Below are 72,089 nucleotides of genomic sequence, written 5' to 3'. Positions count from 1 at the left end.
ATAGTTTAGCCAAGGCCCCTTAGTTCCTCCTCAAGGGCTGTAGATATACTGGGAGCCATATCCTTTGACTTGTTTTGCAGATCCTGAAACCCCCACCAGGAGAAAAAAGTTAACTATATGCTGCCCACAAGCATGCAGACCCCAGTCCAGTTGAAACCAGAAGGTTGATGATGTTGACTCCTGATTACTTCACCACCAACCAATAAGAAAAATGTCCAAGAGCTGATTGTATACCATACAACCCCTCTCTCTCACCAAGTCTTTAAAAACCTTTCTCTGAAAGCCATCAGGGAACCTGGGTCTTTTAAGCACCAGCTGTGTGGACTCTGTGTTGACACCCTGCAATAAATGCTGCACTTTTCTTCGCCACAACCCTGGGTCAGTAGGTTGGCTTTATTGTGCAAGGGCCAGCAGAACCAAGTTTGGTTTGGTAACGGTACCATTAATAAAACTTCATCAATTAATTGCCTTTGAATATTTGAAACTGCATTTATAAATGTAATAGTTCACTTTTCTTTTTAAAGTACCACAAAAATATTAACAGTGAGAGTTTAAAACATTTCTGATCTTTAAGTTGATCTGATAGTTGAGATTAAAAGATGTTTATTGCTTTGAAGAAAAAAATCAGGTCAACCCAATTTGGGAGTAACGTGCTAGAGCAATTTGGGGTATTTCTTCCCTTCTCAGTTACTGTGCTGGCCAGTGAGCCAGCTGGATTCTTGCTTGCAATAGTGGTGAGACGTTACTGGCTCCCCTGTCCACCATCACAACTCTAGGGCTAAATCAGTTCAGTTCAGTCGCTCAGTCATGTCCGACTCTTTGGCGACCCCATGAATCACAGCACACCAGGCCTCCCTGTCCATCACCAACACCCGGAATTCACTCAGACTCACATCCATTGAGTCAGTGATGCCATCCAGCCATCTCATCCTCTGTCGTCCCCTTCTCCTCCTGCCCCCAATCCCTCCCAGCATCAGGGTCTTTTCCAATGAGTTAACTCTTCGCATGAGGTGGCCAAAGTACTGGAGTTTCAGTTTTAGCATCATTCCCTCCAAAGAAATCCCAGGGCTGATCTCCTTCAGAATGGACTGGTTGGATCTCCTCGGAGTCCAAGGGACTCTCAAGAGTCTTCTCCAACACCACAGTTCAAAATCATCAATTCTTCAGCGCTCAGCTTTCTTCACAGTCCAACTCTCACATCCATACATGACCACAGGAAAAACCATAGCCTTGACTAGATGGACCTTTGTTGTCAAAGTAATGTCTCTGCTTTTCAATATGCTATCTAGGTTGGTCATAACTTTCCTTCCAAGGTGTAAGCGTCTTTTAATTTCATGGCTGCAGTCACCATCTGCAGTGATTTTGGAGCCCGAAAAAATAAAGTCTGACACTGTTTCCACTGTTTCCCCATCTATTTCCCATGAAATGATGGGACCAGATGCCATGATCTTAGTTTTCTGAATGTTGAGCTTTAAGCCAACTTTTTCACTCTCCACTTTCACTTTCATCAAGAGGCTTTTTAGTTCCTCTTCACTTTCTGCCATAAGGGTGGTGTCATCTGCATATCTGAGGTTATTGATATTTCTCCCGGCAATCTTGCTTCCAGCTTGTGCTTCTTCCAGCCCAGCATTTCTCATGATGTACTCTGCATAGAAGTTAAATAAGCTAGGGCTAAATAGTGTGTGGTTATTGTGAGGTTTGGGCCAGCTCACATCCTCTGTAAAACAACAAAGTGGCTGGCTCACCAGGAAAAGGGGGAGAGGGCCAAGTACTGTCAAGTGCTCAAGAAGATGAACAAGGTGTCCCTCAGAGATAATCAGTTTGTCCCAGACTGGTACCCCATCTTCTGAACAGCACTTTTTTTTTTTTTTTTTTTGGCAGCTCCATGAGGCTAGCAGAATCTTAATTTCCCGACCAGGGACTGAACTCTAGGCCCTCAGCGGTGAAATCATGGAGTCCTAACCACTGGACTGCCAGGGAATTCTTTTTTTTTTTTCATTCTTCCACTCATTCAATCAGTATCTACTGAGTCTTCCTTTATGACAGAGCCTGCCCTAGCAGGTTGACATAGAGCAGTAAATAATAGATACAAAAAAGAAATGATTAAATATAATTTGCTTCTGTGGCAAAAATTTGCAGACTGATAATATCAAACGCTGGTGGGGATGTGGAAAAAATGGGCTCTGAGCAGCACTTACAGTTGCAGTTCATCACCATGGAGCTCTAAATGAGAGGGTGAGCCAAGATGCTAGTGCTTTTGCCTCATAATTTCCTATGTCCACTCTTGTTTAGAGATTTAGGCGGCACCTGAGTCAATAGAAACTAGCCTATGATCTGAACACTGGTCATGCCCACTGCCCTGTGGCCGGGGTGTAGAACCCACTGGGTTGGTCTGCCACTGACCCTGGGGAACCTTAATATCTTGGAAGACCCCCAGTAACAAACATGGAGATTACTGTTTGCCCAACAAACATTCATGATCCTCCCCCGGCTCATGCTAGGAGTCAAAATAATGAAGCTTTACTCTGTGCTCCAGGAAGCTCAGATTAGTACGGGAGATGGATTTATCAAGGCATGACAAGTTTTAGGAAAGGGAGAAACTTAGAGGGTTATGCAAGCCCAAAGAAGGGGATCAACCACACACAAGGGCAGAAGAGGGTGATGAAGGGAAGTTTCCTGGGGTAGTGATTTCTAAACTTATATAGAGTGAAGGGTAGCAGTAAGTCAGTTGATGTAGGGAAGAGCATTCTAGTTGGAGAAAATAGCACAGGCATTATCTTGAAGCTATGAGGAAGCAAATTGTAGTCTAGAAACTACAAGTGGTTTAGTTTTATTACAGCACAGCAGGAAAGACAAAATGACCTTTGACACTAGTGAGGGCAGAGAAGTGTGCAGGGACAAGCCAGACAGAATCTCTTCAACCATATTCAGAGTTTGGACTGGATGGAGTCAGCAGGGTGAATTAAAGATTTTTTTTTTTAGCATTGAATACGTTCTTTGATGTCATCTAGTTTAATCTTTATCTCCAATAAGAATCACGTTTATGGATGAACCCAGTGCTAGGCTATGAGACAGGCCATAGAATGAGTTGAGTTCAACTTCTAACGGGAAAGAGACAAATAACCAGGCAATTGAAAAGCCAAGTGAAAAGAGGTCAGAAGAGGGCAACCTAGAAATCTGGGAGAACACAGAAAATCCCAGAAACCAAGAGACTCCTAATTGAGTAAAGGGCACAGGAGCATCTGTTAGGTCTGTGTGGTAGGCAGGATTATAAGATGGTCCCCAAGATCCCCACTCTGTGGTGTACATGCCTGATTAACTCCCTCCCTTTGAGTGTAGGCAGGACTTGTGACCACAATAGGATCTCAGTCTCATGATTCAGTGATGTTATATGGCAAAGACGAAGGCATTCTGCAGAGGTGATGAAGGTCTCAGATCAGTTGATCCTGTAGTCAACTGAAAGCTTGGCCTGGGTAATCAAGCAAGTTATTTAAAAGAAAATGCAGGCCTTCCCTAGAGACATTCAAAGCAGGGGATATTTTTCTGTAGGCCTTTTATCAATTTGTGGTATTTTCTTACAGAGCAAGGGATGGGCAATTTCACTGCCCACCACCCCCCCAAAAAAAAGCTCAGGCAAAAAGATACAATAGTTCACATTAAATGAAAAGTTGTTGTGCTTCTACATCTCCTATCTCTCAGCTGCCCATCTCTTCATGTTGATTGCATTCTTCCACAGGCCCTGGGTTCATAACATGACTCTGGCAGCTCCAGATTTCACATACTTCCTACATCTGACTTTGTGAAATACAGCTGAATTGTCTTTGTTTCTGCATTTCCAAGAAAGTCCCCAAACCCTGGTGCTGAGAGTGGGAAAGAGGTAGAGATTACTTTATGATTGCCATAGGATTTACAATACACATCTTTAATTACCCAATTTGCCTTCAAATAATATCCTGCTTTCATGGAAAGTATAAAGACCTCACAACAGTAGATTCCCATTTCCTCCCTTTTGTTCTTCATGCTGCTATCATATGCTTTGCTTTGCTTATTAAATTCCATCCTCTCCCTTCTACCCCAACCCTGCCTCAACCTACACTTGCAGACAACTGCTTAAGCACATTCTGTCACTAAATTAGCTTGCTTTTTCTGGAATATTATATGGATGGAACTATATAGTATGTAGTCTTTTTGGTCTAGTATTCACTCAGCATAATATTCTAAGATTGATCCATGTTGTTGCATATATCATTTATTACTTTATATTGCTTAGTAGTTCATATATTGCAGTTCATTTATTCACATTTTAAAACTTTAACATGCTATAAATACATAATTCATTGTTATTATTTTTGCTTTAGATTAGGGGTTAGCAAAGGGTAACTCATACATGCCAAAACCAGCTCACTGACTGATTTTGTACAGTCCATGAGCTAAGAATGGCTTTTACAATTTTAAATTATTGGCAAAAAAAAAAAAAAAAGGATAATTTGCGGCACATAAAACTTATATGAAATGCAAATCTAAATCCATAAATAAAGTTTTACTGAAACACCATGCTTTATCTATTGTCTAAGACTGCTTTCATGCCACAGCAGAGTGGTTGCAATAGGGATCATGTAATAAGCAAAACCTAAGTTATTTATTTGCTCCTTTACAGAAAGTTTACTGACCTCCTACTTTAGATTAAAGGCAATTAAATCTTTTAAAAATTTACTTTCATCTACTCCATTTACAGTACTCTTTCATTGTGTAGGTCCAAGTTTATGTCTGGTATCCTATTCCTTCTGTCTGAAGAACTTCCTTTAATATTTCTTCCAGTAACATATTTCCTCAGTTTTTCTTTGTCTGAGAAAAGGCTTTATTTCCCCCCTCATTTTGAAAGATATTTTCAGTGGGCATAGGATTCTAGATTGACAGTTTTTTCTTTCAGTACTAAAGTCACTCCATTGTCTTCTAGCTTGTATGGTTTCCGATAATTCTTAAGCTTCCTTTACATGCCATGTCCCATTTTTTTTGCCCTCTGGGCTGCCTTTAAGATTTTTTCTTAACATTTAAAAAAAAAATTAAAGAATATTTTATTTTTGGCTGCACTGCCTCTTTATTGCTCTAGGTAGGCTTTCTCTTGTTGCGGCCAGTGGGGAGCTAATCTCTAGCTGCGGTGCATGGGCTTCTCAGTGCCGTGGTTTCTCTTGTTGCAGAGCAAGGGCTCTAGAGCATGCAGACTTCAATAGTTGTGGCACACCAGCTTAGTTGGCATGTGGAATCTTAGTTCCCAGATTAGGCATCAAACCTGTGTCCTCTGCCACTGCCAGGCTGATTCTTAACCACTGGACCACCAGGGAAGTCCTTTTAGCATTTTGAATATGGTATGCTTAGTTTTGTGTGTATAAATTTGTTTAATGTTCTTAGAGCTTCTTGGATCTCTCTGTGGCTTGGTGTCTGTCCTTTGGCCTCTTGTGCCCCAAGCCATCCACCATAAGAACATCCCCTGGGTAGCTGCTGCAACTTCTGCATGGGACCCAGAAGGAACTACATGGAACCTGAAACCAAACACAGGAGCTCAGTCCAGTCCCATCAATCCTCAACCTGAAGCTGAGCCGCTTGGCTTAACCCACTTTAGATCAGTTGAACTATAGCTGACCTAGAGATCTGTGTGAGGATAATGAAAGGACCAGAGAGCAAAGAAAAAGCAAGAGAAAATTTATCTTTAATGACTGGTTAGAAACCTGGACAGCAATCCTGGAACCACAGCTATACAAAGGCACTCTGGGAAGCAGAACCAAACAAGACGCATGGATTCTGATGCCAAGTGTGGGCCCTGGCAGCTCGAACTCGCTAAGGCAGGGCCTCTCTCAACTCAGCTCCAAGTATCCCCTCCTCTGCAAAGGCTTTCTTGATCATTCTCCCCTCTCCAAGAGTTCAGGACTTCTTTCTTCCTAAGGAGTTTTTCTACATCGTATCACAAACTCACCCTTCAGAAACAACTACAGCTGAATTTCGTTTTCTTCTAAACTCTTTTCCCGGAGGCAGCCTTTTCAAGTGCCAGAGGATTCTTTGTTTTTACCTTCAAAGACACTGAGGTTGTCTTCTCTCTCCCTTGGGGCATCCAAACCCTATCCCCTAGCCTCTGAGGCCCACCTGTATCCAAGTCACATGTCCTGGGGCCCAATGTGACTTCAATACCCACTTACCTTCCGGATGAATTCTGTCTTCCTTTCTGCTATCTTGAAATTCCCATTTCTCTCTTTGAAACTGGCTATTTATTTTAAAGTAAATTGTTATATCAGCACCCTCACATATTTAGAGGTAGGTATCTATCGTTAGAGCAATCCACTATGCTGACTAGCAGTATGATTTTTTACCCCCCTAGGGAACAATTTGTTTTCTGCTTTTCTATTTGACAATAACACATTTCCCCATGGTTGTGCATCTCATCTCTCCCAATCTCCAGTGTTTAGCATGGGACCAGGCTCATGGACATCAGCACATGTTTATTGAGGGGCATATTTTATTTAAAAAATGAATTCTGCAAAGACCAGTCAAGATAAGTAGATAAGTAACCCTGATTCTGGGCTGAGGGGATGAAGTTGAGTGGGTAAGCAAGGAACAGAATGAATAAACAGCTATGAGAATTTAGGTTTCTTCATAGGAAGTTTACCATAGAATTCTCAAAAACTGTTCAACAGAGAAACAAAGTGCTCCCTTTCTAGATAAGTCTACAAATGTTTATCTATAGCTGAGACTGACTCATAGGGTGAAATCAGGAAACCACTTGCCAGCTGCTGCTACTTTTCCTTTTTTATCATTAGAGGAACCAAGAAAATTCTGTCAAAGCAGGTGATGCAAGATTGAAGCTGATTCAGAAATACCCAATCCCCTCAAGAACTTCTCCAAGAAAGGGATTGGCCATCCTGTAGTCACCCATCTGGAGGTGTCTGGGGAAGAGCTTCTTACATCGAGGTCACTAAGAATCCCTGGTGATTATGACCACAGGGAGACAAATCCAGACTGTAATTCGCTGTAGTGCAAAAATATCTGGCTTTCAGTAGAGAAAAATTCACAGACAAGAGTGGTAGGATCTTAGAGGGAAAGAGTGATGGGGGTGAGAACAGGCCAATGCTGGCCTTCATGCAACTTAGAAACAACCTGCATCTGTTGAAAACCTGTCGTATTTAGTGCGTGGGTTTTTTTCCTTCTGCAACCAGATACTTACAGCCATCTGCTGTAAAATTATAGAAATAAATGCACAAGTCTCCAGCACTGCACAGCTTATGTGGCATCTTTTTCTGCACATGCACATGACCTACACAATTACACACAATTCAGAGTGGAAATGAATCTTCAGCCTAACTTTACTATGTGCCAGACACTGTAGCAAGCATTTGTATCTAACCTGAATAACCACTTTCCAAAATAGATACTAAGACTCCAATTTTACATATGAAAACAATATTAGAACCTCTGGGGCAGGGAGGAAGAGAAGAGGTGCAAAGGGGCTTCATTCGTATTGGTAATACAGACTTGGGTGGGTTCATGGGTATGTTACACCTTCTTTTACAACTTGGTACATCTAAAAAGTTTTACAATGATAATTTAAGTCATCTGTGAGGATTCAAGAAGTTAAACTACTGATCTAAAACTATACTCTTGTGTAGTGTACTACTTAACTCTCAGCAGAACCAGAGCATGTGAAGTCCAACTAGGTTACTTCTTGGCAGTAGTTAAAATTTACCACAGAATCACAGTAAGGTTATAAAAATCTAGAAAGCACTTGTCTACATTAAGTTTGACTCCAGAATCAGACTACCCTGTGACACCCTCTGTATGTCTGTTCTACTTGGAGAACAGCCTGAATTTCACATTATTATATACAAATGGTGGAAAGCAGGGATATTGTGGCATCTAAGTCTTCTAAATTGGTCAGGATCATTGCTCAGCCTTCAGCCACTTAAGATTTCACCAAAGGCTCATTATATTACTAAATAAAGAAGCAAACATTAAATAAAAATTTTGTCATGTTAATCCAGTCTGGCCTATAGCTTGTAATTACAGCTGCAAACCTATGAACAAGGTTCTTCTGATCTCAAGATGTTATTCAACAATACTCCCAATTAACTTATTGTATGTGAGGGAGGAGGAAGGTGAACTTAGAGTGTAGGATGGAATTACTATTTATTGAGCACCTACTAGGAACCTGGTAGGGCTTCCCAGGTGGTGCTAGTGGTAAAGAATCTGCCTGTCAATGCAGGAGACTGCCAATGCAAGAGATGCAAGTTCAATCCCTAGGTCAGGAAGATCCCCTGGAGAAGAAAACAGCAACCCAATCCAGTATTCTTGCCTGGAAAATTCTATGGACAAAGGAGCCTTGCAGGCTATACAGTCCATGGGGTCACCAAGAATTGGACAGCACTAAGTATACACACACACGGGGCCAAGCATTTTCCCTGTGATACTCCACTGATCTTCAATTCTGAGGGATATTACCACATCCTCATAATGAGGATGCACAGATTCACAGATTAGTAAAACATACAAGGTCATCAGGGAGTTTACATGCAGGTTGGGAGAGAGACAAAAATAACAAGTTCAGGTATTACCAGGAAAAAGGGCACAGGGGTAGAGATGGCAGTGGGGGAAGCAGACAAAGGTGACTTTAAATATGGTGGAGATTATGGTTTTTAGACCCATTTCTTTGAAGACAGAACTGGGGACTGCTTTACTTCAAAGACTTCTGGCGAACATTTGTCAAGCAGGAAAAAATCCCAGGAAGGAAGCTTCCCTAGCATGCACACCACTAACCATCAGCCACAGTTCTCAAAGCTGAGGCACAAGGGAGGGTGAAATTACCAGCAGAGTAGGCAAGGGCTGAAAAGATGAAACAATTACTCAAACCCAATTCTAAACTCAGGGGAGAAATTGCTAGTGGGAATGGTGACAGAACTAGGTATTTTTTCAAGAGATACTTGTAACACACTTGACAACAGGTGAAACTTGATGAAATTTAAAGTCTGAGAAGAAATAAAAAAAATTTGAAATCTGTCAACCAATCCACAATGTTTTCTACTATGTTAGGATTACAGTCATTAGCCACACCCTGAAGTTCTAATTTTACAAAGTATATTCCTCTGCCTCTAATAGGCCCACTCGAACAATTTAATCTTCCTATCTGTCTCATGGATAAAATAAGAAAGAGATCATGTCAGAAATTAACACTTGTTTAACCTAGGCATTTCAGATACATGATATGCAATGGCTCCTTTTATCTAAACCATGTTTCTCAACTCCCAATATTAATAATATATGGATGCACTGAACATTTAAAGAAAACTAGGAATCTGGGATAACAGCATCTCCTGATTTCAACTTTATTTCTTTAAATGAGAAAGAATAAATGGCAATTCAAGTACATAATGTTGTAGAATATACTCATTTGACATCAGTAAGCAACTATGTGGATCGTAACAAACTGTGGAAAACTCTTCAAGAGATGGGAATACCAGACCATCTTGTCTTGTCTCCTAAGAAACCTGTACGCAGGTCAAGAATCAACAGTTAGAACTTTATATGGAACAGCTCACTGGTTCAAAATTGAGAAAGGAGTACGACACGGCTGTTTATTGTCACCTTGTTTATTTACCTTATGATGCAGAGCACATCATGCAAAATGCCAGGCTGGATGAGTTACAAGCTGGACTCAAGATTGCCAGAAGTATCAACTCTCAGATATGCAGATGATAACACTTTAATTGCAGAAAGCAAAGAGGAACTATAAAGAGCCTCTTGATGAGGGTGAGAGAGGACGGTGAAAAGCTGGCTCAAAACTCAGTATTAAACTAAGATCACAGCATCTGGTTCCATCACTTCATGGCAAATATAAGGGGAAAAGGTGGAAGCAGTGATATCTAAAATCACTGTGGATGGTGACTGCAGCCATGAAGTTAGAAGACGCTTGCTTCTTGGCAGGAAAGCTATGACACACCTAGACAGTGTATTAAAAAGCAAAGACATCCCTTTACCGACAAAGGTCCATATAGTCAAGGCTATGGTCTTTCCAGTAGTCATGTACAGATGTCACAGCTGGACCATAAAGAAGGCAGAGCACCAAGGAATTGATGCTTTCAAATTGTGGTGCTGGAGAAGACGCTTGAGAGAGTCCCCTGGACAGCAAGGAGATCAAACCAGTCAATCCAAAGGAAAATCAATGCTGAATACTTATTGGAAGGACTGATGCTGAAGCTCCACTACTTTGGTCACCTGATGCAAAAAGCCAACACGTTGGAAAAGACCCTGATGCTGAGAAAGACTGAGGGCAGAAAAAGGGGGCGACAGAGAGTGAGATGGTTGGATGGCATCACCAATTCAATGGACATGAAATTGGGCAAACTCCAAGAGATGGCAAGGGACACGGAAGCCTAGTGTGCTGCAGTCCATGGGATCACAAAGAGTCGGACACGGCTTACCAAATGAACAACAAAAACCAACTCTGTTGCACTTCTTTTACTGGCCTTTTCATAGTTTCTATTTAAGCTGCCAAATATGTTCTCATAAGCTCACCATAAGCTCATTCCAGACCCCAAGACTGCAAATTGCCTCCCACTGGGAGGTATCTCCAAGACTGATCGTCCACAGGGCTTACTGCCATTAACTAACACTGGTCTTTTCTGCTAACACACTGTCTCTATGGGCCTTTATGCACCAACTCAAACTTTCTAAACTCAGTGTCAGAGCTGAAAAGAAGCTCAGAAGAAATCTCATCCAGTCTCCCCCTGACTGAACACACAGAGGTCCCGAGAGAGCCAGAGGAGAGAGAGGTCATACTGTGAATTACTTGCAAAGTCAGGGCCAAGGACTAATACTCTATACAAGGGGCCAGGGGAGTTAGGTTTAACAGGTGCCAGACACTTGACATTTACTCTCATTCAATCCAAAGAAGCAGTGGCTCCATTTTATGGATGATGAAACAGATCCAGAAGTAACTTGCCAAGTAGCCAAGTATGTAACAAGGGCAGGAATGAAACCAATCCTGTTTAGCAACATCATGCTTTCTTCATTATATCTCCATGTTAAAAATTCCTAGACTTCAGTGCTCCTCCACCAACCTTAATCCATCCCGCTTCACACTGCCATCAACCCAGTATTAAATTCAAAGCACATGAGAACTAAGGCATTTATAACACACGGTGTCGGCAGGAGAAGCATACTGCTCAGGCTGCAGGGACATTTCATTTGTTTAAATGTTTTTTATTAAAAAAAAAAAAAAAAATTAAAGACCTTCATGGCACAACTTCTTCCCAGCACAATTTATGTTTTCGTTATACCAATAACAATACAATTACAACCAATAAATCATTGAGGTGGGGAGGGGGAACTTATGACTTCAAACTTAAAAGTGGGGGGAGGGGCACTTCAAACAATGTTAAAAAAAATACTTAAAAAAAAAAAAAAAAACTTTCAGAGTAACTGCCAACACAACTGTCTGAGATTGGCATTGCAGATCCTGCCATCTAATCAATGCAAACAGGTAGTGCTGAGAAATGAAGTGTCCCAATACAAGGTATACAGATGAGGTAATTTACAACAACACGTTAAGTTGTTACTCTGTAAACCCTTGTCCCTCCCACCCACCCAATTGGGTCTTTTTTTAATTTTTCATGCTTCTGCAGTGACTCCTTAAGTAGCATTTTTAAAACTTCTATTTCTTTTAAGAGGCTCCTGGGTAGCATTTCAGAGTCCTCTGCATTCACCTTCAGCTTCCTTCAAGGTCTGATGCATGTTAGGAGGTCCAGCTATTTGCAGCTTTCCACATCAGCCTCAGCTACACCTAGGTTGTTCTCTGAGCTACAAGGACGTGATGTAAAATCTTGATTTACAACCCTCCTCCCCACCTCAGAAGAAAGAATTCATTAGTCCTGTTCAAATCATAATCCAGTGCAAATGAAATCACAGACTGCATCTCTGGCACATCCGGCACTTTGAGCTTCTGCACAGATTCAACATGGTAACCCCCTACAGCATTCTAGGGCAAAAAAGGATCAAGAACAATAAATATCCACTGTACGTGGCCACAAAGAAGAAAATCACCCTGCCACACAGTCAGAATGTTTTCCCTATGGTGGAGAAACATTATAAAAGAAGGCTTTAGCTTTCTCTAAAGTTTACCATTATATTCACTAAAGCCCACCACCTTGATAAAGTTACTAAAGCCAAGATGGGTTACAAAGTTAGGTAAGTTCACTAAATTCAACTCCTCAAACAATTATGTTTATCTTTGCCGCCCGGGTGAGAAAGACTTGTAAATCTATAAAGGTAGGAGAATGGGGAACTAAGACTTCAGGTCTTAAAATATGTTGGAAGAATTTTTCCTAGTCCCCACAAGCAGCTACTGTAATGCAATAACAGGAGAAAATACAGAGCTGATGATTTTGCTATTGTGCTTAAAAAACTAGGCTTCCTCAGTGAAGCACCTGATAAACTTAGGTGGTTGGATTACAGTGGAAAATCCACTTTACACACAAACAAACACACAAAAACTGGCGACTTCTCCCATCCCCAATCCCTGCACTGCTGAGACACAAAATGATTTTATGGCAAAGGATCCTTAATCCCCAGAGACACTTTGGCTTGTGGTGCTTTTTTAAGGCCTCTCTGCCCTGCCCGGTACCATGGGTTGAACGAGGGGTGTATAAAAATGGGGGCCTTGGGAAGCCTCCATGGTACAGGGCTGCAGGCCCTTCAGATGTGAACGTGAGACACCCACCCAGCGAGACCTTTACACAGGGAACTTAAATCTAACCTTGATAAATAAAACCAAACGTTTATTTACACCAAAGAATTCCAACACTGGATCTTTCACATATGAAGGACAAAGTATTATATATATACACACAGCAAGGGGTGGCAGGGCTGTAACAAGAGAGTTTAGTTTTCCCACAATTACAGGTCTACCATTTCAGTTTCACTGGAGATAGTGGCTCTGCTCCTACCACTCAGATACGTTTATAAACCTGAGGGGCAGGTCTTCTCATTGGATGGCATATGAGGGAAGGGGAAGGTAGGAGGAAATGAAGGTAGAAAGCTGAAAATAAACTTCAGTGGCCACATCTCTCATTAGCTCTTAAAGAGTTGCTAGCATGAAACCTACATAGACAATGTTTTTTTTTTCCTTTTGTAAAAAGCAATAAGTTATGCCCAATAACTAACTGAATTCAAAAGGGCCAAGTCAAAGAAAACTGAAAAAGATTTTTACCTTCCCCCTCCTACCAGCTATAGAGCATGTTGGGAGATGAAAGTCAGAGGACCAAGGTAAGGAATCTGGGAGGGATGATATTAAAGTTTTAAACTAAACTGAAACGAAATTATAAATGAGCTGGATTTAGGTTAGGTCAATAGGACATGATTCAAACTGCACAGAAGTTTTCAGGACCTGTCTGCATTTTGGGTAGATTTTCAGCATCTCAATGTAACTAAGACGTACTTCCACTAGATTCACCAGGATAACCCCACTGAAGCACTTTTGGAGTAAAGTGATATACGTGACTAACAGTGTACTGCTCTTATAGGTTGGGTCCTCCCTTCCTCCTTCCTTCCCACCTCCCTTGAAGAAGCTACATTTTTGTAATCTCTGGAGAACAGCGTGAAGTACAACCCCCTCAGAGTGTGGGATGGTAGGGGAGCAATGGTGAGCATGGGAAGAAATTTCCACCCAAACACAGCAGCTGGAATTGAGGCTGGTTTATCTTTGAACTTTAGTGATGAGAAACTGAATTTGGAAGGGGAGAAAAAAAATTTGTCCATGAAATAGTCCACCTGCAGATAATTTTTCAGGGAATCCCCTGAGTTATGAAAAGTTCGAGTTAAAAAAAAGAAAGAAAGAAAAAAGAAAAAAAAGAAAATCAGCCTATTATAATTTTTTTTTTTATGACTGAACTACTATAAATCCACAAGCAACGGTTCAGACACGGTGCTTCTGAAGTATTTTACCCCTCCCCACCAGGCGCAAGCTGCATCAAGGGAGAGAGTGGACTCCCCAACCTCTGCTCAGGTATCAGGAGACAGAAGGGGCCATTACTGCTGAGCGCCGGCGGCAGCTGGAACAGGCATCCCAAGGGGGTTGGCAGCAGCAATCACTGGTGAGCCCGCCAGAGGTCCAAGGGGTGAAGGGGTTGGCACTGAAGAAATCCCTGAAAGAAAACAGCTGACAGTGAGCCAGAAGCACCAACCACGGAACTCTTAAGTCACCAGTTTTTCAAAGCACCTATCTCAAAAGTGACACAATAAATACTCTCTTTATTGAAGGCCTCGTCTTAATTTTTACAAATTAATTTCAAATTAAATCCTCACAAATTAAAATTTAAGTTCCAATAAATTTAGAAGACAGAGACGGAAATCTAAGTTTGGAGAGTCTGAGCAGTTTGTCCAAGGTGCACAGCTAAGCATGTACAGCTATGTATGCTTGGATTCCAACCCAAGACTGTCTAAGATAACACTGTCCAACCAAACCTGCTCTGTAACCTGTATTAACATGACAGTCACTAGCCACATGTGACTACTGAGCATTTGCAATGTGTAACTAAACTAAGCAACTGATTTTACAATTTTATTTGACTTCAGTGAATTTAAATAACCACATGTGGCTAGTCACTACAAATGGAACAGCAGAAGGCTGGAGTCAAAGTTCATGTGCTTGTGGCCACTGTGCCTAGAGTCAGCCGGTGCAGAGAGGATCATTTCTCATCTCTAAGTTAAAACAGTGTTTTAGGATTTATTTCCATTTACTTTTTTGATCATATACCTGTTACATTGCCCTCAGTCAGCTAGTTCTTTAAATTTTCAAAATAAATATTTTACAGGTATACTTGAATTTTATAAAAACATGCATATAAGAATCACATATAAGAACTTGATTCTATGTTTTTGCCCATTCCTAGTCTTGAGCATGGTTCTGCATCTTGCTTCTTTTCACCTCACATTACTACCTTTGAGTTGAGGCTACAAAAGAACAGAAACACTCGAGCTTTTCTGAGTATACAGTACTCTGCTGAAAGGATGCCCCATAATTCATCTTATCAATTCCTTATTCTACAAGGAGCTGTTTTTAATCATCTCTGATTACAAATATGGCTAGAATGAGTAACCTTGTGTATGTATCATTTTGCACACTTGCATGATACCCAGAGGTTGAACTCTAGAAGGCAGCTAGTTCTTAAAAAAAAAAAAAAAAATTGAGACAACAGCAATTTGTTGAGGGTGTTGGAGTAGGTACTCTCACAAGAGCACCCATGTGGACGCTGCCCATGCATATAATTCTTAGGGGACAGGCCTATGGTTTCTTTTGGGTAACTGTGGTTTCTCCCTGGTAAAAACTCACTCTAAATTGTAATGACTCAACAACAATAAAAAGTAATTGCACGCAAACCACTGTAATTTACTAGGCACCCTGTAGCTGCTCTGGAAAAAAGAACCATGCTTATACACATCTGTGCCCACGTACAAACCCCATCTATACTCTCCCTCATTTTCTCATGTGATGAGGACCACATCACCTACTGCCACTCTAACTTGTGAGATGAAAGAATCTCTTTTCATTCTTAATGGCTTGTTCAGACTTTCAAGTCCCAAACAACTTTTGTGATCCTGGCCTCAAAGAGACTGTTGATACTCTACCTCAGCGATGCCCAACCTTTCTGGCACCCGGAACTGATTTCACTGAAGCTAATTTTTCCACGGACTGGGGTTGTGGGGAATGGTTTTGCGATGATTCAAACACATTACATTTATCGTGTGCTTTATTTCTAACCTAATGCCACTGCTGATCTGACAGGAGGTACTGTTCTGTGGCCCAGAGGTTGGGGGATCCCTGCTCTAACTACTAAGGGAAAACAGGTTTCAAAAGCATCCTGAAACCTGGTGGAGAGAGCCACACAAGTCATCATTATAGAGGAGAGCCATAGAAATCAGGCCACAAAGAAGGAGCAAAATTAAGAATGACAATTGACTTCTATATATACATTAAAAAAAAAGAAATTTACCAATGACACTGACCTGACATCATATTGGCGCTGCTGACTGGCGTACTGCCCCCTGGCATGCTAGATGAGCCCATTCGAGCCTGGTCCTTCACAACAGTGTCTAGAAAAAGAGACAAAAATGTTAGGTTCTGTTATGCTTGAAGAACTGAACTAATGGTCTAGGGTCTTACAGCAGCCATCCTGAGTCTTTACATTTTATTTAGACTCTGTATTATTCCCCTAATAACAGAATTGAGGTGTCAACTACCTTCACTATGAAATCAACAAGTAATATAAAATAGAACTATTTTTGCTTAAAACTGTGACAAAGGCCAACTATTAAATGGTAGGAAAATGAAGTAATCATAGTAGAGCTAATTTCTAAAAAAAAAAAAAAAAAAAAAAAAAAAATGTATTTACTTTTGGCTGCATGACATGTGAGATCTTAGTTCCCCAACCAAGGATTGAACCTATACCCTCTGTGGTGGAAGCACTGAGTCTTAACTACTGGATTGCCAGGGAAGTCCCAGTAGAGTTAATTTAAAACAAAAACAATCCTATTATAGTTTAACAAGACAATACAATCTACCCTACCTATCAGTATTATATTATGAGAATGAAATGAGTTTTACTGCAGCTGGTCAAGCATGGTACCAAATGGGCCAAAACTACAGGTTGATCAAATTACTGCTATGACCACAGACTTCACTCTCCATCTCAATCAGCCTGTCAGTCTGCTTCAAGTACAGGAGACTGAGTAAGAATATAATTGATTCACTAAAACACCATCCCACCACTCCCCAAGGAACAACCCGATACTAAAGCTAACATCACAGTGAGGATACAGTGGAGCTAGCTAAGTGGCATTTTCACTCAAGACAGTAGTTAGTTATATTCACAAACGGAGATCAAGGTGTTCATATAATTAGATCTTCAAGCCTCTCTGGCTCTCTCCAATGAATGATTAATAGGACAGACATAGGGCTGTATGTTCTAATCCAACCACTCCAAACTAGCCATGAGAACTGTCACCCACACAGTAAGAAAAGAAGCTTATTTAGGGATGATCATGTGTCAGGTACTCTGTTAGACAAGAATCCTCTCAACAATTCTGCAAGACAACCGCCATCACTATCTACATTGAAGAGACCAAGGCTCACTGTGGGAGAAGTAACTTTGCAGCAAGCTAAGTAAGGGAGGCCGGGATTCCAATTGTGTTCTGTGGGTCCAGAGCTTTCTTCACAGCATATATTTTCCCTTGTTCTGTACAGTCTGCTGGGAAGGCCTGCAAAGCTCTGTGGACTAAACAGCTGGACTCACAGAAATAAGGGTGCTCCATGGCCTCTCTTGCAGTGAGCCGTGATTGGTGGTCGTATCGCAGCAGCTTGTCCAGGAAATCCAAGGCCTCAGGACTGACAAGGTGCTGGTTTTCACTGTGGACAAAGCGTTCCCATCGCTTACGGGAATGTCTGCAGAGCCAAAAGGGAGAATGAGAAATGGACCCAGGGGGAGAGAAGCCCAACATTTCAGTCCTACATTTTCCTTAGTGTCTAGTATTCCAGCCAATCACAAAGAGAGGTCAAAACTCAAGAGCTAACTGGAGAGACTGGAAATGGCAGTGTTGCAGAAGTGAAATCTGGATCCCAACAATTTTGTGAACAAACATAATTCAGGTTACAGAAGGCTGGGCTGGTTGGCCTCCTCCCAACTCCCACCCATATTCTTGGCATCTCTACTGCTTGGCCCCCAAAAGCCTTTGTAACAAGAAAGCCTACCTCTTCCCATTAAGTGGTGAATGAATTAGTATTGGGTCTAGTCACTACTTTTAGAGTCTATTGTCTGTAAATTAGTCTGAAACATGCAATTTCTATGATTATTTTTTTCTCTTAGATGGGGTTTTGTCATCTACAGAAGCAAGATAAATCTAGATTTTGATTTCTGACTCAACTACAACCCTTCTATTAGACTACAAGGTCAGGGATCCTCTGCCTACAACCTCCACACTCAGACTCCTATTAGTGAATCTGGGAAAATGGCCATTCAACCCAAAGCTTTCATCACAGGCTTGCCTATGCAGCATCCTGTAGTAGTGGACCACAGACACTTTGCAGGCAAAGAGAACATTAATTATTTTGGGAATCCAAAGTATCATTTTACACCCAAAGTGCTTATGGCGCAGATGCATATTTTGTTTTATAACTTACCTGCCCAAGATATCATTGAAACGTGGATCTAATTCAATGTTGTATTTGTCAATATAGTCATATAAATCTTCTGTCCCCAGAACCTTGGCTATCCTCACCAACTAGGATTGAAAGAAGACAAAACCCATACCAAAAGCATATTACATGATTAAATCAACAATTAACCATGATCAAGTTAACAATATGGGACCATCATGGATACAGGTATGAATGCTACACCCATTTACTTCAAATTTCCTTGCATAGCATGAATGGATTTCCATACAACATTCCCTAAATTACTACCAATGTGAACATATCAATAAGAAAAAACAAACTGTTTTATAACCTGGTTCCTTCCCTCTGGAATGCAAAAGTAGGAAGTCAAGAAACACCTGGAGTAACAGGCAAATTTGGCCTTGGAGTACAGAATGAAGCAGGGCAAAGGCTAATAGAGTTCTGCCAAGAGAATGCACTGGTCATAGCAAACACCCTCTTCCAACAACACAAGAGAAGACTCTACACATGAACATCACCCGATGGTCAACACCAAAATCAAACTGATTATATTTACCACCAAAGATGGAGAAGCTCTAAACACTTAGCAAAAACAAGACCAGGAGCTGACTGTGGCTCAGATCATGAACTCCTTATTGCCAAGTTCAGACTTAAATTGAAGAAAGTGGAGAAAACCACTAGACCATTCAGGTATGACCTAAATCAAATTCCTTATGACTATACAGTGAAAGTGAGAAATAGATTTAAGGGACTAGATCTGATAGACAGAGTGCCTGATGAACTATGGACGGAGGTTCGTGACACTGTACAGGAGACAGGAATTAAGACAGTCCCCAAGAAAAAGAAATGCAAGAAATCAAAATGGCTGTCTGAGGAGGCTTGCTGTGAAAAAAAGGGAAGCGAAAAGCAAAGGGAAAAAGGAAAAATATACACATTTGAACACAGAGTTCCAAAGAATAGCAAGGAGAGATAAGAAAGCCTTCCTCAGCTATCAATGCAAAGAAATAGAGGAAAACAACAGAATGGGAAAGACTAGAGATCTCTTCAAGAAAATTAGAGATACCAAGGGAACATAAATTTTATGTACAGATGGGCTCAATAAAGGACAGAAATAGTAGGGACCTAACAGAAGCAGAAGATATTAAGAAGAGGTGGCAAGAATACACAGAAGACTTGTACAAAAAAGATCTTCAAGACCCAGATAATCACAATGCTGTGATCACTCACCTAGAGCCAGACATCCTGGAATGTGAAGTCAAGTGGGCCTTAGAAAGCATCACTAAGATCAAAGCTAGTGGAGGTGATGGAATTCCAGTTGAGCTCTTTCAAATCCTGAAAGATGATGCTGTGAAAGTGCTGCACTCAATATGCCAGCAAATTTGGAAAACTCAGCAGTGGCCACAGGACTGGAAAAGGTCAGTTTTCATTCCAATCCCAAAGAAAGGCAATGCCAAAGAATGCTCAAACTACCACACGATTGCACTCATCTCACACGCTAGTAAAGTAATGCTTAAAATTCTCCAAGCCAGGCTTCAGCAATACGTGAACCGTGAACTTCCAGATGTTCAAGCTGGTTTTAGAAAAGGCAGAAGAACCAGAGATCAAATTGCCAACATCTGTTGGATCATCGAAAAAGCAAGAGAGTTCCAGAAAAACATCTATTTCTGCTTCATTGACTATGCCAAAGCCTTTGACTGTGCGGATCATAATAAACTGTGGAAAATTCTGAAAGAGATGGGAATACCAGACCACCTTACCTGCTCTTGAGAAATCTGTATGCAGGCCAGGAAGCAACAGTTAGAACTGGACATGGAACAGACCGGTTCCAAATAGGAAAAGGAGTTATGTCAAGGCTGTATATTGTCACCCTACTTATTTAACTTATATGCAGAGTACATCATGAGAAACGCTGGGCTGGAGGAAGCACAAGCTGGAATCAAGATTGCCAGGAAAAATATCAATAAACTCAGATACGCAGATGACACCACCCTTATGGCAGAAAGTGAAGAAGAACTAAAGAGCCTCTTGATGAAAGTAAAAGAAGAGAGTGAAAAAGTTGGCTTAAAGCTCAGCATTCAGAAAATTAAGATCATGGCATCTGGTCCCATCACTTCATGGGAAATAGATGGGGAAACAGTGGAAATAATGGCTGACTTTATTTTTCTGGGCTCCAAAATCACTGCAGATGGTGACTGCAGCCATGAAATTAAAAGACGCTTACTCCTTGGAAGGAAAGTTGTGACCAACATAGACAGCATATTAAAAAGCAGAGACATTATTCTGCCATCAAAGGTCCGTCTAGTCAAGGCTATGGTTTTTCCAGTAGTCATGTATGGATGTAAGAGTTGGACTGTGAAGAAGGCTGAGCGGCAAAGAATTGATGCTTTTGAACTGTGGTGTTGGAGAAGACTCTTGAGAGTCCCTTGGACTGCAAGGAGATCCAACCAGTCCATCCTAAAGGAGACCAGTCCTGGGTGTTCACTGGAAGGACTGACGTTGAAGCTGAAACTCCAATACTTTGGCCACCTGATGTGAAGAGCTGACTCACTGGATAAGACTCTGATGCTGGGAAAGATTGAGGGCAGGAGGAGAAGGGGACGACAGAGGATGAGATGGTTGGATGGCATCACCGACTCAATGGACATGGGTTTGGGTGGAGTCTGGGAGTTGGTGATGGACAGGGAGGCCTGGCGTGCTGCAATTCATGGGGTCGCAAAGAGTCGGACACGACTGAGTGACTGAACTGAACTTCCCTCTGAAGTCTCATCCCCCACCCCTCTGCCCCACACCGCAAAAGCCTAGCTGAAGATGTTACTTCCTTTGGAAAGTTCTCCACTTCATCAGACCACTCACTCGCATTATAACTGCCTTTGTATATCTTATCTACACTTTTACTGACATTTATGACCATAACTTATTTTCTTATACATTTGGTTCTCTTACTAGGTAAGACTGTGAAAAACCTTTTGCAGGGCAGAGGGCTATTTTTTTCCTATATTCCTCAAACCTGTGTGACATCTAACAAAAAGCTGCTGATTTTTAACTGAATTTACCCGATATTCTTCAACTCATATGAAGAGTAGTCATTTTCCTATGTGTTGTAATATGTTAGTCATAGGTAAATATGACTTCATAAAGTCATATTTACATAACATTCTTGGAATGATAAAATTGCAGAAATGAGATTACAACATAGTAGCGTGAAGGCCGGGGGGAAGCTGGTGTGGACTACAAAAGGGCATATAAAGGATTCCTGAGGTGACAGAGATGTTCTGGTATTCTGGTTGTACTGATATTAATATCCTGGTTGTGATCCTGTACACAGCTGGCAAAAAGTTCTATTTGGGGGAAATTGGGTAAAACATACTATATCTCTCTGTATTAATTACGGCATCTTCACGTGAATTTGCTTCCCTGGTGGCTCAGCTGGTAAAGAATCCACCTGCAACGTGGAAGACCTGGGTTGGGAAGATCCCCTGGAGAAGGGAAAGACTACCTGCTGCAGTATTCTAGCCTGGAGAATTCCATGGACTGTACAGTCCAGGTGGTCACAAAGAGTTGGACACAATTGAGTGACTTTCACAACAATTTACATTATCTCAAATTAAATCACTGTGCTCAAACAAGGCAACAGTACCTCCCACAAGGCCCTGGAATCATTAACTGAACAAGCCATTAATTGAAAATTATTCTGGGGGCTTACACTCAGAGATTCTAATTTATTAATAGCTCTCAGGTAGGGGTTAGGCATTTGTATTTTAGCAAGATCCACTGCAGTTTCTAAGGAGTAAGCAGATCTGGCCATTGCTAGGGTACATCAATAAATTTCTCAATAGGAACAACATATATTACCTGATCATAATTGTCATGTCCGTGGAAAAATGGCTCCTTCCGGAAGATCATACTTGCCAGCATACAACCCAAGCTCCACATATCCAAACTATAATCATACATCTGCATTAAAGAAAATGTTGTCATCACACGTGAAATGACAAGATGAATCTTGTCACTTCAAATTTAAAAAGCTCTTTTTTAAAAATAGAAAAACAAATAAACCCCACTCCATTGACTTTAAGCTCCAAATACCAGTATCTTTATATATTTCTTTTCAGTCTTTTCTTCTATGCATTTCCACTTATACTCCCTAACCCTCTCATTTGAAACCTGTACATACTATTTTGAGTTACTTTCTTCGCTTACGTAAGAACACCCATAAACAAAAATTTATGGAAACCTTTTAATGTGTACCATATTTTATAGCATGACTGTTTCAGAATTTAATCTTTAGTGTACCCTATAGTAGGATAGTGTTTTTCACCATTATAAATAATGCTCTAAAGAATATTTTTATGTATAAAAATTCTTTGAATTCAGTGCTATACCAGCAAAGAAATTTCTAAGACAGAGCCTGAACTTCTTTCAATTCTAAAACAAGCTCTGGAATTTCTGATTAGAAGTGTCTTTCTCTTCAGTTAGGATCAAATGCAGATTTATTTATATTCTACAGACATTGTGACAATATAAACAAAAGTTGTGGTAGACGAACTGAAGAGATTCGTATCTGACACTCCTATAAAAGGGACAGTCATGGATGTGCAAAAATGGCCCATTCAAAACACAAAATAACACTTAGAAAATTACATGCAAAACAAACATAGGACAAAAATTTTATCTGCCCTTCTCTTCTCACCTGATAGTCTACAAGTAGCTCAGGACCTTTGAAATATCGGGAAGCAACTCGGACATTATATTCTTGGCCAGGATGGTAAAACTCAGCCAAACCCCAGTCTATTAGCCGTAGCTGAAGGGAGAAAAAAAGATAATAAATAAGTGTGTCTTTCAAGATACCCTCCACAATGCCATTAGAGTACTTTTTTTTTTTGGCCACATTGTGTGGTCTGTGGGATTTTTAGTTCCCCAAACAGGGATTGAACCTGGGCCCTTGGCAGTTAAGAATTCCCCAACTACTCTTTTTAACATACAATTATTTTGTGTTTCTCCAAATTTATACTCCTCCTCTTGACTAAAATGTCTCTACTATTCAATCTTGATTTCTACTCTGGTGAACATCTCTTCTGAGTTAACTCCTTCAATGAAATCTTTTCTAATTATGTAAATAGAAGCAACTACTGTCTTTGAACTGCCTCACCCACCAACCTCAGATAAATTTCTTTAATAGAACCTACAACTCTTTACTGAATATTTGCTTTCTACTTTTTTTTTTTTTTTTTACAAAATATGGACTGTAAGGTCCTTGAGGATAGGGACTGTTTTATTCACCTTTGCTAATATTTAGAATTCAATGCAATGCTCAGTACACAGGAGAAAAATAAAAATACAGCTCTTACCAAAATAGTATTGGGTTGGTCAAAAAGTTCCTTCTGTTTTTAAGTAAAAATAAAAGACACATTTTTCATTTTCACCAAGATCTTTATTGAACAACGTATTACTGTTTTGTTCTACTACATCCGGCCATTTTCCAAGCAATTTCACAATTCCATTTTCCCAACACTTTTTCTTTCTGAGTAAAGAACTGTTCCAGGTGCCTTTACAGTCTTACAGGAAACTGAAGTTTTTTCCACTAAGATAATTTCAAAAGATCAAAATAAACAGATATCCGAAGGTACAATGTCTGGTGAATTTGGCAGATGAATCAGAACTTCCCAGCCAAGGTGTTAAACAGTTTTTGCCTGGTCATCAAAGAAACATCCGGTCTTGTGTTATCCTGGTGGAGGATTATCCCCATTTTCTGTTGACTAACTCTGGAGCGCTGCTTTCAGTTGGTCCAACCGGGAGCTGTACTTGTTGGGATTAAATCATTTAGTTTTCCAGAAGGAACTCACTACAGAGGACTCTCTTTCAACCCCACCACATATACAACATCACCAGCTTTGGATGAAGATCGGCTTTTGGGGTGGTTGATGGGTGGTTCATTTCACTTGTCCCAAGATCTCTTCCATTCCACATTACTGTACAGTATCCACTTTCATCATCCGTCACAATTCGTTTTAAAAGTGAACAATTTTGTTATGTTTAAGTATAGAGAATCACATGCGGAAATACGGTCAAGAAGGTTTTTTTTTTTACACTTAACTTATGTGGAACCCAAACATCAAAGTGGTTAACATAACCAAGCTGGTGCAAAGGATTTTCAACGCTTGATCTGGATATTTTGAGTATGTTGACTATCTCTTGCGTGGTATATAACATTGATTTTTTTCAATCAATGTCTCGATTTGATCGCTATTAACTTCAATTGGTCTACCTGACCAAACAGCATCATCCAGCGGTAAGTCTCCAGTACAAAAGTTTGCAAACCACTTCTGACACAATCAGTCACAGTACCTTCTCCACATACTGCACAAATCCTTTTTTGCATTTCAGTTGCATTTTCACCTCTCTTGAAACAATAAAACATAATATGCTGAAAATGTTGCTTTTTTTCTTCCATCTTCAACATTAAAATGGCTTCACAAAAATTCAGCAATTTGGCTAAGTTTTTTAAAAAACACACACTGATAACAATATAATCCAACAAAATTATTTCCAATGAAGTTAAAGACAATTAAGTGCTACCAGAGTCATCGTATGGAGAAATAAACAAACTTTTTGGCCACCCCAATAGTAGCAAGGACAAGAGGCAACCTTACTTGACCTTCATGCAAAGCATGACCATAACTTGTAGTGTGAGCAGAAGGGCCTGAGTAACGCCTGACTGTTCCAGCACTGTCTCCAAAACTTCAGTTAATTAGGTTCAGTGTCTTCTTTTAGTAAACAAAGGGAAATATAACAAAAAATATGAAAATGTAGCTTTTTTATAGTCTTTCTCTTCAACATCTTAATATCAGAGCTATTCCTGAGCTTCCTGTCTTATCAGTAAGTATTCCCAGGTGACTACTTCAGTCTGTGGCTTCACACACAGCATCTCTGATATTCCCACCTATATTTAGCCCACACCTCTCACCAGCCATCTCTCTTTGATCATCTGCAAGACATCTCAGAACTAAAACTCTGATTATTCACTGCAAACCCTGTTTTCCCATGGAATCCTCCTCCTCCTCTGTTACCTTAAATGTAATTCCATTTATCCTGTCATTCAGGTTAAAAACTTTTCACCCTGGACTCTTCTCTCCCTTCTATCCCACGTCTAATCTGTCAATATATCCTGATGGCTCTATCAGATTCTGAGCCTATCATCACATCCACTGCTCCCGCCCTGGTCCATGCTTTCACCAATCTCTGATTCACTGCAATAGCTGCTTTTCTTAACTGGTCTACCTTTCACTTTTACCCTCAATTCTCCACACAGGAACCAAAATGATCCTCTTAAAAAATATTTTAAAATGATTATAAATCCGTAGGAATCTGGAGATGTTCTGTGTACCCTTCAACCAGTTTCCCCGATGGTAACATCTTACGTCACTATAGTACAATATTAAAACCAGGAAACTGACACAATTCAGAGACCTTTCCCTTCAACAGTTTTACACGTGTGTATAGTTCCACACGATTTTATCACATATGCAGATTCATACAGCTAGATTCATATCTAGTCCATGATTAGAAAAAGAGCATCACAACAGTTATCCTTTACGCTACTCCTTCCTCTTGCTTTCTAATCCCTGGCAACCCTTCTGTTCTCTAACTCTGTCATCGTGAGAATTATAGAAATGGAACCATCAGTTTAAGTTTTTGAGATTGTTTTTTTCACTCAGCATGAGACTTATCCAAGAGTTCTTACTAATCAGTAATGATACTACAATGGTATAGATACATCAGAGTTTAATGAATCATTTACCCAACTGAAAGTTTCTATATAGATCTCAGTCTGTTTTTCTGGGATAAATGTCACTACTGGGTTGTCTGGTAAGCGTATGTTTAGCTTTTAAAGAAACTGACAAACTATAAAACAATACAGACTGACATTCTCCAAAATGAGTGTGCCACCTAACATCCCCACCAGCAATGTATGAGAGATTGAGTTACTCCACATTCCTGTCTGTATTTGGAATCCTGTTTAAAAAAATTTTAGCTGTACTAATAGATGTGTAGTGAACTTTTAAATACAGAACGGAGAACTTATCAACCCTCTGCTCAAACCCTGCAAAAACCTCTGTATCTTCAGAGAAAAGGTCTGACAATGATCTTCAAGGTTTTACAAGATATGGTTCTATTTATCTCTCTCAATCTCATTTCCTTCTTCTCTTCCCCGAGTTCATTCTATCCCAGCTCTACCCTTGTTCTGTTTCAATATGCCAGGCACATTCTTGTCTCAGGGTTTTAGCGTCTGCTATACCCTCTTCTCAAAACTGCACAGCTAATTCCCTTCAAGTGTTCTACAAAATGTCACCTTCCTAACAAAATCTTTTCCCTGTCAGCCTGTTTAAAATTGCAACACCCTCTGACACTCCCCATTCCTGTTTTATTTTTCTTCCATACCACTTTTAACTCTGTATCCCACCAGTCTCCCTCAAATGCAAGCTTCTATGGACAAGAATTTTTTGTTTTACACATACACCCCAGCCTCTAGAATAGTACCCATTACACACAGTGTGTAAATGTGTAACAGGATATTAACTGAATGAATAAATCACCTATTATCTCCAAAGCCTGCAACAGAGAGCCATCACTGCATACAAAAGGTGGGCTTGGGTCACCTTAAAAAACAGAAATGTTATACTGCAACTAATACTCATGACACCTGCATCAGCAGTTTCTGAATATTTCATCCATTTTACAACTGTACACACTTAATCCTCGTAATAACCTAGTGGCACGTACAACAAATATTACTTGTATACCCCCTATAAGAAAAAAAAGAGGCAGATGAGAAAAAGCATTTCCCAACAGAGTAGTTTTTCAATAAATAAGACTAAAACCCAAACTAATGTTTTACCCACAACACTAATCTCTTTTATTTTTGATAGGAATATGAATGAAGTTTTAAACATTGTGATTTTTTAAAAATTTGTTTTATTCTAGTTGATTTACAATGTTGTGTTAATTTCTGCTGTACAGAAAAGTGATTCAGTTATACATTTATATACATTCTTTTCCATATTCTTCTCCATATGGTTTATCACAGGATATTGAATATAGTTCCCTGTGCTCTAAAATAGGACCCTGTTGTTCATCCATTCTATATATAATAGTTTTGCATCTGCTAATTCCATACTCCCAGCCCACCCCTCCCCCACCCAACTTCACTTTGGCATCCAGTCTGTGAGTCTGTTTCACAGATAAGTTCATTTGTGCCATATTTTAGATTCCACACTGATTTGTTCATTCATTCAGTTGTCAAACATTTATCAAGTGCCTAAGAGGTACCACAGACTATGACAGATGCTAGGGATAAAATGTTGAAAAATGGGCTGCTAACTCTCTTGTGCTGATAAATAAGACTTGTCCTTCTATCACTTTACCTTTCTGTGCTCATGATCAATCATGACATTATGGGGCTTGACATCTCTGTGCATAATCCCCATGCTATGGCAGTAATCAAGGGCCTGTGGGAGGAACATGTAAAAAAGGGAAGAGTTAGCTTGTATAAGAGATTTTTTTAGTTGAAGTCTTTTACTTTCTCTTCCAGCTTTCCTTCAAGCCCCACAACACTCCTGAGAGTCAAGGTTAGGACAATCAGCTCCACAGGTATTTTTCAGAAACTTGTGCAAACCCACAGACTCTAAATTCCGAAGACCTGTTTCTGCAGAGGTATTTCAACATCTTTTTTGTTAAAGACTCAAAATGTATACCAACTACATCGCTTCTAATTTCTCCCTCTTACCGAGAGCCTGGATTATTTTAATAAATATGAGCCCCTCAAAGGAAGAAACCTGACCTGTACTACAAACCTCTTATTCAAAGAATAGTAAATCTCTGGCAGCTAAGAGTCTACAATAGAGGTCGGCAAACCACGACGCTCCCATGGGCCAAATATGACCTGCTGTTTGTTTTTGTGAATGTTTTATTGGAAGGTTTTTATAAATGGTTTTATTGTTTAATGGCCATAACTATTTGCTTGCATGTTGCCTGTGGCTGCTTTCATGCTACAACAGCAGAGCTGAGTAGTGTGACCAAGACCCTGTGACCCACAAAGCCAAAAATTTTTAAACCATTTGGCCTTGTAAAGAAGTTTGCAAACTCCTGATTTATGACATCAAATACGATTTGAAAACCAAGTCCAACTTCAAGCTAGTGAGTGGCATAACTTCTGGAGTTTGCTAATCCAGGCCTTTAAGCCAGCTGAAGTCACTGGCCAAGTTTTTGTCCTTTCTGAAGGGCAATTTGGGTTCCTATGATACCCAGGGTTAGACAAGCATATCCTTAACTTTGTGAAGTCCTGTGTGGCACAAGACTGCATGAGCCAATGAAAGATAAAATACTGCTGCTGGCATAGTTTCTCTGGGGTACTTCTATAGTTCAAATGTAGGCTTTACGTCAACCCTCCTTTAGTAAGGCACTAGTCAACTCTTAGCAATTTTCTTACCTATAAAGCTGATCTTTTGAGTACTGGAAGCAACGTATTTGGTGATCCCACTTTAGAAATCAAAGCTCATTCTAAATCAGCAACTTCTAAGCAGAGATTCACACAATCCTTAGGACAATGGCTCTTTAAGGGTTAAGTCAAAGTTTACTGTTTTATTTGACCAATTTTAAGTGAAATAAAGTATACCAGAAGCCAGTACATCAGGAATTATTTTTGATAGAGATTACAAATATTTGTTAAGGAGTCTTTTAACCTCTCTTCTAAATACCCTTTCCAAAGCATTATAAATTATATTCCTACTAGACCCTATCTTTCAGTCAGCATGAGTTCTGATGCTATTAGTTTATTAAGTAGTTACAGAAACAGACTCCCCCACCCCAACATATTTTACAAAGTCAACCCACTGGCTTTTCTAGTCATTTGGATTATTTAACAAAAGGGAGATCAATCCAAAGATATTTAATATTCAAGAATTCCTTACCTTTAGAATCTCATACATGTAAAATCGAATATCATAGTCTGTTAACGTCTGGTACAATTGCTGTTAAAGACAAATGCAACATTTGAGCCATGAAATAGTACTGAAAGGAAGGCAACTTCTCATCCTCATTTGTAGTAATTCAAATCAAGACTTGGCTCATGTGGCACTGTTCTAAGACCTGTCTGTTTACCAGTCTCTACTTCTCCAACATAACATTAACTTTAAAGATATACTTTGGGGTTTCAACTCTATATGTAAAAGTGAAGAACTACTTAAGCTCATATTGTTCAAACTATAATCTACTTTTGGAAGCATACCAATTGATATTTGCAACATGCGTTGATACACATTTTCAGCTTAGTTTTGTTTTTCATTTACTTCCAGATCTTCTCATAAAAGGAATGTGGGCAAATACATAACCTCCTTAGTAGGGAATCAACCCACCTTTGGTCTACACAGTCATAGCCACTGCAGATCACCAGTGGGTACGCAGATGGCTTGCTGCCAAACACATCAGGACAATTTAACAGAATATTTCTGTCCCAATTTGAAAGTAAACTTTTCTTCCTTGTTTTTGTCCTCTCAGCGTAAGAATTCAATCATTTATTGACATCCAACATTCTTGATACTGGACTTGTGCAAAGGCAAATCAAATATTTCTGCAAGTTAAAATCCAAGAGAGTGCCCACATTCTTCTACTGTACTGGAATTGAGAATTATTTGAAACTGGCTAAAAGTCAGAGATACCTATTGCAGGAGTTTGTGTTTTAGCAGAATTTACTACCACTCTTTCTTTCCCATCTATCTCTTTTTAAGATCAAGAGCCTAAAGTTTCTGAGGAATTCTAAGGTATAAGCAAGCAGTCCTGGCTTTTATATATATACAATATATTCCTTCTGGAACTTTGTCATTTTTAAAGCAAAATGCTGTAAGGCCAGATCCTGATTAAACATGAGCTGTTGCTTTCATTAAGTTTGACATCAGTGGGAACTGTCAAATGAATGGTAAACTGTCAACTGGTGACAAACCTACACACTGGTCATTAAAGAGCATTAAACAAAGAAAAGAGCAAAATACAAGATGTGGAAAGTGGGCACTGTACAAGAGTATGTCTATTTTTAAATTAATACTATCAGGATGAAAAGCTCTTTTAAAGTAAGTTAGAAGGATGCTCTTCTAACAGTAACATCCCTAAAAGGTTTTTTATGTGGCCTAAAACCCCGCTTGAAATGGTTGGTTATACATTATACCTTGAAGTCTGTGTTGTTTACGTGTTCAAAAACCAAGGCGGGAGTTCGTGACTAGGGGAAAGAAAAAGAAAACACACATTAGCAATAGACCTGGCAGCTTTAGTGGGCACAATGTTTGTGGACACTACGTGGTGAATTTGGCAGTCCTCGCCTCAGTAGTAGGAAACCCTCTATTGCTACAAGCCCTCCCCACTCTGATTATCACCACACTTAGGTCACTTTGGGGATGGATTTCAAACAGAAGATATGGAGCTGAAGTCTCACCAGGCTCTAGGCAGCCCGACAATGCGCCCATCGCCCATCGGCATCGGACCTGAGTTTGCAAAATGGATTAACACATTTCAGTTTCCAGTGCTATCAGTCTCTTAGCCTAGAAGAATAAGAAATAGTCTGTGGGTGGAGGTCTCTTTGAAAGAAAGACCCGAACTAGTCAAATGGTATAACTGATTAAGCACTTTTAAAGCAGGACTTAATGGCAGAGGGAAGAACAGAAAGAGGCCAGCTGTGCTCAAGGTCAAACACCACCTCAGCCCTTGTGGGCCTTACTAGTGCCTACTATACTCACCACAGGGTCTTTTACAATGTCTGCCAGTGTGATGATGTTGGGACCGCCTCGCAAATTCTCCAAAATCTTTATTTCACGCTTGATTTTCTTCTTCTTTACTGGCTGAAAGGGTAAAAGTACATCATTAAAAACAATTATTTCAGGATATTTCAACGGGTAGTATAATACACAAATGGCTTGCTTATGAACTCCTTGAAGGAAGGAAATGTGTCAGACTCATCTCTGAATCCCCCTCTCCTAGTCCTGTGCCAGGTACTCTGCAGCTACTTAGCAATACTGAATTGAAAGAAAATAAAGATTTGTACTCCAAACACCTGAACTCTGCAGAATTAGCATTTAATTCTGATGATCATTCTTTATGTGTTAACATTAGAATGAAACACAGGGCTCTTTCCATTCCTTCCTCTTAAGTCTTATTAAACACCCTACAGAAATGAAGGAAATCAAGACCAGTAGCAAAGATGGCCAAACTATCTTTGTGTAGTATAACCTTTTCAGTTAAATGTGGGCCTGGGAGTCAGATTGCCTAATGTGACTCCTACTTTCATTACTTGCTAGCTGTGTGCTTATGAGCAAGTTATATAACCTTTCTAAACCTTTCAATTACAGGTAAAACGATCAGTAAGAATACTTATAAAATTATTGCAAGACTCAAATGAGACATCTAAAAAGATCTCAGAATATGGCCGAGACATAATATCTGTTTAGCTTTATAACCAATATATCTTTCCTATTTCTTTGTCTTCACCCATCATTTCTACATCTGTTTTAGTACAGAAACTGCTTTCATTTTTCTGAGAAGGGCTGTGGTCCAAATGCACCTCCTCTACAAAGTCTTCTTTCTAAACAGTTAAAACAGTGCTGGTCCAAATACAATGCAAGCCACATGTGTATTTTATTTTTATTTTTCAATCTATTTTGGCCATGCCATGAGACTTGTAGGATCTTAGTTTCCTGACCAGGGAATGAACTCAGAGGTCATGGCAGTGAAAGGACGAAGTCTGAACCACTGGACTGCTAGGGATTTTCCCACATGTGTATTTAAAATATTCTAGCACCCACATTTAATATTTTAGGGCTAACAAAAAAAATATCCACAATCTTATCATTTCAATATTTAAATCAATATAAAAAATTACTAATGAACCATTTTATATTCTTTTTTTGGTACTAAGCCTTTAAAATTGCTGTATTTTATCCTTACAGCATATCTCAATTTGGATCAGCCATATTTCAAATGCTCAGTGTGACCTGTGTCTGCCACAATGGACCATGTGAGTCTTTCCTATCAGTTTTGGTCACCTAAGGCTACTGACACACAGTATACACTTCTTAGAAATTACTGTAAACATATAATATCTCTTCTTTAACAAGACTACTGGTTACTGAACTTTGATGATCAACCTGGAGTTTTTAATATACAAACTATACAGACCCACTTAATCAGAATCTTGAGAACAGAGCTGGAGAGCTATTTTTAGACATTTCCCAGGTTGATGCTTTAGGTCTAGGGACTACTCAACAATACTGCAGACTTTTTAAACCTTGAGTTCTAATCACATGGTATAGCAGAAAGGAGAAAGTTTTAGAAACAGACTGTCCTCAAAACCTGGCTTTGTAGTTGTGCAGCTTTGGGAAAGATACTTAAGTATTTCTGAACTTTACACCGGTCTTGCAGAATTGTGATGTCAATACCACAGCTAGAAAAGGGCCCAATGTGGGGACTTCTCTGGTAGTTCAGTGGCAGAGAAGTTGCCTGCCAATGCAGGGGACACAGGTTCAATCCCTTGCCTGGGGAGATTCCACATGCTGCAGAGCTACTGAGCATGCATGTCACAACTCCTGAAGCCCATGTGCCCTAGAGCCCATGCTCTGCAACAAGATAAGCCATTGCACCACAACTAGAGAGTAACCCCCAGTTGCCATAATTAGACAAAGTCCATGCACACCAATGAGGACCTTGGGTGGACAAAAAGTAAAAAAAAAAAGTCCAATGCAAAGTAGGCATTCAATAAATGAAAGCTATTTTATTAGACTAACCGTGAATTCCATTTTTAATTCAATCCATGGACTCAGCCTTGCTTCTATTAGAATTCAGTACACTGGGTGGGAAGCTTAGCTAATTTTAAGTTTTCTTTTTGCTTCAACTATATCTTTCTCATCTGCTAGAGTATCTAGGAGATGTTTCTCCTCTCCAGGAAAGTCAAAGTGTTAGTTGCTCAGTTGTATCTGACTCTTTGCAACCCCATAGAGTGTAGCCTGCCAGGCTCCTCCATCCATGGCATTTTCCAGTCAAGTAAACTATAGAGTGGGTTGCCATTCCCTTCTCCAGGGGATGTTCCTGACTCAGGGATTGAATCCGGGTCTCCTGCATTGCAGGCAGAATGTGTACCATCTGAGCCACCAGGGAATCCCCTCTCTCCAGAAACTAATCCATTAATTTTTCTGTTTTCTACTACTTGCTATATCCCTACTGCTGGTTGATGGCAAATACCTCCTGGTTTACAAACGTTTTTCCTATAGAATCCTTTAAAATCTATAAACTTACAAAAGCTAGTTTGTGATAAACCAGGCAAGTCACTTAAACCCTAATTTAATGTGATCAATGCAAATTTTGTCTTAATAAATGGAAGGAGATTTAAATAAAAAAATCTTTCCAAACCACCCATCACTAAAGGCCATTAATGGCTCCCAACAACCTAGAGGAGACAAAAATTGTAATTTTTAGGCTGGAAGGGAATGCAGAGGTTATCTTTTCCAGGTCATCACTAATTTATTCTCCCTTTCCAAGTTTACTTCCTATGTAAACTTCCATATGAAACATTTCTCTCACTTATTTTTTCCTCTCTTCTTATCTTGTGCATTCTAGATTATGTTTCCCTCCCACCCTCCCATGCATACCAATCCAAATCTTCCTCACTCAGGCCCTGAAAACAGTTTCAGAGACCTTTTCCCAAGCACCACCACTGTCTTCTACACAGTAAGACTCACTATTTGTGCCTTTCATATGACTCTAAATGATCTATCACCTCAGTCTATCATATATTTTTGTGTAGGAATATCATTTTATAATTAATAGAACTTCGGTCTCCAAAGTATGTATCTATATACAATTTTGTGCTTGATCCTAATAACTCTGAGAAAAACAGGTAAAGCCAGACTATCTCATTTTCGCAGATAAACATGTCTTAAAAAAACAAGTACCGTGGCTAATCACTTTTAAAGTGGGATTAGAATCTAAAAGTCCGGATTTCAGCCTAGTTCTCTTTGTACACACAATAAGATATAAATACTTAAACCCTCTGGTTCCAGAAAGGTATACCAAAACACCCCAGAAAATTCATAGGTGCTCTGTGGGCTTTTTAATTTTTGAGGGAAGCACCAGTTACTACTTGTGGTCTGCCAGTCACTGAGCACACTACCAGCTTGAGGTAGTTCAGCTTCAAAATTACACTGCACTACATTCTCTTTGATGGCATATCTTTGTGAAGCTGGGTTTTCAGCAGTTGCTGTGACAAAAAGTATTATGCAAAAACCAGTGTGGAACAGGAAATGAGGCTACCGATGTCCAGTGTGATTCCGCCATATGAGAAGCTGTGTAGCGACGAATAGGTATACATATCCCAATAGTAATTAATTATAGTGACAGAAGAATACAACAAAATTACTTTTCTCTTTAACTTCATATGTATAATTTTTTAAAAGGCTACCAAGTTGAAACAGAAATACTATTTTTAGTTATTTGAACTTAAGAAACAAACCTGTTTCATTTGGCTTAGGGGCATCATCAAAGTTACTGAAGCAATATGGGTGCTATAAATTGAGAACGTCTGGGGCCCTCTGCTTCTCGTGTCAATTATGGAGGCGCTTCTGTGGTAAGGGACTGTATGCTGAGTTCCTGGCATATGAGAACGTCAGGCCCTCTGCTTCTTGTGTCAATTATGGAGGAGCTTCTGTGCTAAGGGACCGTATGCTGAGTTCCTGGTATGTGGCAGTGCACAGCGCAGTTGTAACTAAAGCAATCTGCACGCCAGTAGCCCACAGGCCAATGTGGCCTGTAGAGTGTTCTTCTGTCTGACTTGAGTCAAAAAACTGCTCTTGCTTCAGTTTCCTGATTTGTCAAATGAAGATAATCTCTTCTATCAACTTCAAAGGAACAGTAAAATAAAGGCATTAAAAGCACTAGAAAAATACCTTCAAATGCTACTTAAAACCTCTGAATTACAATCTTTTTGTACTTACCTTGAGAATTTTAACAACAACTTTTTCATTATTTGTGATGTTGATGGCTTCAAATACTTCACTGTATTTACCCCGACCTAATTTTCTAACCAGCTGGTAGTCATCTTGATTTCTGGGAACAAAAAGAATCAAAGTTACAATGATTTACAAAGTTCAAATTATCAAGTACTAATTCAATTTACAAAACTGTCAAATGTCAGTTGCTCAGTTGAGTACGACTCTTTGCGACCCCATGGATTATAGCCGCATGGATTATAGGCTCCTCTTTCCATGGGATTTCCCAGACAAGAATACTGAAGTGGGTAGCCCTTCCCTTCTCCACCCAGGGATCAAACCCCAGCCTCCTGCACTGCAGGCAGATTCTTTATCATCTGAGCCACCAGAGAAGTCCATACAAAACTATACCTAGTAGAGCAAAAGAAATAAGACTATTTCAAAAATTCCTTAATTGGTTTCTTTGTATTTTGTAAGTTGGCCAATTAAAAATGTGTCTTCCAAATCCCAGAATTAAAAAATTTAAGTCTTTCAGTTATTCTTTCAAATCCCAAGCTGTTTATATTTCTACTGACATACCACACGTAGATAGCTTGTACTGGGGTTTGTTATGTATGTTTATCTCCAACAACAGACAGCTTTCCCTTGGAAAATAATTTTTATTATATTCCTGCCCCCCACAGCCTTGCCCACTGGTGGCATCTAGCAAGAAGTCAACATGTGCTGTAAGAATATTTCAATTCAGCCACACTTTGGGAGTTGCTGATTTTTAATAGGTCTCTTTGCAGATAAGCGGCTTTCAAACATATAGGTCTGACCGCCAACTTGATCTCCAAGGCTCTGAGGACAGTGCATGTACTGGAGTTTGCAAACCACATTACAGAACACGAGTCAGAGTCTGGTGTTCGTCCCGCTACCTTCACCCACATTCCAAGACCACAAAGCAACATCTGAGGTGAAAAGGAATAAGGGAAAATGCCAACACTTTTTCTTTGTCTCTGCTTACAACTTAGAGGCGTTTGCTCTGAAGAATGACAGCCTTTTCAATAAGGCCTAAATGCTATTTACTTCTGCTGTGGACCCTTGAAAATCCAACATGTAAAAAATCCACCATTCATTTTCCTTAAGCAACTATAAAGAAAGTGAATGAACAGAGAAGGCAAAAGGTACTACAGACAATGGACAATATAATAATCATCACAGGTCTAGGGAAGGAAGCTTAGTTCTGGTTGAGTTCTTTTCCTGTGGAGGGCCTAGAAGATAAATGCAACCAAGCAAACAGCACTAAGCCAAAAACTCAAAAGGGTTGTTTAGTGTCATTTAAGCAGAACTAAGCACACTGCACTTAATTTGAAGACAGTGGCTGAAATTTCTGCAGTAAAACTCAGATATTCCTTGAGTCCAAAGCATGTGATATAAAGGAAAATTAAGATTATCTATAACACTTATTGGCACTGTACCACAGTTCTTGATGGCATCTTTGAAGCACACTGTGCTTCCTTGTGCAGAGGCAATATACCTACTGTTAAGAATTATGGCCATCAACATATTAATCATCAGGATTAAAATGATAAATTTAATGACCTATGATAATTTTTGAAGATTGTCTGTAAACACTCACATGCTATGAAAATCACATGTGGACAAATATAAAATGTAACATATAGGAGCTGCAGCTTTACTGAGTTTTCAAATTGCTATCTTTTGTATTTGAATATCAAAATAATTTTATCACAAAACATACAACCCGATCAGTTTTAGTAAGTACATACTATGCTGGGACAAGATATGCAAAAATCCAGATGAGACTGCACAGAGGATTAGAAGGGCAAATATAGCTAGCTGTTCAGGCAGACTGAAACTGTTCAGAATGGAAAAGGGGCTGAATTCCATGTTACACATGGCTAGTCTCATGATAAGGGCAAATGTTTTAAGATTTTAATTTTGCTTCTCATCAGAAAGAGGACACCTTTCTGGAGAACTGTTTTATCCATCAGTATCATCATGGGACAACATTCTCTGACCTCAAAAATTCTTTTATGTAAGAGTCTAGTATTTTCAAACTCTCTCAAGTATTAATTCTCATCTAACTGCAAAGCCTTTAGCTGAGCAAGCTAATAGGTAACTCTTTGTTACCAGCTTTATATATATATCAGAGAAAAAAAAAATAAAAGATTGAAATAATTTTTAAATGATAACCCATCAAAACTGTTAATTTGCCAAAGCCAATAACCTGTTTCTTTATTGCAGAAGAAACCAAAAACTGGGTTCAATCTTGAGGTTTATAAATGCAGTCAGGGAATTTCTGACGTAAATTACTCAACAAATTCACCACAGTCAGCCCTTTGGATGAGTACAGTGAAGTGAATGGAAATTATTACCCCCATTCCACCACATGTGACTCGTAATCCCAGTACTCTCGGGGTCTGTGTGTATTAACATCTGTGTAAACTCTGGCTCTGCTTGGCACGGGTCCCGACATGTCAGACAGGTTGGCGGACAAAGCTGGACTTGGTATCTGGAGAGCTGGTAGTCACTGTGTTGAGAGGCAGCTGGGGAGTAAGACCTTGTTTCAGACCTGTTTTCTTCAAACTGCAGAAACAAAACACATAAATGCCAAGGAACCATTTTTGAAAAGCATATGGGAAGAAAAAAAGTCATCTTACAGTAATGGTCTCAAGTATACCTCAGACTCTCTACTGGTTAACCAATGAATGTATCCTAACTGTGCCAATCAGTATTTCCTAAAACATGGGGAAAAAGTAAAACAACAGAACTCCAAGAAACATATCTAAGCCTATACTGGCCCTGATCCTATCCTACAAAGTAGCCTGTTACCTCCTCATCAAAAGCTTGGATGCTCTTGCAGTCTGAAAGCGAAGAATGGCATTGAGGTTACACCCATCACCATTGCTACTATTTACACATTCTACAAAAAGCTTTCAGCAGTTTTCTACAGCTCAAAGAGGGGGTGCTAAACGGCTCTAGAATGGTGGCAAAGTTGAGTATTAACCTTAGTCTTACTCTAATATTTGATGAAACCAGGAAGGGAATAAACACTTGCTCTCATACATCAAAGTTCAATGTTATTTTATTATTTGGGGAACCTTATGTAATAATCGATAGGCTAGTGATCATCATTTGAGAAATACACTTCATTAAAAAAACATTAATTTTCCCCTGATTTAATATATGAGCAAGCTTAATACAAATTGGTAATATATATTGGCTGAACTAATGCAAAATTTTATACCCAGGAAAAGCTGGTGAAATTTCAGAAACGTGCTTTCTACCAAACCAGTAAAAAATGAAGTCTCTTTCATCACCAACCACTCTAATCCAGTTATCTCCATTCTCTAAGAGTCCTATAGTGTTTCTTGATTCCCTTAACTCTGCATTTAACTACAAATGTATTGAGGGAACCCCCCTGTTTGTTTGATGGGACACTGTCCAATGCATAAATCTGAATAAACACAATCATATTAAAAAAAAATGTAATGAGTCTCTAGGCCGTGCATATTTTGGCCTAGATTGTGTTACCTCAATCTAATTACAAGGAAAACACAAACAGAAAATGAGGAAGCTTCTATTAAGAAAAGTCAGGAGTGGGGAATAATATACTGTGCTCTCCAAAAATGTAAATATTATAAAAGATAAAGGAACCTAGATAGCATATTCAAAAGCAGATACACTACTTTGCCAACAAAGGTCCGTCTAGTCAAGGCTATGGTTTTTCTAGTGGTCATGTATGGATGTGAGAGTTGGACTGTGAAGAAGGCTGAGCACAGAAGAATTGATGCTTTTGAACTGTGGTGCTGGAGAAGACTCTTGCGAGTCCCTTGGACTGCAAGGAGATCCAACCAGTCCATTCTAAAGGAGATCGGTCCTGGGTGTTCTTTGGAAGGAATGATGGTGGGGCTGAAGCTCCAGTACTTTGGCCACCTCATGTGAAGAGTTGACTCACTGGAAAAGACTCTGATGCTGGGAGGGATTGGGGGCAGGAGGAGAAGGGGAAGAGAGAGGATGAGATGGCTGGACTCACTGACTCAATGTACGTGAGTTTGAGTGAACTCCGGGAGTTGGTGAGGCCTGGCGTGCTGCGATTCATGGCGATTCATGGGGTCACAAATAGTCGGACACGACTGAGAGAATGAACTGAACTGAACTGAAAGAGACATGGCAACTATATACAATGTCCTACCCTAGACTAGACTGTATCCTGTACTAGAGGGGGAGAAATGCTATAAAAAACAATACTATCAGGTCAAATGACAAAACTGGAATTTAGACAGTAGGTATGTACAAAAGTATACTTACACATGATAAAGCAAATGGGGTAACATGTTCTTTGTACTATTTTTATTTTGCTGAAACATGTTATTTTTAAAAACTATTGTAAAATATATATAAAATTTACCAACTTAAACATTTTTAAGCATACAGTTAAAAGGCATTAAGTACTTTCAAATTCTTGTCCAATCATCACATCCATCCATCCTCAGAAATTTTCACCATGCCAAACTGGAATTCCATACTCATGAAACACCGACTCCCTCGTCCCTGCGCTCCTAATAACCACCATTCTATTCTCTCTCAGTCTGACTACTCTAGGTAACTTATACAACTGGAATTGTAGACTACTTGTCCTTTTACATTTGGCTCATTTTTTTCATTTAGCAAGTTCATCCATGTTGTAGCATATGCCAGAATTTCCTTCCTCTTTAAGGCTGAATATCTCCATTGTACATATATATTTTGTCTATCCATTCATTCACCAATAGACACCTGAGTTGTTTCTACCTTTAAGCTATTGTGAATAATGTTGCTAGAAAAAGTGATGTACAAATATCTTCTGGAGTTTCTGCTTTCAATTGTTCTGGGTGGAATTGTGGATCATATGGCAATGCTATCTTTAATTTCTTGAGGAACCAGCACACTCTTTTCCACAGTGGCTGCATCATTTTATATTCCCAACAGCAATGCACAAAGATTCCAATTTCTCCACATCCTCTCCAAGTAATAGCTTTTTAAAAAAAATAGCAGCCATCTTAACAGGTATAAAGTAGTATCTCATTGTAATTTTGACTGGTACTTTCCTAATGATTAGCGATACTGAGCACTTTTTCAAGTGTTTATCGGCCATTTATCTTATTCAGAGATGACTATGCAAGTATTTTAACTGTTTTTTCTTTGCGGGGGGAGGGGGGGGGTTAAGCTGCAGATGGTGACTGCAGCCATGAAATTAAAAGACACTTACTCCTTGGAAGAAAAGTTATGACCAACCTAGATAGCATATTCAAAAGCAGAGACATTACTTTGCCAACAAAGGTCCGTCTAGTCAAGGCTATGGTTTTTCCTGTGGTCATGTATGGATGTGAGAGTTAGACTGTGAAGAAAGCTGAGCGCCGAAGAATTGATGCTTTTGAACTGTGGTGTTGGAGAAGACTCTTGAGAGTCCCTTGGACTGCAAGGAGATCCAACCAGTCCATTCTGAAGGAGATGAGCCCTGGGATTTCTTTGGAAGGAATGATGCTAAAGCTGAAACTCCAGTACTTTGGCCACCTCAAGTGAAGAGTTGACTCACTGGAGAAGACTCTGATGCTGGGAGGGATTGGGGGCAGGAGGAGAAGGGGACGACAGAGCATGAGATGGCTGGATGGCATCACTGACTCGATGGATGTGAGTCTGAGTGAACTCCAGGAGTTGGTGATGGACAGGGAGGCCTGGCGTGCTGTGATTCATGGGGTCGTAAAGAGTCGGACACGACTGAGCGACTGAACTGAACTGAAGCTGCAGAAGTTCCTTATATATTTTGGACATTAATCCCTTATCAGATATATTATTTGCAAATATTTTCTCACATTCTGTGATTTGTCTCTTTTTAAAAAAAATAATTTTATTTACTTATTTTTTGGCCGTGATGGGTCCCGGTTGCTGTGTGGGCTTTTCTCTAGTTGCAGAGAGCAGGGGCTACTCTCTAGTTCAGTCCATGGGTTTCTCAGTGCAGTGGCTTCTCTCATTGTGGGGCATCGGCTCCAGAGCACAGGCTCAGTGGTTGTGGCTCATGGGCTTAGTAGCTCCGTGGCAAGTGGGATCTTCCCAGACCACGGATCGAACCTGCATCTCCTGGGTTGCAGGTGGGTTCTTTACCACTGAGCCATCAAAGAAGCCCTGTGGTTTGTGTTTGTAAGCTGCTGATTGTATTCTTTGATGCACAAAACTTTCAAATTTTGATGAAGTCTAATCTGTCTCTTCTGTCTTGTCTGTGCTTTTGATGTCCTATGTGTACTATTTTTATTTTGGTCTCATGTAAATTTGAAGTTACTTCCAAATAAAAAGTTTTTAAAAAACGAGTATTAGAAAACTGAAGCTCCTTTATCTCAGAGGAAAATTTGCCTACAATCACATAGCTACTTAATAGCAGAATAAGGACCAGAAACCGAACTTCTGTTTCTTGTGACAGTAACTTGTTTTTGCCAAGTAATCATAAACTAGTTAGATAACAAAAGCTAATGTCTACAGGCATTCATTATGTGCTTTGCGTGAATATTTCATAATCTTTACCACATGAGGAAATGGTAAGGAAAGGTTACTATTATTTCCAATTTACAGGATGAGGAAAATAGTGAAGAAAAGATTAAAGTAACTTGCCAAAGGACACACAGTTAGAAGGAGCTGACAATGTTCAACCAGACTACACATCAAGAGATAACTATTTACCTCTCAGGTTTGTGGTGATGATCCAGTAAGTTAATAAAGTGTGTAGAATTCTGCCTACTTGAGAACTCATTTACAGCAGTCTGCACGTTCTCTCCAATTTGTATTTAAGTTGGAGCTTAACTATTACACCAAAAGATAAACCAGTGTTGTCTCCTTATACCTAGTTTCAGTGGCTTAAGGCTTTAGAGGAAGAGCATAAGAGACCAGAGCAAGGGTTAATGATATACTCCAGAAGTGTAGCAAACAGTGATACTCCCACTCCCCTCACAATATGTGAGGCCAAAAGATCCACTTGTCTACTTATGGATTCCCCCATTCATAAAACCCAATATAACCACCTCTGCTGACCTCTGCTGTCCCTTAAGTATACAATTTATATGGCCAGAAATTACAACAACATGGTTCAGATAGTTATTAAAAAGTGGACCAAAACTGCCTTTAAAATATTTCCAAATTATTTCTTTGGTTTTATAAAACAACCTGAGTGATAATACCCTAATTTATCTTTATCTAGTATCGATTAATTATAAACAGACACACATACCCCGAACAAGCAAAAAACCAGAAAGCAGACACTTTTAACTTTCCTTTTTCCCAAAGAAACAAGGTCATTTGTGCTTTAGGGCTGTTGGTTTCTTGGTGATTATTATCCCTGCACTAAAAACAGCAAAAGACACTAGGGAGATGAGTAAAGGTGTGTGTATGTGCACAAACAGCCAAAACAGTAGAGACAACAGCATTAAGCCAGAAGAAATACTGTCTTGGGAATTTATAAATTATAATACTAGATACTTTTAAATTCTTACCTTCTTCTCTGCAACAGTATCTTCCTCTTCAGTCTCTATATTGCTTTAAAATTTATTCTTTCTGTTGATATTCTATACCTATAACACGACCTTTAACTGTGGATCTCAAAGCTCTTCCCCTATGAACTTAACAAGTTTACAAAATCAGCACAAATTTAATAACTGGGATTAGATGCAATAGGGTGATGAAATGAGCAGTCAAGTCCTAGGTTCAAATCCCTACTTGGCTGCAGGACCTCTACTGGGCTTCTTCCAGCTTTGATTCATCACTTATAAAACTTGTCTAATTGCACTTGCTCAAGTGAGATATTCTTCTAAAAAGGGCTCAGAAACACCAAATACAATATAAATTAACATTAAATGCTTCTATACCATTGTTGTGAAAACTAATAAGCAGAAGCCTGGCCTTAAAAGGCTGTGGTCTTCAATTTTAGTTTTCTTCACTTCATTTACAAAAATTATAGGAGTTGAGGTTAACTCCCAGCCTCTGAGGGCCAACTTATGGGTGGACACGCCATTACAAAATGAGACTCATTTCTCCATGGAAATCATCTGACTCAAGTGGAAAATATTCTCGAACTCCTTTAATAGACCAAATATCAATCACACTCTAACCACCAAGTCTTCGGCTCTCATACAGCCTTGGTATTCTCTGAGAAGAGCAGAGCAAGACTATTCACTAATGAAACTCCTGAGATCCTCAAATACCTGTTTAACTGACATATGCAGCTTTGTGCCTCATCAACAGGGACCTAATTTATGAACAGGGGAATTTGATCCTCCACTGGGAGGACAAATGGTTGTTTTGCAGCAACTCAAAGCAGTACTTTACTTTACTGTCATGCATACCAAGTAATCTGCTTAGAGTAAGAGTCATTCACATGAATTTCAAATAGCTTGCCTTCGTTAATTATGTGGGGAGAAGAAAATGGGTGTGTGTGCATGTGTATATTTTTGAACTACATAGCCCAGCAACTTCAGATAAGTAAAATGGTACAAGGAGGGGTGAGGGAGGGTGATGGAACGGAGTAAAGAGGGGATGTGAAGATGGAAAAAAGATGATAAAAATTATTCTAACTCAGAAATACTACTTCACTTGCACCTCTATAAATATGTATGGATATTCACATGCTCTATACAGTCAGCAAAACAAGACCTGGAGCTGACTGTAGCTCATATCATGAACTCCTTATCGCAAAATTCAGGTGTAAATTCAAGAAAGCAGGGAAAACCACTAAGCCATTCAGCTATGACTTATGTCAAATCTCTTATGATTATACAGTGGAGGGGACGAACAGATTCAAGAGATTAGAACTGGTAGACAGAGTGCCTGAAGACCTATGGACAGAGATCCATATTACTATACAGGGAGTGGTGGCCAAAACCATCCCAAAGAAAAAGAAATGTAAAAAGGCAAAATGGTTGTCTGAGGAGGCCTTACAAATAGCTGAGAAAAGAAGTGAAAGGCAAAGGAGAAATGGAAAGATATATCCAACTGAATGCAGAGTTTCAAAGAAGAGCAAGGAGAGATAAGAGAGCCTTCTTAAGTGAACAGTGCATAGAATTAGAGGAAAACACAGAATGGGAAAGACTAGAGATCTCTTCAAGAAAATTAGAGATACCAAGGGAACATTTCATGCAAAAATACACAGAAGAACTACACAAAAAAGGTCTTAATGACCTGGATAACCACAATGATGTGGTCACTCATCAGAGCCGAGCATCTTGGAGAGTGAAGTCAAGTGAGCCTTAAAAAGCATTATTATGAATAAAGCTAGTGGAAGTGATGGAATTCCAGCTGAGCTATTTCAAACCCTAAAAGATGATACTGTTAAAGTACTGCACTCTATATGTCAGCAAACCTGGAAAACTCAGTAGTGGCCACAGGACTGCAAACGGTTAGTGTTTATTCCAATCCCCAAAAAAGGGAATGCCAAAGAATGTTCAAACTACTGTACAACTGTGGTCATTTCACATGCTAGTAAGGTAATGGTCAAAATCCTTCACGCTAGGCTTCAGCAGTACATGAACCGAAAACTTCCAGATATAGAACCTAGATTTAGAAAGGGCAGAGAAACAAGAGATCAAACTGCCAATATCTGTTGGATCACAGAAAAAGCAAGGGAATTCCAGATAAACATCTACTTCTGCTTCATTGACTACAATAAGGCTTTTGACTGTGTGAAAAATTCTTCAAGAGATGGGAATACCAGACCACCTTACTTGTATCCTGAGAAACCTGTATGTAGGTCAGGAAGCAATGGTTAGAACCAGACATGGAACCACGGACTGGTTGAAAACTGGGAAAGGAGTATGTCAAGACTGTATACTGTCACACTGCTTATTTAATTTCTATGCAGAGTACATCATGCAAAATGCTGGGCTCAATTAATTCCAAGCTGGAATCAAAACTGCCAGGAGAAATAGCATCCTCAGATATGCAGAAAATATCACTCTAATGGCAGAAAGTGAAGAACTAAATAGCCTCTTAATGAAAGTGAAAGAAGAGAGTGAAAAAGCTGGCTTAACATACAAAAAACTAAGATTATGGGATCTAGTCCTAACACTTCACAGCAAATAGATGGGGAACAACTAGAAACTGTTTACAGATTTTATTTTCTTGGGCTCCAAGATCACTGGGGATGGTGACTGCAGTCATGAAATTAAAAGACCCTTGTTCCTTGGAAGAAAAGCTCTGACAAACCTAGATAGCATAAAGCAGAGATACCTTTGCTGACAAATGTCTGTCTAGTCAACGCCATGGTTTTTCCAGTAGTCATGTATGGATGTGAGAGTTGGGCCACAGAGAAGCATGAGTGCTGAAGAACTGATGCTTTTGAACTGTGGTGGTGGAGAAGACTCTTGAGAGTCCCCTGTACAGCAAGGAGATCCAACCAGTCAATCCTAAGACTTCCCTGGTGATACAGGAGTTAAGAATCTGCCTTCTGATGCAGTGGATGTAGGTTCCATCCCTGGTCTGGGAAGATCCCACATTCTGTGGGGCAACTAACCCCGTGTGCCATACCGTAGACCCAGCAGAGCCAAAAATAAATAAAAATAACTAATTTAGGGTTAAAACAAACAAACAAACAAAACCACCAGTCAATCCTAAAGGACATCAATTCTTGATTATTCACTGGGAGGACTGATGCTGAAGCTCCAATACCTTGGCCACCTGATGCTGGGACTCATTGGAAAAGACCTTGATACTGGGAAAAATTGAGGGCAAAAGGAGAAGAGGCAACAGAGGATGAGATGGTTGGATGGCATCACTAACTCTATGGACATGAGTATGAGCAAACTCTAGGAGACAGTGAAGGACAGGGATGCCTGGCATGCTCCAGTTCATGAGGTTGCAAAGAATCGGACACGACTTAGCAACTGAACTACATTTACATGCAGCCTAACAAGAAGGAAATACAGGGATGAGCTAAATCTCTCAACTACAGATATGGTTCTTTCAGACATTCCTTCCTTTGTTCATCCCTTTAACTATATGAGCATCTTCTATGAAGAAGTACTGTGCTAGGCTGTGGGAATATAATAATGAGCAAGGCAGAAAAGGGTGAGATGAACATGGCTTTAAGATTTTACCTACAGATTAAGGACAATGGAAATTCATTGACGAGTTTTACACAGACAAGTGACCTGTATGTACATTTTGAGTAAGTTTATTCTGGCTGGTGTGAGACAGGCAGAGAGAATACATTAGGGGAAACAGAAAAGTTATCAACAGTAGCCTATGTGAGAGAGATGATGAAAGCCTGACCTATGGTGGTAGCAATGGAGATAAAAGAACTAATTAAGATGAACAAAATTTATGGTGTAAAATCAACAGCTCTGGGTGGACTGGATTAATGGTGTAAGGAGTGGAAGTGACTTTCAGATGTCTGGCTAAAGAGACTGTTGATGCCATTCAGGGAGATAGAAAACATTCTGGAAGAGAGCTCACAAGTCAGGTTTTGAACGTAAGGTTAAAATGGTTCTTTGACATGTTAAAAAGAGAACTGAACAGGCAATAAGGTATTACAAGTCTGGAGCTAAAAGTTTTCCAGCTTTAAAATATCTACCCCCCACCTCTTTCCTAGTATTCTATGTGGCAGGCATTTCTTTTCCTCATCTACAGGTAAGAAAATAGCCTAAGTAAATTCAGCAGCTTTACCAAGACCATTCAGTAGAGATGGAGCTGGGATTCAAATCCCAGATGACTGGCCTTCAAGGTATCTTTACATTCCTATCGAACTTACCACTTCCTACATCATATGGTAGTCTTCAAACTTTAATTTCCTTATTATACCTTTAACTCCTTGAAGTCAAGATTCACTATCTAATCCATCTTTTTACATTACAGTACCCAGCCCAAGGCACTGCATTTTGTAGGATGTTCAGTAAATATTATTCATCAATTAAATCAATGTTGGTTTTTTATCCAAAAACTGAAACATAAATGAAGTTGCCTCCAAAAGGCAGTGTACCCCTTAACACTTCAGGTCATCTGGTACATAGCTAGGAAAACTAAAAGATTAATAACTCAAGGGCTCTTCTTCCTTCCACTCTCTCTCCCTTACCAATACAGCTTTTTCTATCAAACAACAGGGCCACAGTTAAAATTTGTCTTTTTCTCACATGACGATTAGAATTAAGAGAATACTAAGAAATTTAGTTTAGCAATTTTTACAATGGCTTATCTGAAAAGTCAGGGAAACTGCTTGAGTTCTGAAGGTCAATTCTCCTATCTACCACTCACAATCAAGTGTACCTTAAAAAATATATAACTTATAGAAGAAGCATCACCTTTCCTTTTAATTTCTACTTTAAATGACCTTACTTAGTCTTTACTGTCCCCATGTAATGCATAATAGATGCAACTTTTGTGGTTAACAATTTCAGATCACTTCTATTTTATAAGCCCTCAGACTAACTGAAGACATGGCTAAGTTTTGTCCGTTAAGTTTAGCCTAATAAAAGCCAATTAATCAACCATGAAAAGTTGTCTTGTCAACAAAAGTTTCCCAACTAAAGTCAGACTACAACTGCAACCAAAGCCAATTACATGGCTCTGACTGACCTATTCTTTAATAAAATGCAAGGAAATGAAAACTTATTAAATCATCAGGCTAAAATATGTACTGTCAAAATCATAAGTTTATTGACATAAATATAACAGAACTAATTAATTTCAATAATAATTCCTTTTGCCCTCTTAAGCCAGTCTCTCCCTCTAATCTCTTCTACTCCATTTGATTTCTGTTTTTCAATCTGGTAACTAAAAAAGAAAATTATAGGCTTAGTAAATGGTCCAATATCAGAAAACTGCATAAGTCTAATCAGTTATTTGTGCTAAATATATTTTTACAGATCAATTTTCTAGTATGAGAACTGGAAATGATTATTCTGAAACTTTCAACAATTTTCAAGCCATGAAACTGTTCTAGGTCTTTTAACCCTAATATTTACTGATGGTCTCCATCTTAAAAAAAATTAAAATTGCCCCTTCCATCCCTAGATCAACCACGGTGAACAAACAACAGCTCATACTCATCCAGACAGGACAAAGATGAGTTCTACCGTAAAGAATGAGGAATGTGCTTATACTGCATTGACTACATGATTTAGGACTTCTCGTTTAGAGGAAAAGCAGTTGTATGAGGAAAAAACACCTTTGAAGCAGTGGCAGAGAATGACCTCTTCTCAGCAACCAAGCAGCATAAATTAGTGAGAGGATTTGTGGAACAAACTATGTATATGTTTTTGCCTTGTTGTAGAAGCAAAAGCAAACATTTAGTCATACAAACTTGTCCTTTCCTCTTTCAGAGTAGCACTGTTTAGAAGGCCAAATGAATACCAAAAGAGCCTAAGTAGTTAACACTACACAAAATTACTTGTTTCAAATGTCCACAGTTGCTCTTAATTTCCAATTATCTACTCCTTTCACATCAAGAGCAGATGCTCACTCATTAAGCATTTATCTAATACTTACTATGTACCAGGAAACATGCTTGATTGCCAGGAAGGGATCTTTTCTCTAGGCCCTAGAGAATAAAGAGAAAGTAACTCTGCCCTCCAACAAAGAAAACAGACCATTACAATGACAAGCAATCAGTACTTGAAAGAATAAAGTCAGGGTACTCTTGCAGGAATTGAAGGGAAGTCAAGTCACCCACCAACCCATTACCGTGCATTCAGTAAATATCTGTGGAGTACCTCAATGTTTGGGAAAGGCAGTCAGGGAAGAAATAACACCTATACTCAGTTTTGAAGGATGCACAGGAATTATCAGGTGAAAAACACCAAAACAAGAAATCACAAAGCCCTTCTTTAAGCAAGTTAGGAATTTTAAAGACTGTAATTTGTATCCCCAAATGACCAAAAGCTGGCACACCCTGTAGTCCTCTATAAGAAGCATATCAGATCAACAATCTTTTAATATCTGATCTAGTGCACTCTACTCCACTGCTACTGTGTGTGCCTCTCTCCTCTGTCCTGAAACAATGATTAATTCACAACCATTGCACTCGAGATCTCATTCTCTTTCCTTTTCTACTCCTCAAACAAATCAGTTCTACTGTAGAGGTGCCGAGGTCACAAAGGAAAATGCCTAGAAAGGGCAAGTAGCTAGAGTATGTAGATGATCCTTAAAAGTGTGATTGCTTTTTAGTTTTAAAAATAAGAAATCAAGGTTTTTGCAGGTAACTCCTGTTTTCAGTAATGGCAGACTAGGTGAAGTTTCCTACTGAGGAACGAAGAGAATGGCTTTAACATCCCCGCTCCCCGCCACTTCCCTCTTCCTCTGCTCATCTGTCTCACTTAAAAAAAAATTTTAATTAGAGAATAATTGCTGTATAATAATGTGTTGGTTTCTGCCATACATCATCATGAATCAGCCATAGGTATACATGTGTCCCCTCCCTCCTGAACAACGCCCTCATCTCCCTCCCCATTCCACCTTCAAGGTTGTCATAGAGCACTGGGTTGAGCTCCCTGTGTCAAACAGCAAATTCCCACTTGCTATCTATTTTACATAGGGTAATGTGCGTGTTTCCATGCTATTCTCACAATTCATCCCACTCCTTCTTTCCCCGTGTCCACAAGTCTGTTCTTGACATCTGACAAACAAGCATACAGCCAAAAGTGAAGAGAAAATGAGAACCAAAAGAAAGCAAACAAGGAAGCCCAAAGGGTCTTTGTCTGATCCCCTAAAATTAGAACGTTGTTCTGACGGAAAGCAAAGCCCCAGGGTTCTGACAAGGTAAGGAGTCATAATAAATAATGAATACATATTTATTATTAAAAATTTATTCATAATTAGTAAACAGGTAAATAGATAAATGGAAGGGAGGAGGGAAGGGGGAGGATAAAGACGATTTGTCACAATAAGCTGAGACTTCAGAGTCACAATCTTAGGGTGGAAGTGAACAGAAAGTAAAAGATCCAGGGAAGAGTTACAGTCCTACCTACAGAAGGAATATCTTCGGCGAAGCCTGTTTTAAGGTGACCTCTAGATCACCTGTGTCCACAGATAGCCTGACACGAACAAGTTCTCTGTGGAGAAAACAACCTTGCTATGGGCTTCAAATGAATCTTATAAATAAATAATTTTTCAAATACAACATCCAGCTTGTAACAGAGTAAGAACTAGCAGAAAAAGAACAGATAACAACAACAAAAAAAACCCTACAGACTTTTGATCTTAAACTCAAGGAAACAACTACGTTGACTACCCTTACAGAAATGAAATAAACTTCAGACTATCTACAGGGAACAGAATATTTTAAAAATAGCCCATTTCAGGGCTTCCCTGATGGTTAAGAATCCACCTGCCAATGCAGGGGACACGGGTTCGATCTCTGCTCCGGGAAAATCCCACATGCTGTGGAATACCTAAGCCCAAATGCCACTACTGAGCTCGCGTGCTACAACTATTGAAGCCCATGCACCTGGAGCCTGTGCGCTGCGACAAGAGCAGCCTGTGCCATGAGAAGCCTATGCACGGCAATAAGGAGCAGCCCCCACCTGACACAACTAGAGAAAGCCCGCATGTAGAATGAAAAGCCAGTGCAACCACACAAAAAAGTGAGATACACTATATATTAAAACAGTCAAATTAAAAAAAAAATGACAGCACCAAAAGCTGGTGAGGATGTAACAGAAACTAAATTAGAGCAACAGAAACTAACTGACTTCTGATGAGACTACAACATGGTACAGGAACCTTGGAAAAATTTGGTCACTGATTACAAAGTTACATAAACACTTACCATAAACTCAGCATTCCCCCCCAGGTATTTACTCAAGTGAATGTATGTTCACACAAAAACCAGCATACAAATGTAGACAGAAGCTTTATTCATAACTGCCCCCCCCCCAAAAAAAAAAAAAAAAAGGCGGGGGGGAACAACCAAGATGTCTAGGTGAATGGATAAACAAATGGTATATGTATAATTACACAATGGAAAATAAATTATTGATTTGTACAACATGGATGAATATTAAATATATTTTGTTAAGGAGCCAGATCCAAAAAGCTAGATATTCTATGTTTCCAGTAAGACATACTGAAAAAGACAGAACAGGAATGACTGACACATGGAAATGCTACTGTTCTGTTTACTATTAATTTGCTACTCTAAGTATTCTCAAAACCCACAGAACTGTCTATGACAAAGAGTGGACATTACTGGTTGAAAATTCCTAGCTCTGTCCAATGAGAGCACCTAGAAGCTGTGCTAATGAGTAGCAACAGGAATCAGTAGCGTCCAAACCTTGGTTTCTCAATACCTTTCTCCAATAAAAAGGAATGAGGGCTCTTCAGAGAAATGGCTGATTCTAGGATTGAGTCAGGGAAAATATAAGAAAAGGACATAACTGGTAAAAATCGAAATACAACCCACAATTTAATTAACAGTATTGTATCAGTGCTAATTTCTTAGTTTAATAAAGTGTCATGGTTATGTGATATGTTAACTTTAGGGGAAGTTGGGTGAAGGGTATGTGAGGATTCTATCTTTGCAACTCTTGTAAGTTTAAAATTATTTCCGGGGAGGGAGGAGGGAGGAGGGTTCAGGATGGGGAATACATGTATACCTGTGGCGGATTCATTCTGATATTTGGCAAAACTAATACAATTATGTCAAGTTTAAAAATAAAATAAAATCAAAAACAGGTAAAAAAAAAAGAAAAAAAATTATTTCCAATTAAAAGTTAAATACAGACAATACTACGTGCTAGAGAGATATGGAACAACTGAATACTCTCTTACACTGTTAGTGGGAATGCAAACTAGTATAGCAAAGCCCTTCTGGAAACAGTTTGGCAGTTTCTTAGAAAGTTACAAATTTTCATATAACCTGGCAACCCTACCATGTTCATAAAGCCTATACAAGTGCATTTACAGCAGCTCAACTAATAATCACCAAAAAAATCTTAAATGGATAAGCAAACTGTTGTCCATCCATACAGCGGCATTCTACTTAACGATAAAAAGGAACTGACCACTGGTATACATAATTTCAATGAATCTCAAAAGCAATAAATAAGCCAGTTTTCAAAATATTATATATTGCCTGATTCAATTTATGTAACATTCTCAAAAAGATAAAACTGTAATAACTGAGAATAGAACAGTGGTTGCCAGAGAATAGGGGTGGGAGGCTGGGTAATATTGGGAGGTGATACAATTGTTCTGTGTCTTGGTTGTGATGGTGGTTACTTCCCTGGTGGCTCACACAGTAAAGAATCTGCCTGCAAGGCAGAAGACTGGGCTTGCTCCCTAGGTTGGGAAGATTCCCTGGAGAAGGGAATGGCCACCCACTACAGTATTCTTGCCTGGAGAATTCCATGGACAGAGGAGCCTGGCAGGCCACAGCCCATGGAGTTGCAAAGAGTTGGACACGACTGAGTGACTAACACACAGAAAGGAAATCAGTTTTACCGTATATTAATTAAAAAAATAAAATTTAAAAAAGGGGGAAAATCCTATCATATGTCGTATCCTAAAACATAGGATAACATGAGGGACAAATTTGAAATATTGAAAGGAAAAAGACTTAGCAAAGCTGATACAAGAAGAAATGAAAATCCTGAATATCTAGCCATTTCCATTTCAATCACTATGATAACTGGCTATCAGTTTTCAACCTCCTTTCCATCCTGCTGCTGCTGCTGCTAAGTCGCTTCAGTCGTGTCCGACTCTGTGCGACCCCATAAACAGCAGCCCAACAGGCTCTCCCGTCCCTGGGATTCTCCAGGCAAGAACACTGGAGTGGGTTGCCATTTCCTTCTCCAGTGCATGAAAGTGAAAAAATAAAGTGAAGTCACTCAGTCGTGTCCGACTCCTAGCGACCCCATGGACTGCAGCCCACCAGGCCCCTCCGTCCATGGGATTTTCCAGGCAAGAGTACTGGAGTGGGTTGCCATTGCCTTCTCCTCCTTTCCATCCTAAGCTACGCAGTTTTCCTACTGCGTAGCTTAATATTTCAATAACACTTTTTATCACTGTGCCTAAGCCATGCTAAATATGTTTCATGAATATTTGATGAACTGATATTAAGACAGCAACAGACAATATATTGGCAAAAATCAAACCTGTCTGCATATGGATCCGCTCCTCTTCAACACTGAGAAAAGCAGTTTGGCTGTACAGTGGATATTTGATCTGTAGCTGATTTTAAAGTTGCTCTTCGGTCTTATATGTAAATTTTATCACACACATCACTAACACCAGAAGTAAAACAGTCATACTATCACTTCCCAATGAGATATGAATTTAGTCAATATGTGTGGGAGATGCTTCTTTAGAGCCATGAGCTTTTATAAGGCCATGTAATTTACCCATGTGATGAGCATCCTTGATAGAACTACAGAAACAATATAGTGCTCTGTTACTGAAAAACATGAACCTTGAATTTATAAGGCCTCATGAGGTGGTAGAAAGAACAGGAACACTTGAGCCATGAAGACCAAATATGGCTCTGGGACTGTCATTTAACCTATCTGATTCCACTGAGGAAACTGCAGGATATAAGGAGTAACAGTCTCTCCCTCTCCCTCCTTTATTATCATGGAGGCAGGTTACCTAGGAGACAATCATACTTCTTGTAGATGATTAATAACCAATAAAAAATAGGGTGGGTTGTCCTCACTTCAGTTCAGTTCAGTCGCTCAGTCGTGTCTGACTCTTTGCGACCCCATGAAATGCAGCACGCCAGGCCTCCCTGTCCATCACCAACTCACGTCCATCGAGTTGGTGATGCCACCCAGCCATCTCATCCTCTGTCGTCCCCTTCTCCTCCTGCCCCCAATCCCTTCCAGCATCAGAGTCTTCTCCAATGAGTCAACTCTTCACATGAGGTGGCCAAAGTACTGGAGTTTCAGCTTTAGCACCATTCCTTCCAAAGAACACCCAGGACTGATCTCCTTTAGAATGGACTGGTTGGATCTCCTTGCAGTCCAAGGGACTCTCAAGAGTCTTCTCCAACACTACAGTTCAAAAGCATCAATTCTTCGGAGACTTGCCAAAAACAAATAGGTTGGAAACAGGACAGCAAACACCATCTATCCAGCTTCCAAATCTAAGAAATGTGAATGTCTATACCTACACTGTTTCTTGGGATTTAAAATGATCACTTTTGAACATAACAAGCCGAGTGAAAGTGAAAGTCACTCAGTCGTGTCCAACTCTTTGTGACCCCATGGGCTGTAGCCTGCTAAGCTCCTGTCCATGAATTCTCCAGACAAGGATACTGCAGTGGGTAGCCATTCCCTCCTCCAGGAGTTCTTCCCAACCCAGGGATCGAACCCAGGTCTCCTGCACTGCAGATTCTTTACCAGCTGGGCCACCAGGGAAGCCCAGACCTACGTAATACCTTTCCCATGTTACAACAGGTGAATCTGAACAACTTTTACAATGTCACAGAGGGCAAGTGACTTTAAAATATTCTGTCTAGATTCAAAACCTATTCATTCTGCTTTACAGCAAACATATATACTCTATTTAGCTCATGTAGTCTCTTTTCATCCAGTTTTTAAAGCTGAGATAAAATCCACACAACATCACATCTATCATTTTAAAGTGTACAATTCAGTGGTTTTTCTAATGTTTTTTACATGCAACCATCACTACCATATGATTACCTTCACTTCCAAAATAAACAAACATCCCACAGTAGTCATTCCTAATAACTCTCCACTCCCCCCTCAACGTCTTAACAACTATTCATCCGCTTTCTGTCTTTATAGATTTGCCTATTCTGGACATTTCATAAAAGCAGAATCACACAATACATAACTCTAAGTGTCTGGCTTCTTCCATTTAGCATGTTTTCTAGGTTCATTCATGATGTAGCTTTATAATAGTTCATCCCTTTTTACAGCTGAATCCACTGAAAGACTATACCACATTTTGTTCATCCATTCATCAGTTGATGGACATTTGTTTTCACTTTACGGACATTATGACTAATGCTGCTATGAACATTCTATGCAAATTTTCCAGTGTTTTTAAAAAGTGAATCAGCTATTAAATTGAATTATGTGTTAAAGATTTTCATGATAAATAATTAGTATTTTTAAGTGTGACTTGATTGCCAACACTAAAAACCAAATTAATGTTCAGTTTCTTATAAGAAGAAATGAGAAAAGGTAGGTAGGTCTGTCTTTTTGCTAACAATGATTCTGCATTCCGGCACTGACCACATCACTTTGGATCTGCTGACTGATTATGCAAAGACGCCATAGGTAAACCTGGACAATTCTACACATTTATCTTACTGGCCTGACTCCTGCAGGTATTTCAGTTAGCAATCCCTGACCTACACTAAACATATAAATTTATAAATAAAACTATTTTAAAAAGATAACTAGGGAAAAATATGGGCAAAGAAAATGTTCAGCATAATCAGATGTGACAGTAATAAGCCCATTTAAGCTCTCAATTTAAGACCATTTGCTCCTTGATTTAGTTTCCATTAGTAGTTCAATTAGAGCTTAAAAAACAAAAATCATGGAGTAGTTCGCAGTATGCTTTCGGCCAATTAGAAAATATAGAACTGACTAAATTTATAGAAAATTTTCAATGATCAAGACCCTCCTCCCTCTACTCAACAGCATATGCTGCGCATCTCTTCCACTTAGCACTGTCGCTGTACTGTTGACACACCTGTCGCCCTAGCCAAACAAAGCTTCAAAGGCAGAGAGTATTGCCTTTGCATCCTCAGGAGTCTACCACTGAAGCTGACACACAGAATAGCATGCAGAAAATATCTGCTGGATACTGTGACACTTAAGCAATAAAAAACAAAGCAAGAGGTATAATTCTCCCAGACCACAGACAATACTATGTATGTATATATATATGTATGTGTTAGTCGCTCAGTTGTGTCCAGCTGTTTGTGACCTCATGGACTGTAGCCTGCCTCTGTTCATTGGATTCTCCAGGCAAGAATGCTGGAGTGGCTTGCCATTCCCTTCTCTAGGGGATCTTCCCAACCCAGAGACTGAACTCGGGTCTCCTGCTCTGTAGGCAGATTCTTTGCAGTCTGAGCCCCAGGGAAGCAGACAATGCTACAAAGCTACAATAATCAAAACAGTGTGGTATTGATACAAAACCAGCCATATGGATCAATTTAACAGAATAGGGCCCAGAGATAAAGCCACACACCTAGAGCCAATTAATCCTTGACAAAGCTGGCAAGAATATAAAATATTCTTTCTCAGCAAATGGTGCTGGGAAAGTAAATCAATGAAGTTAGACCACACCCTCACACTATGCACAAAAATAAATTCAAAATGCTTTATAGACTTAAACATAAGACACAACTCTATAAAACTCCTAGAAGAAAATAAAGGCAAAATATACTCTGACATGAATTGTACCAGTATTTTCTTAGGTCAGTCTCCCAAGGCAAAACAAATAAAAACAAAAATGGGATCTAATCAAACATACGACTTTGCACAGCAAAGGAAAACAACAACTAAAGAAACTGAAAAACCAAACCAAAACAAAACATGAAAAGACAATTTAAGGAATGGGAGAAAATACCTGCAAATATTTGCAAACCGACATGGGCTTAATCTCCAAAACATACAAACAGTTCATACAACTCAACAACAGAAAAAACAAACAGACCTTAACAGACATTTCTCCAAAGAAGACATACTAATGGCTAGAGCGTGCGTGCATGCTAAGTTGCTTTAGTTGTGTCTGACTCTTTGCGACCCTATGGACTGTAATCCACCAGGCTCCTCTGTCCATGGGATTCTCCAGAAAAGAATACTGGAGTGGGTTGCCATGCCCTCCTCCAAGGAATTTTCTCAACCCAGGGATCACACTTACATCTCTATGTCTCCTGCATTAGCAGGTGGGTTCTTTACCACTAGTACCATCTGGGAAGCCCAACAGATGGCCAGTAGATACATGAAAAGATGCTCAACATCACTAATTACTAGAGAAATGCAAATCAAAACTACAATGAGGTACCACCTCACACTAGTCAGAATGGCCATCATTAAAAAGTCTACAAATAACAAATGCTGGAGAGGGTGTGAAGAAAAGGGAACTCTCCTACCCTATAGGTGGAAACATAAGTATCAAAGGTAAGTTTGATACAGTTATTATGGAAAACAGTATGGAGGTTTCTCAGAAAACGAAAAATAGAATGATCTAGCAATCCTACTCCTCGGCATATACCTGGACAAAACTGTAATTCAAAAAGATATATGCAACCCTACATTCATAGCAGCACTATTCACAACAGCCAAAACATGGAAACCACCTAAATGTTGATCAACAGATGAAGGGATAAAGAAGATGTAGTGTATACACAATGGAATACTATTCAGCCATAAAAATGACATACGCAGCCACATGGATGCAAGATTATTAAAACTACGTGAAGTAAGTCAGAAAGACAAATATCGTACGACATCAGTTGTATGTGGAATCCAAAATATGGCACAACTGAACCTATCTACAAAACAGAGAAAGACTCATAGACACAGAGATCAGACTTGTGGTTGCCAAGAAGGAGGGGGGGAAGGAAGAGGGATGGGCTGGGAATCTGGGGTTGGTAGATGCAACCTACAACATTTAGAATGGATAAACAAGGTCCTACTGTATAGCACAGGCAACCATATCCAATCTCCTGGGATAAACCATAATGGAAAAGAATATTAAAAAAAAAAAAGAATGCACACATATGTAAAACTGAGTCACTTTGCTGTGCAGCAGAGATTGGCACAAGACTGTAAATTAACTATATTTCAATTAAAAAAATTGTGAAAAATGATAAATCATACAAATGTTACTGTATTAAAAATAATAAAAAGGGGAAACTGTTATTTGGACTAAACAAATTATTTCAAACTGGAATTCATCAATGAGATTGGAGGTCCATGAGTTCCCTAAAGTAATACAAAGTAGCGTGTACAGTACATTTTTTGAAATAAAGATCTGTAGCTTTCACTACAGGCTCAGATAAATCTGTAAACCCCAGGAGAATTAAGAATTGCTAAGTTAGACAAAAGGAGAGGTATATTTTTAACACTGCAAAATTATAAATTTTTAAAAGTTAACTTGATGGGAATTCTCTGGTGGTCCAGTGGTTAGGACTCCATGCTTCTACTGCAGAGGGTACAGGTTTGATCCCTGGTTGGGAAGAGGCTGCAGGCTGCACAGCATGGTCAAAAAGGGGCGGGGGAAGCTAACTTCATAATTTACATAAATATTAAACAATTAAAAATTTTAAGTATATCCCATTATTTCCGAAAGGAAGAGGGGAAGACAATGTATCCTAGGTTTCAATTTATGTTAAAGCAGGAGACCCATGCCTGATGAATGATTAACAAAGTGTCAGCTCCCAGAAAAGATACAGTGGCATTCAGAGTCAGATGAGGACACCAATTTTATACAAGGGAACTTGTTTTGCTTCACATTATTGCTTAAACAAATTTAAGAACTCAAATTTCTTCACAAGTGCCCAAACTCTAATAGTTTGGTCCCACATTTTAAAGTATAACCCCTGAATTATATGTGGAAAGGAAACTGCTTGAGGATCAGAAAGAAACACTTTAAAATGGTCTTTTCTAAACTTAAAATCAAGACTATTTTCAGATCAGCATCCCCTCAAACCTTAAAACTGTTAAGACACTCAATTACTGAACTTTCTCAACTAGCGCTTACACGTAGCCTTTTAAAAACTCAAAACACAAAGAGAAAATAGTATTTGTAATAATGGATAAATGATCAAGACTTTTGGACTTAAGGTCACTGGTTTGGAGGCCCTGTACTCTGCCCAAATGGCCTGAAGTCTGAGGGGACCAAAATCTCAGCATATCTGTAACTCTCCCTGACATAGTCCACTGGCTGAAAAATTCTGATTTAACTAAAGAGATCATGAGCTGAATTGTCAAAATCCATGCAGTAGGCTGAGAAAACTATTTTCATAGTGTTCCTTTATTTTAAGAGATACACAATTCATCTTTCGCAGCTTTCAAGTACAGTTCACTAATATACTACCATTTCTTCTGGGAGGTCATCCATTCGGAGGTCACTGGCACAAGAAAACCAAAACAATAAACACAACCTAAACCTCCTAACCCTATGGCTTGAAAGAATAAGCCAAAAGAAAACAGGTCAATGGTGGAAATAAATGAAGATTAAATGAAGCGATCTTCTTTCCTCTATTTTAAAATGATTCTCCCTCATCTATCAAACTAATGCCATAAGTAATAGTGTTTTATTTTTTCAATTGGGGAAAAATACAGAGGTAAAAAAGTTAACAATTTAGCTCCTTGACAGTTCACCATACCCACTCCAACACTCAAATTCCAAGATCCCAAGAGCACACTGAAAAGCAAGAAAACTACCTGGTTCAAAGCTAACTGTAAATTTTTTTAGATCTGTTAAGGGTCTGAATTTGGAATATAAATTTCACAATAACACCTGATATAATCCTAACAAGGGCTTCCCTGATAGCTCAGTTGGTAAAGTATCTGCCTGTAATGCAGGAGACCTCAGTTTGATTCCTTGGTCGGAAAGATCCACTGGAGAAGGGATAGGCTACCCACGCCAGTGTTCTTGGGCTTTCCTGTGGCTCAGCTGGTAAAGAATATGCCTGCAATGTGGGAGACCGGGTTTGATCCCTGGGTTGGGAAGATCTCCTGGGGAAGGGAAAGGCTACCCACTCCAGTATTCTAGCCTGGAGAATCCCATGGGCAGAGGAATCTGGCGGGCTACAGTCCATGAGATCGCAGAATCGGACATGACTGAGCGACTAACACTATACTACTCGCACATACAAATATTTCTGAATCATTTTGCTGTATATCTGAAACATTATAAGTCAACCACACTTTAATAATACCGAAATCAAACATCCCCAAGCAGTTTGATCTGAATTAACACAGTTCTACCTCAAACACTTGACATAAGCATGAAGTATAATACTGTTTCCAATAATATAAAATACAATAAATGGTGGGCAAAGAAGCTATCACCTGCATCTTTTTACCAGGCAACACAGTGAAATAAAGTCACAATCTGCTACTCTATTCCACTTGCCACCACCCTCCGGAACCAAAAGGTCTGTTGTGACCTACAGTAATCTAAAGTATAACCCATATATGTATGTAATAACTATCATTTGAATGTCTCTTATAAGCCAGACATGGTATTAGATGTAGATGTCCATTTTAGAAATAAACATGGATTCAGAGGATAAATAACCTGCCAAATATCACAGGACTACTAAGTAACTGAGGCCAGATTTGAACCCAAGTCAAATATTATGTTTCAAAGCCTAAATAGGAATTAGTTTTACTAATTTAACACTATTTCCCCAATTCTGCACACTGATTCAACAACAACCTATCATTTGTAATATTAAAATGAAATGGATTTTTTTAAATTTGGAGGCAAGGTGAGGGGTGAGAGATTTGAGTTTCGACAATCTGGAGTCTTTGTTATTCTCTTACCTGAATGGGCTGGCCACAATGTCACAGTGGTATAAAAAATCAGATTTGAAAAGATGGGACAACTCCCAAGGCAGATGGCTATTTGTATTCATTCTATACAGAGTCATAAATATACAGAGGACTGTAAGTACTGATGAAGACAGGTTTCTGCTATGCCTAAAGGTGTGTGTGTATGATTTAAGAATACAGAGCAAAGAAAGCACGTTAGTGAATTACCTGAGTGAGCAAGACACAGAGATGTTAATGCAGGAAAAAGTTCTCCTCCAAACATATGCCCAACACACAATACACAAGTTAATTCCCAAACTGTGATCAAAGAACCATCAGGAATAAGATCTCTGATCTCAGGTTCACAAGTCCATAGGTGAGCAAACTTTGAACTTTCCCCAAGTCTGAGATGGAAAGTCACTTTTCTATCTAGAAGCAACAGAACCCTAGATTCACCAAGACTAGATAACACCCTGACCATGTTCACTGTAGATGAGTAACGGAGGCAATCTACACTGGGCATGAGTTACATACTGACCCACCCCTAAGCAGCAATTCAGTACCTCACCCATCCAACAGGCCACATCGGAAACAGGAAGTACAGGTCGAAAGGCCTCGCTGAAAAATAAGAACTCCTGGCAGCAGAAAATGAGAATCAAGAGTATAGGCACTGGCAATGAACACACAGTTGTCACTGACAGGGAAGGAAAAGGTACCTGGCATTTAATAAATTATCTCCTTTAATTTTCAGTTGTGAAGTCAAAGTCGCTCAGTTGTGTCCGACTCTTTGCGACCCAAATTCTCCAGGGCAGAATACTGGAGTGGGTAGCCATTCCCTTCTCCAGGGGATCTTTCCAACCCAGGGATCGAACTCAGGTCTCCTGCGTTGCAGGCAGATTCTTTACCAGCTTGAGCCACAGGGAAGCCAAGAATACTGCAATGGGTAGCCCATCCTTTCTTTATCAGATCTTCCCGACCCAGGAATCAAAACAGGGTCTCCTGCATTGCAGGTGGATTCTTTACCAACTGGGCTATGATAACTAGCTGGTGCTTTAGTTATTAATCCTCACAAGAATATTCTGAGGTAAGTACTGACGCCCATTTTACAGATGAAGGAACAAAAGGCTAATAAATAAGTTGCCCAAGGTAGTTGTTATCCCAATTGCAGAGATGACAAAATCCAGGCTTAAGAGTTAAGTAAACTTGGTCACTAAACCCAACTTGGTCTCATTCCAAAGCTGAAGCTTTTCCCAACTATCCTGCTGGCTCCCTCCCCCTTAGTTCCCCCAGTAATCTTTTTTATTGAAGGACAATTTCTTTACAGAATTTTGTTGTTTTCTATCAAATCTCAACATGAATCAGACACAGGTATACATATATCCCCTCCCCTCCTGAACCTCCCTCCCCATCCCACCCCTCCAGGTTGACACAGATACCCTGTTTGAGTTTCCTGAGCCATACAGCAAACTCCTGTTAGCTATCTATTTTACATATGGTAATGTTAAGTTTCCATATTATTCTTTCCATACATCTCACTCACTCCTCCCCTCTCCCCATGTCCATAAGTCTATTCTTTATGTCTGTTTCTCCACTGCTGCCCTGTAAATAAATTCTTCAGTACCATTTTTCTAGACTCCATATATGTGCATTAGAATATGATACTTATCTTTCTCTTTCTGACTCACTTTGCTCTGTATAATAGGTTCTAGGTTTATCCACCTCATCAGAACTGACTCAAATGTGTTCCTTTTTATGGCTGAGCCCCAGTAATCTTAGTTAAAGAATTTCATTAAGATTCAGAAATCCTGAATCCACTGCCCACCAAATTTCTGCAGCTGTTTCAGAAACTATACCTAAGACACAAAGCCAATATAAGTTTTCATAAGAAAACACTCCAGAAAGCTGCTGCTATGGTTTCTCTGCCTTTTGGCTAAGATCAAGTGCAGAAAGCTGCCAAGTTACGACAAAATGACACTCAATTTGAAATTTGAGGTCAAGGACCATCTAGAGATCAGGTAGGCACAGCACCTACCTGAAATACACCAGGCACTCACGGCTTGTTTAAAGAATTAACATCATTTCACCGGTTATAAATCCAATAAGGTCAAATGGCTATTTTGTACTTTCTGATATGACATGATTAAATTTTTAGGAAAATAATTTATCCATTCATTTTAACAAGGTTGCTTTCTTAAAAACTATAGAACATTAATGAGATAGCTAAATTGAGAAATGCCCACTAGGGCATTAGTCATAACTTCAAAAAATTTCAAGTGTTCACTTTTCCAAGCAGATTAAAATGTTTCAGCTAATAAAAATCTGTCCAAAAAATCCACAAGACCAGAAAGTGTGAAAAGAAAAAAGTGGCCAATATAAAGGCATTTAAGACATGACACATATAAAATTATAAAACAGTATTCTAAGTATACCCCGGTGTTTAACCCTAAAACCCTCACTTCAGATAACACATACTTTCTATGCAAGAAAACACTATCATCACTAATGTAATAAAAGCTTGCCCACCATAGTAACTGTTGCTAAGTACATTTCTTATGTCTAAGGCTGAAAGACACACACTTTGTAGAAACCAGTGAAAAGTCACTCCTAGTATGATACTATTAATTCTCTCACCTTAAACTTTTAAAAAGATAATACTTGATTTCTATAATGTGAAGGAGAAAAAGTTTGGTCAACAAGTAGGTCAGCTGAACTCTGCCTTGGAAAAACTACCAATTGCCTATAACCCAATGTAAATATTTGTTACAATAACAGCAGTTCCTTTTTCTTAATAATTCTAGAGGAATTTTTTCCTTTGAAAAGCTAGATGGCTTAGATGTCTATTAAGGAACAACTAAATGATACAGTACCATTTTAAATTAACCATTTTAGGAGTTCAAAGAAATTTGGGTGTATGAAGACACTAACATTCTTGTGAAACAAACTTGGTCCAGGTCACCCAATGAATTAATTGTGACAGACCAAGGATCAAATCCAGCTTCTCATTTTAAATTAAGGATCAGAAGCATTACCTTAAAACAGTAAGTCCTTACCTAATCCAATGCCAAATCACGTAATTCTATTTCTGAACTTGTACAAATTGTACTGTAATATTTATGCAAAAGATGTCAAAAGTTGTCAAAACAATGATCATAAACATAACAGTTAACATCTTTTGGGCACTTACTGTGTTAGGTGCTATGCTAAATGTGTTATGTGTTACCTCAATCAATCCTCACAATGACCCCATGAAGAAAATGAGGCACAGAGAGATAACCTATGTAAGGTAAAATATAGAAAAAGGACATGATCGAGGTACACAGAGAATATATTCTTAAAGCCACAAATCCCCACTGCCTGGACCAGGATTCTAGGCCAGCTGTAGGACTGAGATACTTGGTTTAGTCACTTAACCTTCAGGTGGCCCAGTTTCCTTTACTCTAAACCTAAAAGTCACACAGATAATCACAAAAGTCCTTCATATCCTGAAATGCTCTAATTTTGTAATCATCTTTCTATTCAGGTAACTAACTCAAAGAGAAACTGTCTTATTTCCTCCACCCTCTGAAGTTCCCTTCACTAAAGTTGAGAGTCCACATTTTATGTATCTAATCAGTAACATACTGATAAACAACAAGAATGCCTTTCTTAAAAGTCAGAAGTCTTTTCTGCAATTATGATTCCAAAATCGTATTTAAAATTGTTTCGGCTTTTTTAGAAAGTAATAGTTGATTTACGGTGTTACAGTAGTTTCAGGTGTACAGCAAGGTGACTTAGTTACACACATATACCCAAGTCTTATTTATGGCTGCTACAGGTCTTCATGGCTGTGCATGGGCTTTCTCTGGTAGATGTGAGAGCAGGCTATTCATTGTGGTTGCTTTTCTTGTTGGGGAGCAGAGGATCTAGGCGCACTTGCTCCAGTAGTTGCAGCATGCAGGCTCAGCAGTCATGGTGCATAGACTTAGTTGCTCTGTGGCATGTGGAATCTTTCCAGACCAGGGATCGAACCCGTGTCCCCTTTACTGGCAGGCATATTCCTATACACTGTACAACCAGGCAAGTCCCCAAATCTTATTCTTAACCCCAAGTGGCCAATGACAATGACTGGACTTCCCTGGTGGTCCAATGGTTGAGAATCTGTCTGCCAATGCAGCGGACACAGGTTCGATCCCTGGTCCGGGAAGTTTCCACATGCTGTGGGGCAACCTAGCCCGTGCCCTAGAGCCTGTCCTCTGCTACGGGAGAAGCCACCTCAATGAAAAGCCTGTGTATTGCAACTAGAGAAAGTCCATGCAGCAACAAAAGTCCAGCTCAGCCAAAAAAAAAGGCGGGGGGGTGGGGACAGGGAGAAAAGACCTTGTAACAATTTCGGGTTGGGGTAGGAAGTGTGAAAGAACAGACTACTGTACATAGGTGGTTATCAATTCCTAAAAAATAATCACCCATTTTCAGCTCTTCTAAAAAAACAGAAAGTCTTTAAAGGATTGTCAAATAAACTCAATGCTTTATTCAGCTAATAAAGATGAAGGAATTATCCAGGATGCTTATTACAGGCATGAAAGAATCATCAATTTATAGAAATTCTACCAAAATGGCCTAGAACTCTAGAATCTATGTTTTACCAAGCTGTTCATCTAGCCCCTTCAAACTTCATCTAATGACACATGCTTACACATCTAGGAAGTGTGTAAGGATGTGTAAGGATGCTTACACATTGAGGAAGAAGCCTGCTGCTGCTGCTGCTGCTAAGTTGCATCAGTCGTGTCTGACTCTGTGCGACCCCATAGATGGCAGCCCACCAGGCTCCCCCGTCCCTGGGATTCTCCAGGCAAGAACACTGGAGTGGGCTGCCATTTCCTTCTCGAATGCAGGAAAGTGAAAAGTGAAAGTGAAGTCACTCAGTCGTGTCCGACTCTTAGCGACCCCATGGACTGCAGCCTACCAGGCTCCTCTGTCCATGGGATTTTCCAGGCAAGGGTACTGAAGTGGGGTGCCATTGCCTTCTCCAGGAAGAAGCCTAGGTTCCACTTAACACCATTATTCTGTGAGGTCTTCCAGGACCAAATCTCCACTTTACAGAATAACCTCTGCTGTCTTTGTTCTCCAGAAAATAATCCCTGAAAGATTCTTAAAGTAAGCAAAACCCCTCTAATTAGTTTTCTTTCAAAATTCCTAATTAGTTTCCTATTGTCACTGCAACAAACTACCACAAACATCAGTTCAGTTCAGTTCAGTTGTTCAGTCATGTCCAACTCTTTGCGACCCCATGAATCGCAGCACGCCAGGCCTCCCTGTCCATCACCAACTCCCAGAGTTCACTCAAACTCACGTCCATCGAGTCGGTGATGCCACCCAGCCATCTCACCCTCTGTTGTCCCCTTCTCCTCCTGCCCCCAATCCCTCCCAGCATCAGAGTCTTTTCCAATGAGTCAACTCTTAGCATGAGGTGGCCAAAGTATTGGAGTTTCAGCTTTAGCATCAGTCCTTCCAATGAACACCCAGGACTGACCTCCTTTAGTATGGACTGGTTGGATATCCTTGCAGTCCATGGGACTCTCAAGAGTCTTCTCCAACACCACAGTTCAAAAGCATCAATTCTTCGCTGCTCAGCTTTCTTCACAGTCCAACTCTTACATCCATACATGACCACTGGAAAAACCATAGCCTTGACTAGATGGACCTTTGTTGGCAAAGTAATGTCTCTGCTTTTGAATATGCTAAGTTGTCATAACGTTCCTTCCAAGGAGTAAGCGTCATAAAACAACACAATTTATTATATCAGTTTCTATAGGCTAGAAGTGAGGTAGGGTTGGCTGGATTCTCTATTTAGGGTCCTGCAAGGCCAAAAATCATGGTGTCTGTAGGGCTATGTTCCTTGGTGGAAATTCTGGGGTAGGGAATCTGCTTTCAAGCTCATTCAGATTGCTGGCTGAAAGAGGTTCCTTGTGGGCACAGGACTAAGGTCCCTATTTCCTTGCTGGTTGTCAGCTGGTGCTGATGGCATTCCTTCTTGTGCTTACCACGTGGCCCCCTCCAGGAATGGCAGGTTGAGTCCCTCTCATGCTTCAAATCTAACTCTAGCTGGACAAAGCTGTCTGCTTTCATGTGAACAGACTGGACCTACCTACCCAGAATATCCAGGATAACCATTTTGTTAGAATTCTTAACCCACAGTTATATTCGAAAAGTCCCTTTTGCCACAAAACAGTAACAAACTCAGATTCCAGAGGATCTTTGGAATAGAGTCCACCCTAATGGCCTCCAAAGACTCATACCTCTCCCAAATGCAAAAACCATCCAATTCATCATAAGGTCTCATTTCACTAAAGCATCAACTCAAAGTCCAAAAATCTCATCTAAAGTTCATCGATTCAAAACTCCCAAATCTCACCATCTACAGCAGGTGTGGATAATACATTAAGTGCAACACCCTGGAGCACAATTTCTAAAAAAAACACCAAAAAAGACAACTAGTTATCTGCTCCCAATCTGTAATGCTGAGACAAGCATAAGGCAATAGTCAAAAACATTCCAGTTCAAACAGGGAATATAACTATAAAAGAAAGCAGGCAAAACATAAGGGAAAGTGGATCCATCGGTCCAAAGCAGTTTCAAAATGTGGGCAAACTCCATTACATTTCAAACCCAGAGAAATCTCTTCTGTAACCTTCAGTTCTACCTCTTTGGGCTCTTGGTTCCAGCCTTTAAGTCACCCTTTTTTAAAAGAAAAGAAACACGTTCATATCTCTAGTTTTACCAGCCTGCTTCTTACTAGTGAAAAAAAATCTGGGGGAGGGGAGTGGTTGAGAGCCCCCCTTTAATTTCCTACTCTATGTTTTTCAATCAAGCGGACATTGTTTCTGTTAGTAATAAAATGCTCAAGAACTTAGAGGGCTTCACGTGAATTTCACAGGAGCTCACCATTAGACCTACATCTACAGATAAACCAATACTTCGCTTGGAAATCTCCTCAGCTAAACATCCAAGTTCATCACTTGTAAGTTTTCTTTTCCACATGACCTCAGAACACAATTCTAAGTTTATTTGCCACTATGTAAAAAGATCCTCTTTTCTCCAGTTTCCAATGTATACCTCACTTCCACTTGAGTCATTACTCTAAAAACAATCTGTTTCTAGGCCTTTTCTATCTCACGCTCCTCAAAAAACTGCTGGCCTCTTCTACTGCCACTTCCAACGTTTTTAGGTAAAAGTACCCTATTTCTGGTACAAAAATGTACACTAGTGTTCTACTGCTGCTGTAACAAAACCACAAACATGGTGGCTTAAACCAACAGAAATTTATTATCTCATAGTTTCTGTAGGTCAGAAGTTAGGTGGGCTTGGCTAGGTCTTCTGCTCAGGGTTTCACATGGTCAAAATCAAGGTGTTATCCTTGCTGGAAATTGGGGAAGAATCCACTTTCAAGCTCATTCAGGTTGTTGGCCAACTTCAGTTCCTTGTGGTTGTAGGACTGTGGTCTCCATTTCCTTCTTGGCTGTCAGCTGGGGCTGGTCTTTGTTACTAGAGGCTCCCTGCATTCCTTCTCATGCTTTCCATGTGGCTCCCTCTAGCAACTGCAAATGGAGTCCCTCTCATGATTCAATTCTCTCTGATTTCCCCTTCTGCCCCATCTCTCTTGACTCCCAGCTGGAGAAAGTTCTCTGCTTTTAAGGGCGCATGTGATTAGATTGGGCCTACCCACAAAATCCAGGATAATCTCCCTGTTGTAAGATGTTTAACCCTAATAGCATCTGCAAAGGCCTTTTGCCATGTAACATATTTACAGATCCGGTAATTAAGAGTTTGGACATCTTGAGGGTGGTAGTGGTGGTCATTCTGCCCACTACAACTCCAAACCCTAAGTAAAGCTTTAAACTCAGTTCCCAAAGAAAAGTTCTTTCTCCAAGAGTGTGTGAAGTAAAGGTATATGTTCAGAGACAGAGACAACAGTAAAATCAAGGACTCATCCTGGAAGAGGCTGGCTAAGCAAAAGAGATTAAAAATATACTTGTTTCATCCCTAAACAGTTATGCAATTAACACACTAGGTAGAAACTCACCCTTTGCTCTCCCTTAAATGTGTGCTTCTCTTCTCTACTGTATTCCATATAAAAGGATATAACTAGACATATTTGGGTTTTGCTTTTTAAAAAAAGTTACCCCAGGGTGACCTAATTTTGTAATCAGTTGATAAACTTATCTAAGCAAACCTGAAATATTTTCATTCTTCAAGGCACACCCCCTCCTCCAACAGCAAATGAAAGTCAAGTATTTCAAAGTCACAGAAGGACAAACCTGTCTAGGTAAAACTGCAGGTGAACTTTTAAAAAAACCACGAGGGAGAACTAGCATTGGTCCCGGTCTTTCAGCTCAAGGTCCACCAAGACAGTTAAGCCAAGTGACTTAGAACAAAACACTACAACAGCTACAAATATAATATTCTGAAGCCTTGCCTTACTGTCTGATTATTGACCACACACTTTACCTAGATTGGAGGAACCTCAAATATACCAAGTAGGCCCTTTAAGAAAAGCGACACGTAAGGTCTATCGAGCACTCACGACCTGCCAGGCACTGTAGTAAGCACCTGACACAAATTATCTTATTCACTCACCACAAACTTCTCCTCTAAGAAATATTATCATCCCCATTTTACAGACAGAAAAACAGAGATTTAGAGAAGTTAGGTCACACAGGGAAACAGCAGTGGCACTTCTAATTGGGAATCCAGAGATGTACTGCCACTCCTTAGATGGAATGGACTCTTCCGACTCTTAGAAAAATCTTCCCTTTCTAGCTTTCTTTCCATTTCCTCTCTGCACGCCCACTTCTCATAGAATTTAGCAGTTGAAAAGGTAATCAGGCCTCCCCAATTAATTTGCCACCTCCTTGCCAGAACTCTTTCCTTCTCACAATAGCAAGAGCCAAGAAGCAACTTCTCCTGACCTCGACTTTGCTTCCCAAAAACAAACTACATAAGCTCCACCCATCACCTGCCAAGGCAAGAAATGTTCCAACGCTGCAAAAACAAAAACACAACCGAAAAACAAAAGTCCTACTCTTCAGAAGGTCACAAACTAACATGTAAACTCAGCCAATCTTTCATTCTATGTACCTCTCCTCTTCCACCCAAGCTCCCAACTAACCCTTAACTCCAACTCCACCCGTTCTGCCCCACTTCTAGGTTCCCTTCCCCTTTATCTTCAATGACCTAGCCCCGGGTCGCCTCCACCTTGCACCCCAGTGTGCAGGTGGGAAGCCCTGCCTCGCCCAGAGGGACCTTAGGAGGCCCCCACTCCAGCAGCTCTGCTCCACAGGAAGGTCCACCCCAGCCTACACTGAGGGCATCAGTCCCCTAGACACCCTCCCCCAGCATCCCCCCCCCTGCGGCCCCACCCCTCAAGCTCCCTTCCCCCTCTGGCGACCCCCTTCTCCAAGTTGCCCCCTAGTCCCCGCCCCAGTCCAACCCTCTCCCCAGCCATAAGCTGGACTCGAGAGCCAGCTCCCATCCTCACATCAGCCTCTGCCCCCAAAGCTTCCCTCCCCGCCCTGGGGAGTGGCCCCAGGCCTCTCCGATGAGCTGCAGGGGCCTCGGATGGTGAGGGGGGAAGGTGGGGGGCAGGGGAAGGCGAAGGGCCGCTCCGGAGTCTGCTGGAGGCGTGAGAGGCGGCCGCGCCCCGCTGTCCCGTCTGGGCCCACCCGCACCCCACAACGACCTCGCCTGGCAGCTCCCACAGTACCTGGGGTGGAAGCGGCAGCGGCGGCGGCCGCGCTCCCCTCTTCTCACACAGACAATATGGCGGCGGCGGAGGAGGAGACACACGGCTCGGCCGCCAGCCGCAGGGACCAGAGCGAGGCTGCAGCCGTCGCTGCCGGAAGCGGAAACCCCCCTCCGACCGGGAGGCGGGGAGGGACCGCTTCCGACTCCTCCCCCAGCGGAGTCTCGCAGAGTGCGGCCATGCTGGGATGTCTCATTGAATCCCTAGGGGTTCAGTTCTGAACTGCGGCGCAAAATGGAAGGCATTCTTATCGTAAATCATAATAAGGAGACTTGCAATAATTAAGCGAACTTTATTGCAGTACCTGTACGAGCTGACGAGAGAGAGAACACTAACCTCCCCCTAAGTGTACAATTGGTTTGACCTCAGGTAAGATGGCGGTCCCTAGGTTTCCTGCATTTCATCCAGTTGGCAAGTCCTGCAGTCTGCAAGCCGGTCCGCCTTTCGTGAAAAGAAGCATGCGCGACCTGCAGAGCTGGAGAGCGAAGCATTTTGGGAGTTGAAGTCTCCTACACTGGTCCCTCGTCTAGGCTCGGGGTTCCAGCGGCACATTTTTTTCTGCTCACACTTCGAGTTCCGGGACAAGTGAACGAAAGTTGGACCCCAGGAGTGGGGTGGCGCAGGAGTCGAGAAGTGACGGTACTAGCCCTCTGGACACTTAGACCCAGTTCCTGCTCTTACAGGAGTCCTAGCCAGAGCTGCCCTAGCCAGAATAAAATATTTTCTCTCTTCGATCTGCCTCTCCACCCCACTTTCCCGGGCAACCGCCCCAAGGCAGGTGTAGGACACTTTCTGTTGTGCAAAACTGATTATGACGTCCTCTTGGTTGAACATCTCCCAAGACTTAACTTTGTGCACCAAAAAAGAGCGCAAGCTCTTCTCTTAACATCGGGGTTTCTGCATAATTTGGACACTACCGCCATCCTTTCTCCTCCCACTGCCCCAAGCCACTTCTGCTGCTGCTCTCAAAAATTTCCTGAGGCTCCCACTCACTAAAACTGCAGACTGTTTCTGGATTTCTTCTGTGTTGCCTCCCTCCCTTTGCACTGGCAATTACTTCTGGTACTACCACCTCCTTGACCGGCTAACTTCGGTATGTCCATTGAACCAATCCAAGGATCATTACCTCTGGGGTTCTTCCCTCCCTTTGTTGTTCAGTTGCTAAATTGTGTCCGACTCTTTGCGACCCTATGGACTGCAGCCCACCAGGCCTCCCTGTCCTTCACCGTCTGTGGCCTGCTTCTTCCATCAGACTGTGACCTTCCAGTGGACAGGGCTGAGTCTGATAGTCACCCTGTTCTGTTCCCTGCAGGCCCTGCTGAAAGCTGGTGTGTGTGTTACTGAGAGGAATTCAAGTGTTAGCCTCACCTTTGGTGGGGCAGAGGTGTGAGGTCTGGAACAAGGGTGAGAAGGCTGGGTTATTTTGGTACCTGTTTTTATCCCTGAGCTGCCTCAGAATAGCTGCTTGACCCAGGGGATGGGCCTCCCCACCTTCTCCAGCTCTCCTTTCACAGCTCTTCAGCTGACTGGCACCTCTGCTGTCAAAGAGACAGTCTCCTCCCCTCCTGGGATGGAGTGGTGGCAGCTGCAGTGGTGGCCTC

At 40.2% G+C, this 72,089-nt stretch overlaps 1 protein-coding gene across 2 annotated transcripts; it reads right to left on the bottom strand.

Annotated features, from left to right (window-relative positions):
• Window positions 1–12,794: 12,794 nt before the first annotated feature.
• Window positions 12,795–70,609, bottom strand: CSNK2A1 (casein kinase 2 alpha 1). Of its 2 annotated transcripts, XM_055544675.1 has the most exons (13): window positions 70,450–70,609; window positions 37,608–37,818; window positions 35,233–35,344; window positions 30,991–31,092; window positions 30,426–30,476; window positions 29,176–29,235; window positions 27,631–27,714; window positions 22,899–23,009; window positions 22,061–22,162; window positions 18,212–18,312; window positions 17,328–17,476; window positions 16,042–16,128; window positions 12,795–14,180 (listed from the first exon to the last, which is right to left on the bottom strand). In XM_055544675.1, the coding sequence occupies exons 2-13, from the start codon at window positions 37,706–37,708 to the stop codon at window positions 14,065–14,067; spliced, it is 1,176 nt and encodes a 391-aa protein (XP_055400650.1). In that variant the 5' UTR covers window positions 37,709–37,818; window positions 70,450–70,609; the 3' UTR covers window positions 12,795–14,064. The 2 variants fall into 2 exon arrangements, with proteins under 2 accessions (XP_055400650.1, XP_055400651.1); XM_055544676.1 differs by lacking the exon at window positions 37,608–37,818 and having other exon boundaries at window positions 70,450–70,602.
• Between the last annotated feature and the right edge of the window lie 1,480 nt (window positions 70,610–72,089).

This window comes from Bubalus kerabau, chromosome 13, assembly GCF_029407905.1.
Source record: "Bubalus kerabau isolate K-KA32 ecotype Philippines breed swamp buffalo chromosome 13, PCC_UOA_SB_1v2, whole genome shotgun sequence".
In the NCBI taxonomy this organism is placed as follows: domain Eukaryota; kingdom Metazoa; phylum Chordata; class Mammalia; order Artiodactyla; family Bovidae; genus Bubalus; species Bubalus kerabau.
Note: the sequence above shows the minus strand (reverse complement) of the source record. Positions and strands in the feature narration are given on the sequence as shown.

What these genes read in the sequence shown, in the direction of transcription:
- CSNK2A1 (XM_055544675.1), bottom strand. Translation starts at nt 37,708, where the DNA reads ATGTCGGGACCCGTGCCAAGCAGAGCCAGAGTTTACACAGATGTTAAT. An exon ending in ACATTGTAAAAGACCCTGTG is followed by an intron (nt 30,477 to 30,990) that starts GTGAGTATAGTA and finishes TCTTTCCCCTAG; the next exon opens with TCACGAACTCCCGCCTTGGT. An exon ending in CATGGAGCACCCTTATTTCT is followed by an intron (nt 16,129 to 17,327) that starts GTGAGTCCAGCT and finishes CTCTTTTTCTAG; the next exon opens with ACACTGTTGTGAAGGACCAG.